The 69113-nt window shown below is 35.5% G+C and overlaps 9 protein-coding genes and 1 long non-coding RNA gene across 11 annotated transcripts in view; 4 read left to right on the plus strand and 6 right to left on the minus strand.

Moving 5' to 3' along the window:
* Nucleotides 1-2623: 2623 nt before the first annotated feature.
* LOC141824999 (phototropic-responsive NPH3 family protein NPY1-like) lies at nt 2624-5611 on the minus strand. Its single transcript, XM_074712360.1, has 4 exons — nt 5550-5611; nt 4971-5040; nt 3336-4496; nt 2624-3154 (listed from the first exon to the last, which is right to left on the minus strand). The coding sequence occupies exons 1-4, from the start codon at nt 5609-5611 to the stop codon at nt 2624-2626; spliced, it is 1824 nt and encodes a 607-aa protein (XP_074568461.1).
* A 4169-nt stretch (nt 5612-9780) lies between these two features.
* Nucleotides 9781-14678, minus strand: LOC141825294 (uncharacterized). 2 transcript variants are annotated; one of them, XR_012601499.1, is made up of 3 exons: nt 14592-14678; nt 14333-14505; nt 9781-10633 (listed from the first exon to the last, which is right to left on the minus strand). It is a non-coding gene; the product is annotated as an uncharacterized LOC141825294 (long non-coding RNA). The 2 variants fall into 2 exon arrangements; XR_012601498.1 differs by having other exon boundaries at nt 14333-14487; nt 14592-14672.
* On the plus strand, nt 10430-13795 carry LOC141825293 (uncharacterized). The gene is made up of 7 exons (XM_074712682.1): nt 10430-10600; nt 10679-10753; nt 10875-10943; nt 11592-11946; nt 12677-12832; nt 13413-13520; nt 13587-13795. Exons 1-7 carry the CDS (start codon nt 10430-10432, stop codon nt 13793-13795), a joined length of 1143 nt encoding a protein of 380 aa, XP_074568783.1.
* Nucleotides 14679-17202: 2524 nt separating the features above from the next.
* Nucleotides 17203-20820, plus strand: LOC141824342 (protein transport protein Sec61 subunit gamma). Its single transcript, XM_074711606.1, has 3 exons — nt 17203-17364; nt 17497-17612; nt 20580-20820. Exons 1-2 carry the CDS (start codon nt 17271-17273, stop codon nt 17610-17612), a joined length of 210 nt encoding a protein of 69 aa, XP_074567707.1. The 5' UTR covers nt 17203-17270; the 3' UTR covers nt 20580-20820.
* A 3719-nt stretch (nt 20821-24539) lies between these two features.
* LOC141823388 (putative xyloglucan glycosyltransferase 2) lies at nt 24540-27628 on the minus strand. The gene is made up of 5 exons (XM_074710668.1): nt 26650-27628; nt 26212-26520; nt 25803-26093; nt 25581-25694; nt 24540-25501 (listed from the first exon to the last, which is right to left on the minus strand). The coding sequence occupies exons 1-5, from the start codon at nt 27373-27375 to the stop codon at nt 24845-24847; spliced, it is 2097 nt and encodes a 698-aa protein (XP_074566769.1). The 5' UTR covers nt 27376-27628; the 3' UTR covers nt 24540-24844.
* A 4917-nt stretch (nt 27629-32545) lies between these two features.
* Nucleotides 32546-35264, minus strand: LOC141824345 (COP9 signalosome complex subunit 5-like). Its single transcript, XM_074711608.1, has 6 exons — nt 34847-35264; nt 33699-33980; nt 33468-33615; nt 33231-33313; nt 32911-32991; nt 32546-32828 (listed from the first exon to the last, which is right to left on the minus strand). The coding sequence occupies exons 1-6, from the start codon at nt 35243-35245 to the stop codon at nt 32730-32732; spliced, it is 1092 nt and encodes a 363-aa protein (XP_074567709.1). The 5' UTR covers nt 35246-35264; the 3' UTR covers nt 32546-32729.
* Nucleotides 35265-38193: 2929 nt separating this feature from the next.
* On the plus strand, nt 38194-43995 carry LOC141823598 (uncharacterized). The gene is made up of 8 exons (XM_074710888.1): nt 38194-38305; nt 39058-39198; nt 40539-40596; nt 40936-41072; nt 41155-41211; nt 41910-42007; nt 42425-42612; nt 43562-43995. Exons 1-8 carry the CDS (start codon nt 38282-38284, stop codon nt 43630-43632), a joined length of 774 nt encoding a protein of 257 aa, XP_074566989.1. The 5' UTR covers nt 38194-38281; the 3' UTR covers nt 43633-43995.
* Nucleotides 43996-46051: 2056 nt separating this feature from the next.
* Nucleotides 46052-50043, plus strand: LOC141824495 (prefoldin subunit 1). The gene is made up of 6 exons (XM_074711798.1): nt 46052-46182; nt 46325-46378; nt 47135-47240; nt 48576-48582; nt 48704-48788; nt 49814-50043. The coding sequence occupies exons 1-6, from the start codon at nt 46159-46161 to the stop codon at nt 49925-49927; spliced, it is 390 nt and encodes a 129-aa protein (XP_074567899.1). The 5' UTR covers nt 46052-46158; the 3' UTR covers nt 49928-50043.
* A 1158-nt stretch (nt 50044-51201) lies between these two features.
* Nucleotides 51202-51669, minus strand: LOC141823599 (auxin-responsive protein SAUR41-like). The gene has a single exon (XM_074710889.1). It carries the CDS (start codon nt 51667-51669, stop codon nt 51202-51204), a length of 468 nt encoding a protein of 155 aa, XP_074566990.1.
* A 2942-nt stretch (nt 51670-54611) lies between these two features.
* Nucleotides 54612-69113, minus strand: part of LOC141823601 (calcium-transporting ATPase 5, plasma membrane-type-like) — a 16624-nt gene continuing 2122 nt past the window's right edge. Inside the window, exons 7-33 of the mRNA XM_074710890.1 lie at nt 62112-62181; nt 61068-61138; nt 60862-60945; nt 60718-60795; nt 60562-60633; nt 60126-60209; nt 59947-60029; nt 59768-59876; nt 59641-59696; nt 59511-59553; nt 59355-59438; nt 59117-59254; nt 58147-58212; nt 57947-58045; nt 57398-57508; nt 57166-57333; nt 56995-57054; nt 56675-56839; nt 56462-56578; nt 56281-56379; nt 56062-56199; nt 55817-55917; nt 55635-55680; nt 55394-55528; nt 55183-55290; nt 54963-55054; nt 54612-54708 (exon numbers count right to left, since the gene is read on the minus strand). Coding sequence (XP_074566991.1) covers nt 54612-54708; nt 54963-55054; nt 55183-55290; nt 55394-55528; nt 55635-55680; nt 55817-55917; nt 56062-56199; nt 56281-56379; nt 56462-56578; nt 56675-56839; nt 56995-57054; nt 57166-57333; nt 57398-57508; nt 57947-58045; nt 58147-58212; nt 59117-59254; nt 59355-59438; nt 59511-59553; nt 59641-59696; nt 59768-59876; nt 59947-60029; nt 60126-60209; nt 60562-60633; nt 60718-60795; nt 60862-60945; nt 61068-61138; nt 62112-62181 — 2574 coding nt within the window. The remainder of the gene's footprint in view (nt 54709-54962; nt 55055-55182; nt 55291-55393; nt 55529-55634; nt 55681-55816; nt 55918-56061; nt 56200-56280; nt 56380-56461; nt 56579-56674; nt 56840-56994; nt 57055-57165; nt 57334-57397; nt 57509-57946; nt 58046-58146; nt 58213-59116; nt 59255-59354; nt 59439-59510; nt 59554-59640; nt 59697-59767; nt 59877-59946; nt 60030-60125; nt 60210-60561; nt 60634-60717; nt 60796-60861; nt 60946-61067; nt 61139-62111; nt 62182-69113) is intronic.

Consider the following 69113-nt stretch of genomic DNA (forward strand, 5'->3'; position numbering starts at 1 on the left):
ATGTATATTCCTATCGTTAATTAGTGGGGAGTTGTTTTGTTTTTATTTTAGACTAAACAGTCGGCATTGTTTAATCAATCAATCATAAGATATTACATTAAAATAATAATAATACCACATAATCTATATATACGTACATTTTATTTTATAATGTCAATGCATGTTAGGTTAGCTAGATAAAATTTAATTTCATATCAATTTAACATTCTTTTTAATTCCTTAAATGTTTATATTAATTTGAGTGAGTTTAATCGATCATGCGACGTTTCCTAAATCTCTGTCGTTAAAATAATCCTCACCCAATTGGGTACCACAATATGAATGCAATGACGCACGTCATGAAGTCACGTACGTAGCTTTAAACTTAATCCCCTCCTGTTCGTATCGTACGTGTCGACATTGTCACCTGCACGCCCACGAAGGCGACAGCCTATACTCAATTGTCGGAAATGGATCAACGTACAAGATTGACAGGTGTTCCGATTTAATATCATGGATGTTAAATTATCAATTAATGAACGGTCCAACGTATGCGACTTCTTGGACAAGCTCGCGGAGGGAGACGATGAGAACTTATAAGGCACTTAATTAGTAGAAGGTTAGACTGGTACCAAAAAGTTTCGACATACCACTCTGATCTTTAAATTAAGATTATTTCAAAAAGAAAATTTATTTTTGGAGAGAAGATGAAGAAGTTAGAGTAGAGAAACCTCTAGTAAGAATTTGTCCTCGAGTTTTTGTAGCTGTCCATCAGCATCTCCACATTGGAAGAGATGGCTATGTTATAGCAACTTATGAGAAGATCAACCGGCAATTGTTTCCTTTTGGCAGTATATGCAGGAAGGAGGATCGATATCTGAGGAGACCAGTCTAACAACCTCATAATCGACTACAGGGAAAGGGATATTTGAGGATACCAAATCTGATAACTTTGTAACCGCACTACAAAGAAAAGGGTATCAAAGAGGGTCAGGTTTGACAACATTGTAATTGCCTGCTAATTCTTATGTCGTCGTATGTCCCTATAAATATTCGCATTCTCCTATCAGTGGGCCTACAGAGGTCTGGAGTTCGTAGACAGTACAAAAGTGAAACCCCAACGGCCAAGATTGATGTGGTGCCTGAGATCGAGATGAGGACCGAAACTATATATATAATTAAGATGGGATTCGGGACTGAAATGATAGAGACTGATGGTATGATTGAGATATAATTCAGGATTGAGATGATCGAGACAATATAATCAGGATGGGATTCGAGATAAAGATGATGAGACGATGTTATTGAGATGGGATTCAGGATGAAGATGATCGAGATGACGTCTTCACTTCGGACAGAGCCATCTATCTACCCTTGAATTCTGTTGACTTTTATTGCCTCCTAAGCTTTCAACTGACTTTTAACCTTTGTCCATGAGGAAGCCAGGTCACCCATCACGCCCGCATCAACAGGTATTATCTTCTTATCTTCTTGTTACTAATTTAACACAAGTCAAAATGTGAGTATCTTCCTTCTCCTGCGCCATCACCGATTCCGTATATTTCTCCTCCGCCTTCTTCTTACGAGATCATATACTTTCATCTCTCTGTTTTTTTTTTTTTTGTGTTGTCTAATTTTATATGTTTCTTCTTGCATGCGACATTATAAATGTATTGCTTAATTTCTCTTGTTCCCATTTTCTTCTTGCTGGCTAATATTCCATTTTCTCATGCATTGGCAATACTGTGGATGCTCAGCAGACCTTGATATGATCTATCATCATCTAGGTACTGGGGTAACGAAAAGCATCTATTCTATTGTTGCAGTGATAAAACATTCAAAAACAAATTAAAAGAATTAGAGTTGGAACATTAAAAATGAATATTTTAAAGTTTGATTTTTAAATAGGTATAAATTGTATTTTAAATTTAATTGACAGATGAATTAGGAGAAATATCGACATTTTAATAAATAAAAAAAAAAACCTTTCCGTGCTTTCATGTGCTCTGATGGTTCACAATACTTAAACGGGCCCTGCTTAAAAATGCTGGCCCATGTGGCATGTCCGCGTGATCAAAGGAAGGGCTACTTCTTGGTGCGTTACGTTGATCATTTAGCAAAGTGTTATGAAATCTTGCACATCATTTAACATTCACCATCGAGAAGGCGAATGAAGAAAGAAAAAAAAAATCCTTATTGACTTATAATGCTCGACAAGAGGGAAGTCTAGCTGAAAAAGTTTCTTGAACTACTTTACGCCATTTGGGAAGGCGATCGAGCACAAAAGACCCCATATATTGAAGTAACATATATAATCTACATCATCATTTGCTCAAAGTTATGATGAAAAGCCATCCTTAGACCATTTTCTATACCATTCCGAAAAGTAAACAATGGAAGAAAAGCCAAGGTTACATAGTGAACTCAAAAATTACAACATCTTTTTAACTTGGTTGGAAGGCAGCAATGAAAGACAATGACAACAATAATACCCATGATGATTCAAAATAGAGAGCTTTTCCTCTGCTCATAAATTCCCTTCAAGGAAACAATTTTTTTATCACCCTCTTCTTAATGATCCAAAACACAAACTTATATACAATCTAACTCCAACAACATATATATTTTTTATTAATTTTTTCCCTCATGAAATAGAGTATCTGACGTGCCTTGATGAACTACAAGACTTAGCTTCTCCAGGCTTCATAGAGACGGGAGGGCTCTGTGAGCTCCCTGATGTCTCGGAGCTCTTAACTGTCTCCACCTTCACTGCCCACAACTTGTCGAACAACCTCCTCGACCTTGACGGCAACAGCAGGCTACTGCCGCCCTTCTCGCTCATGCTTTTGCTCCTTTTGTTGTCGCCACTTAGACACTCATCCACCTTATTTATCTTCAAGCTCCCTAGCTGCTGCTTCAGACTACAATGGTGGTCCGATACAAGTCGCCCGTCCCACTCTTCTTCCATGGTTGTTCGAGATGCTAAAGCGTTAACGGATGGAGCTTGGACGCTCCCGGATGCCTTGGACTGCTCGAAGAAGAGGACTTGAACGACAGTCCGAAGTGGCAGTTGCTCATTTTGCGCTGCGTGAACACAAGCTTCGGACGAAAGTTTCTTGACATCCATCAAGTTGCAAATCCTCTTTTTTTCAGCTTTCGTCAAGTTCGGATGTTCCTAAGGTATTTGAAAGAGTCGAGAATATAATGCTAAAAAGAACTAATTGCACCATATTTATGTAACTCAATCATAATACTCTATAATTAAAGATCTTTAGTGCGATTAAACAAATCACAAAATTGATATCGAAACATAAAAAACTTATACAAGAACAAGTAGAAAGTTCTCAAGCACGTACCTTCAAATAGATATCAATGGCTGTGTACAATCCATCATGAACTGATCTTGCTGAACCAGGAATCGACTGTGCAAGCTTAGTAAATCTAGAAATCGATAAATTGAGATCGTTCGCTACTTCCGAGAGATAGCAGTCAATCAATTTCCCCAAAGCAACCAAAGCTTCATTCTCTAAACTAATCTCCTTGTATCTGTTTCCATTCTCATCGACAAAGCTGCTACCAATATGCATCGTAAACTTATCCACGAGACTTTGCACCAGATCAACATCATACATTATACCACCACCTGATTTCGAAGGAATCAGCAGACTTTTAACGGAAGCTTTGTGCAACTGAATGCTGATTCGATCAATAAGTTCCTCCTTCAATGCATCTCTGTCTCCAACCAAGATCACCACTTTTAGCAATTTGAGTAGAAACCTGCATGAACACACTGAGCACTTGTCCGGAGGCAAGAGCGAGATAATAGTTTCCACTACAATCGTATTCATTTTAGTGTGCTCACTGTCATTGACCAACGCTTCATAAGAATCGGGCAACCATCGAGCCGCATATGCCTTAAGAGACTCCCCTATCATGTCTGAGGACATCCTCCCTTTTGATTTCACCGCAACCATTACTCTCTTATAAAGATCAACATCCAACTCACACAGATCCTCCACCCACCAGTCACTGGGAACTCTGTGTATCCCTTGTGGGGTCTCAAATATTTCATTAGATGCCCTCAATTTCCTGCTGTAGGTGTATGGCCAGTTGACATTCATGGAATCGACCAATGTTTTTGAAGCAATGCATTCAATGCACCTTCCTACAATCTTCAGTTCTTCGGACCACGGCAGCAATGACTTAGTCATCTGAAAAACAATGATCGAATCTTTCCAACTTTGTAACACGCTTGTGTTGAGGAAAACCTCAAGTTTGTGTATCAGATTCCCTTTCTCGACACCTTCATCCATCTCTAGGTACTCCGCTGCGCATCTTGCAGCGATAACATTGTAGGCATTCAGAGTCACAGTGATGCCATAGCAAAATTTTGCACAAATCTCAAACGCACCCGGTCCACCGGGGAAATCATGTAAGATTATAATTTCATCTGATCTATCTTCAGCAACCTCGAGTACTAACTGTTGCAACCGGTTGCTCTTTGCTAAAAGAGGAAACTGTATGGACATGAATATATGAGCATGATGATGAGCACCAAGTCAAAAATCAAATACAAATCGAAGTCATCACAAATTATTGACATGAATAGAAAACTTAGTTCATAAACAATTAAACTATGAAAATATGATTCTAAAAAGATCCAACTGCGAAAAGGTCATGTTAATATATTAAAGGATAAACCAAACTACTTTGCCATTAACTCAATAGATATAGAAACTTTGTGCTTGTTTACATGAGAAGAGGGAGAAGAAAGAAAGAAGATGCAAGAGGTGAGGGACAACGGGACAACTGGTCTAAGTCCCTATATATCGATCATGCAGTTTGCATGCCCCCCTCCCCTCCAGTTTATCCAAACGTAAAGGTGTAAGATGTAATAAATAGTCTTAATTGTAAGCTAATTTTCAATAAACTTGAACAAGGCATTATAGGTTTATAATCATTCGCTGAAGTAATTAAGCAAAGTCGCTAACCTTGTGCAAGTAAAACCTTACTTCATCAACATGCACAATAATATCAGTTGGTAGCTCAGACATCACAAACCTGCATGAGTTTGTTATCAGTAACCAAAGAGAGAAGAAAACAAAACTTTTTCAAGCGCAACATAGCGAGGATGTTTCGAAAGATTCAGACGCATGTTTTCCAATTTTTTGAGCGTTTAACAGGTATACCCTCACTTGATTTCTAATACAATTCGTAAAAAAATATTTAAAAAAAAAAGAAAGAGAGAAAAAATATATCAAAATTAGATAGGGAGCTCTATTGTTTTATGAAACCCTGATATATTTTCCATCCTATTTTCTATCGGAGTAAATGGGCAATAATCTTTTCCTTCATTAACTTAGCCAAGATGTCTGTTTCAAATCACCAAAAAACCATCAAACAAGACGAACAAGGAGAACAATTACATTAGGCTAACAATGTACTTTGTACTTTGATCTGCTGAAGCAAGAACACCAACAGAAAAAGAAAAAACGCAAAAAATCATGAAATCGACAGCAAGAAACGATTTTGATGACGAGGACGATGGCGGATGACGAAAAAGATCAAACCTGATGCGTCTACCCTCCGATCGGAACGCGTCCGGCTTCGATCCTAGCTTCATAAACTTCATCTTCTCCGCCACCACCGGAAGAACCCTCTCCTCTCTCGTTCTCAAGCCATTTACTTCCCCGACCTCAACCGCCGCCCACGCCTTAAAACACTCTCCCGCACGCCTCCTCCTCCTCCCTCCCCAGAAATCACAGCCTACTCAATTTAATCCGATTAATTCATCCTTCTCGAGATCGCTGCCCCCGCAGCGCTCTGCCAGTCTGCCTCGCCATGTTGCTTTGCTCTCGCTTCGTTCTCACATACTGCTGCTGTTAATTGCAGTCTCTGGTGCTCGGCACCATGAGAGAGAGACAATGTGTGGGGAAGAGGATAAGAATAGAGTATCGTGTAGTAGTGTGGTGATGGTGATGATTACATAGACTTACGTATCTGCGCCTTCTGCTACGTAATGCTCTGCTTTTCCTGTCTTTTTTGGCTTCCTTTTTCGTAATTAAATGCTGCATTTAGACTCCGCAACACGTCTCTGTTCCTCGCTCGCTCGCTTCCATTAATTATACTCATTCATATTACCTACAGTAGTTAAGTCTCCCTCTCTCTGCCGGGTTTTCTCTGTTCTTCTTTAATCCGTGCCGGTGTTGCTCCGAATCGATGTCAATCGGGAGGGAGAAAAAGTGAAGGGGCGGGGCAGCCTCCCTCAAGGCCAAAGCTGGCGTAGCTTTCGGTGGTGCGGTGCGGTGCGGTGCGCGGCGCGGCGCAGAACCTAAATTAACAAATCAAGGAGGAGCGGATGCTGATGCTCTGTGACCGTTCCAGTACTGTTCCTATATATTTAATTAATTTAGACAAGGAGGCTGATGAGAAGTGAGATAGCATTGCGTGGAACGTAGGTAACCAGCATGTCAGAAAACACTATATCCATTAATAGAAGACACTCTAAAAAAGTGGCGCGCTTAATTTTATTCTAACTTCTTGCTTTTCAATTTTTCTCAAGTGTATAGACAACAAATTTAATTCAATTCAAACAAAAAAAAAACACTATAGTAAGCATGCCTCTAGTTCTTAATTTGATTGAATGAACTGATCAATCTAATCCCGATCATTTAAACTCAACGACCGCTAATATCTAAATAGAGTGAGATAAGGGAGCAAATGGCTGAGTGATAGGCCTTGTGTGGTCCATGGCTCCACACTCCAAAACGTGAACAAGCTGAGGAAAGTTAGATTCTCCATTTGGTTTGGATGGAAGGAATCGAGCTCATCGAGGACATGCTAAAGCTTGTCTGTACTTGTCAAGCCAAGGTGGCTCAGAACTCAGGGGGTGGCCTTGCTCTGTTTTACTATTTTGCCAGGGCGTGCTCAATTCCCCTAACGATTGGATAATATTTTAAATATCAAGCCGATAAATGAATCGGAAAATTTTAAACCAACTTTTTTTTTTTTTTTGTTTCAGTGGTTTTATTTTTGATTTTCAGTTTAATCGATTTGGTCGACTGCTTCGTTGTGTCAACCAACGGTAGCATGTCTGTCACCTTTGGCACAAACGATAATCCGTGAGTGGCTGTGGCCTAACCCATTGAACACCACCAATAGAACAGTAAAAGTGTGCATGAAACTTTAGGACCAGTCCACCCAAAAAGAACTCAAAAGATGATGATAAAGAAGACCAAAGTGCCAGAGGACTACATCACAACCCTAAAAGTCTCTGAATCTCTCAATACAAGGATATATTCATTGAAGTATAGCATCAAACAAAGCCCCTTTGCTTTTTTCAAACCCTGATGCCAGCCATCTTTTAATTTGGACTAGTCAGTCAGTCAGTCTCCAAGCTCATCATCCTCACCCACTTCTTCCTCTGCCGTCTGAAGTCAGAAATCCTAAAAAGCTAGCACGCAGTTGAAGTCCTTTTGTGTCTAGTAAAGTTTGCAATGGGGTCAGAGTTTGGATGAGTTGTTACATCATCAAACAACTACCTTCTTGTTCTTCTGCATGCATTTTGAGCCACTATTACTATACTCAGCGAGAATTAATGAATGCTACTTACTGAAACAGGGGACAAGAAGCACTGTAGATTGGATGGGTGACCTCTTGCATCTGACGGATACGCAGGAAAGAAGAAGAGGCGTTGGCAATGGATTACGAGTAGAAATTTGAGAATACGTTTTATATTTAGATAAAACACTCTTTTTCTTCTGCAAAAAAAAAAAAAAAAAAAAAAAATCTAATAGATGGAGTGTATGGAGTGTTTGATGAGAGAGCACATGTGCAGGGTAATAAAAAAAAAAACGGTGCATATAGGAGGAATCTAATCTATTGAAGGAATCGAAAGTTTCGAGAAAGAGGGGCGACACATTTTCTAAGAGAAATATAATTGAAACGACAGACAATAACTTACTTGACTAATAGCCAAGGACCAATTGACAGTAGTATTTGTCCACCACTAGTTAGCCTAGAACCTATAATTAATTATAAAAGGATCATTTGCAGTATGTATAATTGCTCTGCATGATTAATGTAATAATTTTCCGACTTTCATTGGACGTGTTCCTTTAAGCCAACCCGATTTCAGTTCAGCGATGCCTCCATCCATCTGGTCTACCAGCACACTAAGGTTGGGCAGAAGAGAATGGCTTGATTTAACCCATTTTTATACCTTTAACATCCACTAAGGCCCATTTTAAATCTTGATCATTTTTATTTCTACTTGAACCCCACCATTAATCAAGCAATTTATTCCAACTGTCCGCCTCAACACTCATCTCATCCAACTATTTATATAATTATCTCCTCGAGACAGACGACAGCTAGATGGAATGGAACCACCAACAGTTGGACAAACTAACAAATGTTACACGCGCCTTCATCCAGTTTGCACGATGGAACCACCAACAGTTGGACAAACTAACAAATGTTACACGCGCCTTCATCCAGTTTGCACCAACTACACCAAATTCAGCCAAATAACTAAAGATGAAAAATTCCCGATCAGCATAGAGGCATTCAAAATTAAAATTATTCAATAGAAACTATTGCCTTACCCAATTCCTTTTTTTTTTTTGAAACAATTCGACCCTTTTTTTTTTTAATCAAATTTTCACTTCTAATATAAACCTTGTGAGCCTCATTTTCCCCTTCCTTTTTTATTTTGAAAGTTAACACTGTCAGGGCCATTATCATTTTATGGGTGCCTAACTATGGTTAACGCATTCCTGACTCAATCACAATCATCAAAATATGACGGCTCAACGTGAATCAATAAGATTCAAGTTTGAGTTACCAAATATTCAAAAACGTTGTGTGAAATATATATTAACATTTCTTTTGTAAAATAAGAGAATAAAGAAATTGAAAAAGTAATGGAATTATGGAGCCTCAGCCAATGGATTATACACGGGCCAGACAAGAACCACTTCTTGGGATGCCTCCCTCAGTTCAGTTTACACCGAGATTGAGCTAGCCCAAGACAAGCCGTACGTGATATGCCAAGCACAATCCAACTTGATTCTGACATTGGTCGCGTCGCTACTAGCATTGCCTAAACCAAGGTCTACAAACTAGCTAGTTGATTACACGCTATATACAAATCTACAATTTAAATACATCTACTAAAATAGTTACCTTGAAATATAGATGATCCATTAAGCTGATATAACGACAGTAATTGTATTCACCATTTTTACCAATTTTCATCTAAAAACTGAAATCACAGTGGACAATAATCACAGCCATAAATTCTCTAATGTATAGAGGAGATGTATAATGGAAACAGGAGATGGATAATTTCCATTTAACCAAACCTAATCATGTAAAAGTGTTTCCTGTATGTAAGTTTATGAATAACCAAGTCCGTCAAGGTAATACTCTTTTCTTTATCATCATCATTATTGAGCTATATTTATCCCAACAATTGAGTTCTTTCTTGCCAACTCAATGTTTCAAAATAACCAAATCCATCAAGGTTAATTGTTTCTTCATCATCATCCAAACTATACGAGGTGGCTAAGGCAATATTCATTCTTTGGCAACTCAATGTTTCAAGATGGATGATCAAAATTTACCTTTATGGGGCATCAACATTGATCAGCAACTCAACCTAGAAAATAGTTTCGAGCATCGTCTTTGCAAATAAACAAATACATTGGACGGAGTAAAGGGGAATACCCAATATATAATATACTAGCTTTATTTGGACATGGTTGGTTGTCATGCTAGAGAGCTCCACAACACCATCTGCAACCTTTCCCTTTGCTTTCCCATATTTTAAGCGCCTAAAAATATTTAAGATAGTGGCTCCCAACAAAGTCTTATTTGAAAGAAACTGGCAGCCTCATTGTCCGACAATAAAAAAACAGATAGTTTATATTCTTAAGGGGCCTTTTCATACACTCCATCGCTGATCCCACTTTGTTTATAGACCTTTTTCTCTGAGCAACCATCAACAAAGATGTTACAACTAATGGCTTTCGTAATATGCTGATCATGTGAAGAACCAAATTCTCTCAAAGATGCACGAACACCGGATTATCTATAGACGCATCAGGTTCTTGGAAGTAGTCCGTAGACCCAGTTTTATCATCAAGGGCCCCCCTTTCATTCTACTCTTCTATGAGCTACTCAAATATCTCTAATCCCAACTTGTTTATAAACCTCCTTTTCTCTGGGTAATCATTAGCAATGGTGTTTACAACTACTGACTTCTTAATTTGCTAGTCATGTGGCAAACCAAGTCCTTTCTAATGCCAATGAACACCAGATCATCTATAGGCACACAGTTTCTCGGTAGTCAATAAACCCACTTCATCTTTTGTATATGCTCTCTATTTAACTCAATGCACCCCCAATAGGTTTATTTGTCATTCCTGAATAGCATCATCCAAATTGAATGGACTTCAAGATGAATACCACAGGGCCTGATGCTTCTCTTGATATCCTCTCCGACGCCTGGTGCAACTCTGCCATCCAAGTTTTCCAACCAACAGTGGACGAGTGCTCAAATTTGTTCAAGGACAAACAGATTGTGGCATCAGAGAACCACAAGATGGCACTTACATCGGTGAGTAGATCCCTTGTTCTCATTCCTGTAATCCTGTGAAACATACAGATTAAAACTTTAAAAGATTTAATTCTGCAGTTAGGAGAAAGAAACTTGAAAGTGGATGAAGGTGAATTCAAGACAACTTCGCAGATTAAGATCGATGATTTGAAGGTGAGTTAGAAAAGACAGCAATCGATCGCAAGTAAATCTATTACATTGCTCAGATTATTTTCGATTCTGGTAGCAAATTTAATAGATGCTGCACCGATCAATTTTTCCCTTCTCCCTGTAGTCCTGGATATGGCTTCAGAAGGCAATACATCCAGAGCTGGATTATGACCTTTGCACAAGACAGAAATGGGTATGGTAGTAGTAAAAGTTCTCAAGTATTAGTGTTAACAGCTTAGTTAGTAAAATAGGATGATACCGAGTTGCATGAGATAGGGTATGCAAATTTATTTGCTCACTATATATTAACTACCCATGTCCCTAATTTTCCCACTAGGATTAGAAATCCTGTATTTTACATATTTATACAATCTGAGTTATTGTACGTATTCAAAAGGTCTGTCCTTAGGTTCCAAAAATAATGCAAGGTAAAAAAGAAGTGCTTCAAATCATTGCTATTTGACTAGGATTTGTTCTTAAAAAGCCTGTATTTCGAACTGATTGTTGGTTAAAATAGGGGGAAACCTATGAAATAATTTTAATATTGATATTGGTGACTGCAGATATATTTTTCTTCTTCTTAGTAATGAATACCTCAAAAGGAATGAGAAGTTTAGAAAATTATAAATCCAAAGAAACTAGTTAGATTACATTAGAAAATTGATTCATTTAAATTTGGTCAAATTGATGCAATTCATTTCCTTCCTCATGATTTCCTCATATGAAACATGTGATTAATCTTATCCTTAGACTCAACTTGATATTAGTACAAAAAAAAGAGAAAATAGATCTTGGTGTGCGCCACAAATTCCATACTGGCATCCCTGCATTTTCTTTACAGTTCACAAAAATTGCATCTTGGAATGGGAAGTCAATCAAGAAATGGTTGATGGAGATCAAGCAGAAGCGCAAGGACCAGAAACGTTTGCATGAAGCAGAAATTCATGCAGCCATTTCAGTCGCAGGGGTTGCAGCAGCCTTAGCAGTCATTGCAGCGGAAGAATCAGAAGCCAACAAACACAAGTCACTAAAGGAAAGTGCAGTTGCCTCAGCAGCTGCTTTAGTGGCAGCACAGTGTGCCCAAGTTGCAGAGGCTGTGGGTGCAAAGCTTGAAGAGATCTCTTCAGCCATTAACGAAGCTGTGACTGCTAGAGATGCAAGTAACATCATCACCCTAACAGCTGCTACAGCAACATGTAAACACACTATCCCTTGCAACTCCATTTACCCAATCACTGATCATATGCTCTTACCTCTTAGACAATTATCATAAGCATACTGCCTAAACAAGTCCTTGATGATCAGAAAAGATCAACTGTGCACCATATCAGCAGTTTATTTTACCAACAAACAAATTTTGTTATTTCACGGCAACAGGCTGAATTATGAAACAGCCTGCAACAAGATTTTAGGTCAAAAATATTATTTTTTGACATATGAAAGTTTGATATTTTTGACGTAGGGTGTCTCAAAGCTCAAATGGTGCAATACTATGGAAATTCTCCCATTAGCTCCTTTGCAAATTAGCTTGCTGTAGAATTTATGTTAAAAAAAAACATTTATGATAATATGGAAGGTTAAGGTGTCCAACTTGGTATGTCTCAAAGCTCAGAATAGTGTATATATGTGATTTTCATAGAGGCACAGAATAATCATATGCTGAATTTTAAGTGTTTGCAGTAGAATTTTCCTACACCTTACACTATTAGACTGACACACCCTAAGTTAAGCATGCCAGACTTCCATTTGCCCACAAAAAAAAATACAATTGGTCTCAAATCATGAAGCAAATTGATACACAATTCAGCTTTAAAAGGGGACAATTTAGTTATTTTCAATTTTTTAGGGCATGTTTTGATAAAATGCTAATTTATCATTTACGTTGCGAAAAAATATACTCAAAATACTTCTGTTTTTCTGTGACAGCTTTGAGAGGTGTGACCACACTAAGAAGAAGACAGAGCCATATAGAAAAACTAAAGGCCAGTCCACTAAAACTTCTTGACGAGTTTGACTTTGACTTTGGAAGATGCAGAGCATTGCTGGCAAAGGGTGATGAGATCCAAGTTGCAACACCTGATGGTAAGTAATATCATATACTTGTTGCATCATTTACTATCAGATGAGATCCAACAGAAGCTAAATTAATTAATAAACTAGTCTTCAGGTGATCCTAGAATTCATAATGTATTCATATCATCTATCATCATCAAAATCAGTTCTCCACTAAAGAGAGTTCAATGCATTCAAGTGGAACTTTTAAACGCTTTGTAAAAGTTTACACTCCCTTTTGATTTCTTTCCTATAACAAGGGACTAAAATATGAGAATATTCACCATCTCTCTACATTTCACATTTGATTCAGTCAATAAAGATCAATATCAACTATTATTCTTTGATAAGAGAAGTTTTACTATTATTCTCAATGGAAATCACACTTGGAAACTACTTTCTGATTTTTTTTGGTTAATATATATTTATTTTTAATTTACATTTTTAAACTGAACAAAACTAGAAATTTCAGTTTAGTTTCGTTTCAGTAAGGATTCAGTTTGGACTTTTCAAACTGAAATATTTCATCTTAATTTTGATTTTTCTCATATAACTGATAAACTATACCATACTAACCCCTACTAATATAGTATTCCCTCTTTTGAAATAGGCAAATGCAGGATAAGATCAGTCTCAATTATCTTAAACAAGGATGCTAAAGTTCTCCTCAAAATCAAAAAGATAAATATACTAATGGTCCTATCCACTGCCAAAGAATGTAAGTCGAACATTACTTCATCAAATATTCCTTCAAAAGAAAATCAATGATCTTAACCTAATGTAGGTTTCATATCTGAGTTGCACACAAACCCTCTCAGCGACCCAATACAAGATCAAGATGATTCTTATTCCATCGAGATGACAACTAGCCAAGGGAAGATTGAGCTAAAATTTGATGACTACATCCGCTTCAAGAAATGGATTACAACCATAAACCATATGTTGATGTTGTCAGTAACATTCAGCAAACAAGGAGAAGTCCCTCTTCCATAATCTCAAATTTGTGACTGCAGTTTTCTTTTCACATACATTGAGTGGCAATAATCAATATTATGTTCAAACTCATTGATACATGTTTCTTTATAATAAAGTCCAACCATACCAAGTGGTCACAAATATGTAGTAACTTCTCCTCAACTCTTCCTTGATCTTGCAATATATGTCTGTATGATTACCTTATCTCGCCTCTCAGAATGGCATTTACACTTTGTAATAGCAAAGAGTACAGGACCTTCAGCTTGAATACCTGAAGCTAAACTCTTGAACAGTGTTATCCTGTTTTCATATTTTTGTCAAGATTTGGAGTTTCTCTTCAAAATCCCAACCCAAGGTCTACAATCCAGCTCCAGATGTACCCCATATTTCAATAAAATGAAGGTTCTCATCTGACCCACTTCTATGATCAAGCAATTCGAAGTGCTTACCAAAACTCTAAACCGAATATTCAAACAAGCAGTAATGGAAGAGATCCATTCAAGAAAAAAAATAACTCAAAGACGAATTTTTTTCCCCATTGTCTTAGTAGGTTACCTCAGTGTTCTCCACTTCGCGAATCCGCCTCTTGTTTCTTGCTCACGGGAGCGAAGAAGGCAACCCAACGGAGTAGGAGAAGGAATGCAAAGACGATCTCAGAGCTGTCCTCGAGATAGATCAACTGAGATTCCAGGTGTCGTCGCGCCACCGCTCTGGCAAAGTGAGATAGACTAATACATAGATATTAACTCGAGCAACCAAGCATGTACAATCAAGTTAAAGAAGGGCTTTTTTTGCCGTCGTCTTCCTATGTTACCTCGATGTTCTCCGCTTCACGAATCTGATCCCGGTTTCTCGCTTCACGAGTCACACCATCGCCGTGGCAATTGGCAAAGAGAAATCGAGAAATCGAGAAATCGCAAGCAGGACGGCGGAGTATTCATTCACGAGCCAATTTGGTCCGTTCCAGGCCCGTTTAGAGCCCAATATATATCGTTTGATGTTTAGCCCGTATCAAGTATGTTTGCATTTGGTTAGGGATGACAATTTAATCTGTCCCATTAAAACAATTTACTCACTCTAGCTAGGTCATCCTATCTTCCTTCCTAACGTAAACATAATAGGGATGAGGCTAAAATAAATAATGCATTTATTTGTTTATAGGGTTGATTGTGTAGTGTATTGGGTAGTATTTTTTTGTCTCACTTTGCTCATCCTACGATTGTGCTCTAAATATGTAATGTATTCGATATTTGATTGTCTGAGCTTCAATTTGCATCATATGAGAAGCGGAACAAATCTAAGATAGGAAGAATCTGTCCTCTATGGATTCCTTTCTTGATCTACAGTCTCACCATTTTAAAACTCTGCCCCACTCTGCCTACTGCGCATTGTCTTCCCTAATTTGTATTGGAATGCTAATAAGTAATTAATGTTTAAGATACATTTCACTAAAAAATGAAATTCGCTACCCAATGATCTTATACGGTCGGTCCTACGACCATCTATAAGGAGGTAAATTGGAAAACTGTAGTTGGCCACGATGGAGGAGGATCTTGTCTTAGCTTCGTTGAGATTCACCCCTTACCCACTTTAATAATTTTATTTTATCGTAATCAATTCAACTATATCTCGGAGGCAATACAAAACATTACTAAGAGAATGCAATTAAGGTTTATTCGTGTTCCGCTCCCCGTGACTTTGACGTAATTGTCATGCCTTACTTTATCTATCAAGGGACATGTGGTCTGTTGGTTATACGTATACCCACAAGGAGTGGTGCATGATAATGTAATGTGCAACATGTGCGTGTGAAAGCGCATAACAAACCAGTATTGCCCTTGAGGCAAGAAGTTGGCTTTGTGTCCCATCCTAGCTAGTTAAAAAAATCCCCTCCCCTTAATTATCTGACAACAATCAAAGAGGGTAACCCTATAGTAAACAAAATAATTAATGACTACAGGCTACGTTACGTTGGATTAACAAGGGAGTGGAAGCAATAAAGAAAAGTCCTTGAAAAATGGATCGAGCAGAACTCAATTTTTCTTAAATACCTTACGAGTAAAGCTCATGCAGTTATTCTCATGAGTGATGATGGTCGTATGGTCAAAGTCGTCTCACATTCAATATCTAACCACTAGATCATGATCACACATACAATTGCAAACAGGGACCAACCGAAAGGAGATGACAACATCTGTCTTTCCTTGAGTTTTTAATAAAAAAATATAGAAATATAAAAATGAGAGACAAATAAAGAGTGATGATATTGATCTCCCCTCAACTTACATATACATGCATCTTCCGCCGCTCCGTCCATTGTAATCTAGTAGTCTGTCCACAGTCCACCCCTGATCTCAAGAAATCTTACACAACGTCACAAAAGTATACTCCGATCGTGTTCAGACCTTTTACGGAGACCTCCTTATGCACAGACAAGCATGCAGGCCGTTACGTGAGCCACCATGCTAAACGTAACCCCTAAATGACTGTTCTCGAGACAAGTCAATATTCACATTAAATTCCATGCTGATACATCTCTCGACTTAGGAGTCAAGTCGACAGACGTGATCTCTCTTCTGCAAACTTCCTTACTCCATTGATAGCATCCACACAGGTTGCTATTTCCTTGCTAGGTCTTTATTTGGCCACTTCTATCTCGTCTCATTAACTTTTTGCAGGCGGGTTTTGCTATTTATGTAGCCATTCCTTCCTCACCTTCTTCCACTGAACTTCTCCGAGAGCTTTTTAGAAGGAGATCATGTCTATGCCTCTTCTGACTTGTTCATGGAGAAGTAGAGATATTTCTTCTTCAGTCTTTGGTTTTCGAACCGGATTGACGAAGAAGCCAATTAGATTGAAGGGTGTAAGTGTAGAAGACGTAAGGAACGTACGGGTGCTATTCTTGCTACAACTACAATAATATTAAATTCTAGCAATGAAATATTCCGTTCTTAATTGATGTTATTCACATTTAACAATGGAATATTTATCTCATCTTAAAAAAAATCAATCGTTGATATCATTTAATAATGAATTTAAATTGTCATTACTAATTAATGATAAATTATTTAATTTTCGTCGTTAATTATAACGATCAACTATTTAATACTATTTAATATTCCGTTATTAATTTTTATTTTTCTTAGAGTGTTAAGCTTTATATATATATATAAACTGTTATCGCATTATATATATTAAATTTATAACTTAGTGATTTTATAACTCGCATAGATTTCTTATAAGTGGCTTGCCACTAGTCTTGATTTTCATCCAATTATATTGGTAGCTATTATATGAGTGATTTTATCTGACCGCTGATTCACTGATCCTCCGACTCACTTTGAACGGCTCCGATCGGGAGACGTGGAGCCTGTTATATAAAAGGCGTGAGACGGTGTTTTGTCCCTTTAAACTTTACACGACTCGCTGTTCGATTACTCTCCTCCACATCTCGACCTTCGAATCCGTTAGGGCTCCGCCATCGGCGATCGGAATGGACGCTTTGGACTCCGTGGTCGATCCCCTGAGAGAGTTCGCCAAGGACAGCGTCCGCCTTGTCAAGCGCTGCCACAAGCCCGACCGCAAGGGTCAGTTCGCCTATCTATTTTTCGCTCAATTTGGTTGATTCTGTGCTCGCTTCCTCGGATTCGTGTGTTGTTGTCCAAATTTTGATGTGCTTTATTTGGATTCTTATGGATCTACACGGATCGGCGTCGCAGAGTTCACCAAGGTTGCGGTCCGCACTGCGATTGGTTTCGTGGTAATGGGGTTCGTCGGGTTCTTCGTCAAGCTAATATTTATCCCGATCAACAACATCATCGTCGGTTCTGGTTAGGTAAAAGGAAAATCTGCTGCTTTTGATTTCGTAGGCTTTGAACTCAGAAAGTTTCCTTTTCCCACCAAGTTATCTTCTCTGATCGTTGTGCGTTTATGTGCTATTGTCTTTTTAGCATTGATCCATTATATCTCGATTAACAACGTCAATATTGGTTCTAGTTGGGTAATCTATAGATTAGAGGAAGTTCTGCTTCTGATGCATTTGATTTTCGAAATGATTGTTCTGATGTAGCATGCGCGATTTTGAAGGTTTGTAGTTTGTACTAGATTTTTCCCCCCTTTGCAACTCGTAGGTTTTCTTTACATATGCTGTTATTTTGTTATTATTGTTCGACTACTTGTTTCCTTGTTTCACTTGACAATCTCAGACACAATATATTTAGCTGGAAAACTTGAAAAATCTAATTAGTAATGTGTACGTTATGCTGCTAATTTGAACGTGTTATGAAACTGCTTCTTGCTATATATGTTGCATTTGTAAGAATGATTATGTTTAAAACTTGCTGACACATTAAATACACTAGAAGATGGTTTGTGATTTTTGTTCTATGCCAACTCTTATCTATTATGCTCCAGAAGGATTTATTTTTACTAAAATGTTTGATTACATAAAAGGCCTGCATGTTTACTGTCTGTTTAGTCAAAATTGGCGCATCCTTTCAAAAAAAAAAAAAAGGATGTATCTATAAGCCACTCATGTCAGTTGCTACTTCCATTGGATGACACACTTCCTTAATTCATGCTAAGATGGCATGAAATGTAATTTGTGGTATTGCGCAAGAAGTATTGGCTTGACAATATTTGTAACCAGGATAAGTCCATACATTTAAGAAGTACAAATTAATATATGTTTGAGCTGATTGGTTGCTAGAATTGAAAGTTTTTATGAGTGCACTTGTGTTCATTCAAGAACTGTATTAACATATAACATGATACCTAACAAAAACAAGAGAAAATATAAAATGGTATTATTACTAATACAGTTTTGAAACAGACAAGCATATAGACCGAAACTAAATTTCACAAGTAAAAAACATAAAATAAGACTTTGGGCACCAAAGAATACCCGATCTTCAAAGACTAGTTTGAAGATGTTCTGCACAGCCCCCAACTTTAGTTTTGCATAAATAAGATGGCATGAAACCAAACTTTATTAAACACCAAACTATTCAATGATACCACCACTTTCACCTTCTTCAGGTAGACAGCTGAGAAGGCTTCTCCTACTTGGAAAGCTAGCTACGACTAGCAGCACAATCCCAATAACCCATCCAATCTAATCACCAAGGAATGTAAACACCATCAATCCCAGTTAAATGCTCCCGTAAACATTATATCTGAGTCAAAAGACCTCCAATTCGTGTTGCTTTAATCCATCTGGTGAATTATCAGACTCCTCAAGTAGAGAGCTTGGTGATGTTTGTTCACTCAAACAGCCCATACATGAAGCAATTGAAGCCACATATGCATTAAGTATATAACTCTGTTTGTGAGGCCTTTATGAAAGATAAGTTCACATTGGTTCAATCCATATACATTTCATGCATGAAAAATTTTAGAGAATTTTGGTTATTTTCTTTCCCTATTCTCCATTTGTTATTTGTATTTGATTTTTTTCATATAAGTTGATTTTACAGCCCCCAACTTTAGCTTTGCATAAACAAGATGGCATGAAACCATACTCTTTTAACACCAAACTACTCAATGATACCACCACTTTCACCTTCTTGAGGTAGACAGCTGAGAAGGCTTCTCCTTCTTGGAAAGCTAGCTACAACTAGCAGCACAATCCCAATAACCCATCCAATCTAATCGCCAAGGAAAGTAAACACTATCAATCGCAGTAAAATGGTCCAGTAAACATTATATCTGAGTCAAAGACCTCCAATTCGTGTTGTTTTGATCCAGCTGGTGAATTATCAGACTCAACTTAGAAACACACCTCAAGTAGAGAGCTTGGTGATGTTTGTTCACCCAAACAGCCCATACATGAAGCAATTGAAGCCACTTATGCATTAAGTATATAACTCTGCTTGTGAGGCCTTTATGAAAGATAAGTTCACATTGATTCAATCCATATACATTCATGCATGAAAAGTTTTAGAGCATTTTGGTTATTTTCTTTCCCTATTCTCCATTTGTTATTTGTACTTGATTTTTTTCATATAAGTTGATTTTACACCTCATAATTCTCTCTGATGGTGTTTTGCTCTGATCTCTTCCTTTTCCCCGTTTCCCTTTTTTTGTTGATATATAGCATATATAAGTTCGCTTCTCTTACTTTTCTACATCTGCATTAGTGACTGTAAACCATCTCTTCCATTTGTTTTTTGCTTTCATCACATGGTTCGTTAACTAGTAAGCTAATAATGAGATTTTTCAATAATGGAGAAACCTTCTCCCTTCTTTATTGATATATGTATCATATCTAAGTTTGCTTCTCTTACTTTACTGCACTTGCATTAGTGAATGTTAACCTTCTCTTCCAGTTATTTTTGCTTTCTCCTGCTTTGTCTATATATCGACACATGGTTTGTCAAATAGTGAGCTAGTAATGAGATTTTTCAATAAAGAAGAAATTTAAAATTAAGATGTGTTTTTTAACTAATATATCTTCATGGGGTTTAGTTTATCTTATAAGTAAAGGATCAACATCAACAATTATAGTTTGACTAATTTTTTATGCATTATTATTGCACAACAAAATGGCAGTTCATGGAACTGCCCTGGCATTAACTTCAAATCTTTTAATTAGCTGGGTAGCATCAAATGCAAAATTATAGTAATTAAAGAGTCAATTGAATTAACAAATGACATAGAAAGAGTTGATGCTGGTTTTGCTTATCAACTTTTTTGTTAGAACTACTATTTAATTCAGATTCCCATGTTACGGGTGTCAGGTTGTCCTATGCTTCCCCAAGAAAATCACAAAACAAAGCTGATCTTCGCATCTTCCTTGTTTCAGGTCCCTATGATTTACCTAGCCTTTGAGGTAAAACCGACATGAAATGGAATTGTAAGTCCTATCTAGGCTGCTGACAATACTGTTTGCTGCTTCATTGTTAGGCCATCTCTCTCCGTTTGTTATAAAAGTTTAACATTTGTTTTGTTGCTGCTATTTAGCCATTGATTTTCTTGTTTTTTGCTGGATTAGTTTTGTTTTGATTTGTACCTTAAAATTTAAATATCTGAGATCTATAATTTGATTTTTCTGGCAACTCATTAGAGTGTGGACACTGTTTCTCTGATTGTGCTCTTCTTGATAGGGTAAATACCTGCGGTGTTTATGTGCATCTTAATAGTGCATAAGGTCTTAGATAATTCATATCAGCTCAAGCAAGTTGGTTTTAGAGGTGGATACGTTCTCCATAACCGACGACTTGATTTTGACACCAGAGAAATTAACTAATCAATTCATTTTTGCTAAGCAATTTGGTTTGAGAATTAAGTGCTAAGTTGATATTGGAATTAGTTCTTTAATAGTCGTCGGGAATTTTAAATGAAAGATACAATGATGAATAAAAGATGTCTAGGCATTTCTGTCAAAAATCAAATATAAAAAAAACATGGAATCATTTTGGTAAATCAAAAAAAAAAATTGGAGAGCAAATATCACGATTAATTAGGTTTCCATGGGTGGGCTTTCAATTATGATGTATTGCTGATTAATTTTTTTCAGTGGGAAAATAATCTTAGAACATTAGTTGTTGCTTGATTTATTATAGTGATTGATGCTAGGATTAATAGATTGGAAGAAGAGTCGGATATCTGGAAGAAGAATGGGGAAAAACATGGAACCTCCTCTATTCCTTTTTTGATCTGTGCTGTTCATGGTGAGCTCCCTCCTTTGTTCTCAGTTGTCATATTAGCCCTCCTCTTCAGAGAAGAGGTGTTTGAATAGAGGATAGGGAAGATTTTACGTGGAAGGGCTTGTGACTGTGACTAGCACAGTAGCCATCCTACTCTGGCTTTTGTTATAGGGATCCTGCATTAACCCGACACAATGTAGCTACAAATCTAGTTCTTTCAGCTTTTAGCATGACAGCTTAGCTATCTGAGCTGTTAGCACAAATAATGGATGTAAGAGATTGGGCAAAATTAATAAGGAACACAAACCTGATCTCAAAAATCCACATGCAAACGATCCTTGTCTGTTCCCAAACGTGTTGGTTAGGTTGCCCGTCCATTCCAACATTCAACACCATGCCCATTCGCTTCCATCAAGCAGTGGCGTAAGATTTGTTAATGTCGGTGATTTGAAGGGTAAGTTTGATTCGGTCGGGCTTACTGTGCCAATGATTTAGCACACCTGTCACAAGAGTTGAGCCCAAAATGGTGCAGTCTGATGGGCTATCGGACTTGCTAAACTAACAGATGTTCGGGTGGGACCAGGGCGCTAACACAATGACAGTTGATGGCCAAATCTGTTCAAGTAGGGAGCAAAGAAAGTTTGGAGCTAACGACGGCAGTTGATGGTCGAATCAAATCAAGTAGAGAGCTAAAAAAGCTTGAGCTTGGGTGTTACAGCTGCTACTTGGATTATAGAATCTGACAGTGTGACCTTGATGCTCCCCTTCATTCCCATGTCGTGGTGTACGTGGGTAAATGACATTCGACCTTACACGGGCTAGGCATTTGATGTGCTGCGACAAATCAAAATTCAATGTGAGGCAACTTAGAGCATTTAATTATGATGTGATGTATCGCTCCTTGTTTGTTCACCGCATTTTTGGAGAGTATAGTTTATCGCTGTTTTGCCAGCCACTGCATCCAAGTTTGTTGATTGCTTCGTCACCTAGAGCTGGAAGACTGAAGGAGAGTTGAAGGTGTTGTAGGTTCGATAGAGCACACACAATTAAAGATCGTAGGGACCCCCACTGGGTTCATGCTCCATTGAGAATTTTGGATCAAAATCCCTTAATTTTCAAATTGAAAATTGTAGACATTCTCAACTGTTAAACACTTGTTATGTCATTTTCCTTTGAAAACCTTTTCTTCTTTAGGTTTGACTGATGGCACACAAGTCCAATCGTAGTTTGACCCAACGGGTCCGGTTTCCATTGAGAATATCAGGACCAAACTCGTTCTCCTAATTTCCAATTAGAATAACATAGGCATACTCAACTGTCCTGGACTTACTGTGTTATTTTCCTTTGAAAATTTTATTTTATTTTATTTTTTTTGGACATAGTGGGCTTTAAACAAACACGCTAGAAGTTTTTAAAAGCATGTATCAAGATAACAAACGGCATCTTGCTTGATTCACTGTTAGCAACAAGATGGTGGACTGTCATTCTTGCTATACATGTAATGATACATGCCGAACAAGGAAGATTTGTGTTATAATTATTTGCACCCGACTTCATCGGGCTTCAATTCGAGTTAATGTCATTAGTCCAATTATGATTATCAAGTGTCATCTAGTGTGTGCGTGTGTGTGTATAATTATTTAGTAAAGACCTGTTTGATTTTTTTTTCTATTTGATGTCCATTGAATCAAATCATTCTAACTCATTATGCTTGAATGAAATTGTCGGTGACTGAGTGATGTGGGGCAGTGACAACCTCCTTCCCTCTCATGCATCCATTTGCACATGGCCATGGCCCAGTAACAGATTTGCTTGGCCTCAAGGACTCCAAAGGTTAATGGTCTATGCCTACTTGCTTTCCACTAGATCATGCAGTACTACTAGTTGCATGGATGGAGTCATAATAACAAAATTCAGATTCAATATCCAACGAGAAAAGTTCAGAGTAACTGATTCATTTATCAAACAAACAAATTTATCAATTGTAAAATTGCATATTGAATCGAGAGCATATGCTAATTAACCTGTCTAATTGTATAACTATTACAACGATCACAAATAGTAGTTATGAATATCATGATTATACATTAAAAAAATATAAATCTAGTTAGTCCATTCGAACTTAAAAATAAGTATTCAGGGCGAATAAGATCTGACCCCATATACAACAATACCAGATTGAAATCGAAATATAAGTTTTTTCCTGTCAGATCCGGCGGGTCCAATTTGATTTTAATAACCATGATTGGAATGGTCTACATGTGTGATAATATTCTCTTTTTTGTGATAGCATAGTGTGGTGGTCTTTAGATTTCGGTTTAGGACCCTTCAATCTATCATTACTAATTGTTTGATGGTGGATGAATAGAGGTCCTACATGAGTTATCATTTTGAATTGCAATGCGAATAGTTATAAAATTCGAATCGACTAGCCAATTGGACGGTAAAACTAGCTAGTCCAAAGCCCTGACATGTTCCGATTAATACATATTGAATATGCACCATTAAATTTCTTAGATTTTGTTTTTTTTCACCTTTTCTTTTCTTCAACCCTTGTTTGAAGGCATAAGCTTTTCAGATCCAAAATCTAGCAACCTTGTAAAGTAAATTTATATATAAGCTTATAGGAGGGGCTTATAATTTGAATTGTATCATGATAATATATAATAAAATAGGTCATATTATTGTTGTTAGATAAAAAAATAATAATTTTATCGAACTTATGGTCAAATAAATCTTCGAAATATTTAAACCTGTAACTATTCAAACTTAATAAACATATAAATTTACCAATTAAAATAATTTAATGCCATTCTTAAAATTTATCTCTAACTGTATTTTATACCATACATCAAACTAACTATATCGTGTTAGCGACTCATCATGAGTAATATTGGCAGTCCTCCTCGAAGGGCCCCAATGCTGGAAACAAAGTGTCTTCTTCTTCATACCTTCAATTATTCAACACAAGTCTCATCTCCAATGTTGCTCTTGAGTCCTGCCGACAGTTTATAAAAAGACCACACCGACCAAAACCCAAGTCGTCATCATAAAAAAAAGAACAAAATTAGGGCACCCAAATGATAATTAAAAGAAAGAAAGGCAGAAGTGGAGCACTCAGTGAGGCAATTAATAAAACCAATAAGCTTCTCTTTTTTTCAACTGTGTAATAATTAACTGAATCAATGCAAACTATACATACATTTTACACATGACCTTTGAAGCGATGACCTTATTGTTTGAGTAGAGATGCAATGAAGCTCTCTAGATAGTATCGATCACTTGTTTGAGTTGCAGTAGAAAAACTTGAAAAAAGAAAAGAAAAAAAAAATCCAATCTGAACATGGTCTTTTGAAACTCCGTGTTGCTCAGGTTTGTATGGCCTCACGATATCATACACTGTCCTTGCTTCAGTGAAATGTCAGCTGATCTGCTCACCGATGAGATCGAGACCCACTACGAGGAAGGACACGCCCTGGAAGAGCAAGAAGTAGAAGTGAACCCCCTGAGCCGACAGCAGACTCCGAACGGCCGCAGTGAGGAGGAGGAACGAAAGGGCCAGCTCCTTTTTGTAGATCTTGTTGGCTTTTTTCAGTGAAGTAGACGAAGCGTTTACGTGTTGTAGTTTGCTCATTTTGGTCAACTCGATCAGTTCGCTTTCTGATGATCGTCGTCTGTCGAACTGTGGAAGGCTTAATCTCTTTGAATATTCCTTGTCTGTAGTAGATGGGAGGTCGGATTCTGATGACCGGCCAACCTTTTTGGTGACGACCCATTCGTATGAACTCCCGAGTTCGAATAGTCCTGAGACCATGGCATTGAATTTGGTCACAGACATGGTGTTTTCGAAGAGAAGATAAGGCACAATGAAGGGGGACGATCGCAACGCCGGAAGAATGTTGAGGAAAGACATTACGATGGGCACGTAGCAGATGACCCAAACAGGCATTTCGGCCTCCGGGACGAACATGGACAGTGGAAGAATCACACAAAATAATGTAAATGAATAGAAAGGAAGAATTAACTTCCTTAAAAGAAAGAATAGAAGAATCAAGTTTGCCTTCTTCCATATGGAAATCTGCAATAAAGCCACAAACAAACTTGAGTTGCACATGATCAATATGTTCGCTTTCGTACGAAGAGATTGGATTACGTACCTTTGAAGCTATAACAGCCGGAAGACATATACGAAATAGATGCATCGGTCCAGAGTGCCACCGATGCTGCTGCTTCCGATACGCCTCGAAAGATTCAGGGACTTCGCATAACACCTAGCTTGTTGCATACAGATCTATGTCAGTAAAATTGTTTGTACAGGAAATTAAGGCACAGAATAGACTTGAAGCAAGACATACATGCTAGATATATCCAAAAACTACCTTTACATCATTTAAGAAGATGAACTTCCAACCATGGAGGTGAGCGCGAACAGCTATGTCCATGTCCTCGACGGTCGTTCTCTCGAGCCATCCTCCCGAATCCTCCAGCGCCTTGATTCTCCATACGCCCGCGGTCCCGTTAAATCCAAAGAAGTTCAAAAAGATGCCATTGACCTGTTGCTCCACTTCAAAGTGAAAGGCGAGATTGATATTTTGAAGGCGAGTCAATAGATTCTCGTTCGTGTTTACGAAGCTCCATCTCGCCTGGACCAGTCCGAGCTCAGGATTCCCCTGCACGCACAACAACATCAGATAGAACTCGATCGACAAATAGAATCGTCCTATATATCCTAAAAAGATCAACTTCCAAGCATATATACATTGTAGTGCCTCGATCGATCGATCATACCATGAAGTGTGGAATGGTGAGCTTGAGGAAATCAGGATTGGGCTGGAAGTCAGCATCAAATATCGCGACGAACTCATAGTCCTTAACGTATTCACAGCTCATAGCGGACTTGAGATTTCCAGCCTTGTAGCCGGTCCTCACCGACCGATGTCGGTACACTATGTTTACGCCTCTCTGACTCCATTTGGAAACTTCAGTGCTGATGAGTAGCTGGATGGTCTCATCATCTGAATCGTCGAGCACTTGAATCAGAAATCGATCTCTAGGCCAATCAATTTCGCAAACCGCAGAGATCGATTGCTCATACACCTGAAATGAATCAATCCAATCAAAGTAATTAATTACTAGTCATTCCATTGCTCTCAATCGAAGAAGCTGCATTTATTTATTTATTTATTTTCTTTATGTTTGGCAAGAAGTAGTAGAAGAGATCTTTACCTCTCTCTCATTACGCATAGGAATTTGGACAAGAACCATAGGGTACTTGTAGCCATCGCCTTCTTTGAAAGGGTCCCCTTCAACCTTTGGCTTTGGTTTGATCTTTTTCAATCTGATCCAGAAGCACCCAAAGCACAACAACAGCCTGTCCAGAGACTGTATGATGAACAAGACTATGCACATATTTGACAGCATTTGGATTGGGTAAGCAATGTAGTTAGCTCGGAAGGAAAGCCATGACAGATAGGCAGAGTGGATCCACCCCTGGATCTCGATCGCCTCCGGCAAATGCATTTCTGGTTGCCGGAAGTGCCACCGGTTCCAGTATGCAACGAGCTCGAATGCCAGTGCGACCAGGGAGAAGAACAAGAAGCCCTTGATTAGCTTCAGCAGCAAATGGGGCTTTTCAGAAGCATCAACGCGCCGATGGGAAACCAACCTTTTACCGACCACTCCCGGCAGCGCCCACAGCAACGCTGCCGCCGATGCAAGGCGGCCGGCGGCGTGGTGGGCCTTGAGGAGCAGCACCCAGGTGAACTGCTTAGCGTTCTTGCCGTGGCCCTTGTCCATGGCAGGGAACGCTTCGTCGTCGCAACCGCCGGTGGCTGCGATCTCGAGAACGGAGTAGTTAGGGTTCTCCATCGTCACCACCACCGGCGTGCCCTTCTGCTGCTGCTGCCGCTTCTCCCTCGCCCACCACCTGGAAAACCCCGACCATGAAGCCATTGCAGAAGCGAGTCAAAGCTTCCAGATCAATGATCAACTCGCCATTACTACAAAATCCGCCATCATAAGTCGACTTTTAAGCGGGAGATTCAGCAACTCAGCCCAGATTTAAGCATTTTGCAGCACATGCAGCAATTGAGACGCGAAGGAACAACAACAAAAGGGGCAGCTGGGATTAGGGTTCCTGACCTCCCTTGCTGGCTAATCTTCCATGTGGAAGGATCGAGGGGAAAGGTATCTGCAGTTGTAAAGCTTGGAAGTTGAAAGCAAGTGGAGGAAGGAATCAATCAATATTGGGTCTTAAAACGACACTAAGGTCGGCTGCTTCCACCGTTCCCAAAACTTACCATGGTTGAAATCTGAAGGAAATCTCAATTCACGTTGCAGCAAAATCTTAACTCAAGCCAACAAGAATCTGCGGAGCTCCAGGAAATGGCCAATGTTAAGATTAAACGCATGCAGTAGAAGTAAGAGGTGGCAAGTGGAGATTTACCAGGAGATGGGAGAAAAATGGTAACTTTTTGAAGAAGCAAGAACAGAACTTTTACACTGGAAGAAACAAGGTAGCGAATGCTTTTGGAAAGCAAAGGATCAGACTTGTATATTTCTATATCTTTTTGCTTTTTTATGATCTTTTCAAGAACTCTCTTTCAATAACTACTTGTGTTTTTCTTTTTCTTTTTTTTTTTTTTTAAAGATAAAAATGCAAAAGAAAACTTGTAAATCTAATAATAGTAATAATGTGGATTATGCAATTTGCCAAACTTTTTTGATCGTCAAATATTTTTGTAAATTGAACAGAAGGTCATCCATTTTGCAATACCATATTAGAGGAGCTAGTATGATTCTTTCTTTGTAGCAATAGCATGGTTGTAGTTAAGCATCGTTCTGTTATAAGTTGGAAAACATTGATATTAATTATAATTCGATAAATAAAAAATAGATTATGTTGAATGTCAATTAAGTTTCAACTGGGTTAGGTAATTATGATGGCTTCTTTTATTTCGGAAGGAGGCATGTCTTAATCATGGATATTATTTTCACTAAACTAATCATGGTTAATTGGCCTGACAAAACACAGTCCAATTCCAACATGAAAAGAACTATATAAATAGTCTTTAAAAAAGACAAAAAAAAAAGAAGTAAAATTAAATTAACAGTATGGTCTTTAGTTGATCACAAATGTTACGTTCTACTTTTAATTGGCCTGTTGAGATTAACATGGGCCATAGTTGCTATTATTAAGATAAATTATCTAATGGAAGCTTAATTATTGAGTGGGAACTTGATCAAAAAATTCTATATAAGATAATCATGTCAATTAGGAATTTTTAATTTGGATATATTAATCGTGTTCCTTGAATAAATAAAATATGATATTAAAAATATTTTTATGAAATATAAATTTATATATTTAAAAAAAGTTATGTAAAATGGCAAGTATTAATATTTTTTCTAAAAAAATATATAAAAGGATCGATTTAAATTTATTAGTCATATTTCAGATTAAATTAAATCTAATAATTAATTACTCAACACAAGATTTAATAAAATATCATTGTTTGATCAGCTAATAAAAAATCATACTTAACCTAATTAATCTAATGATTTTTTAGCTAAACCTAGTCGTTGGCTAGCTATTTATTAGTTCACTTAGTCAAATGGATTAAATAATCATTGATTAAATAGCTTCATAAAAGCAAAACTTCAACTACCTGCCGTTTAAACGTCAAAATTAATCTACCATCCTCATGCATCACGTTTAGATCGTCAAGTCCAATAAACGTAATTAAGTTATTCAAGAATGGCACTCTCGTCCGACATTATATTATATTATATTATATTATATTATATTATATATATTTTTTTTTCAAGGAGGAAAGTGATCAATATTTATGTAAGAGAAAATAAAATTGATAAAGAAAAAGACACCATTAGCATTAGTCCAGTGATTTGCACTCTTCCCGTCCCGTGAGCTTAGGGCGACCAGGAGCGATTTATAGCCACGCGTACGCTGCGATCCAGCTCACAACAACGACCAAGAGTTCACATTCGTCGAAGTTTAATATATATTATACTAAGGAATTAGGAAATTTTATTTGGTCTGATTATATTTTGGATGAATAAGAAATAGTCAACGAATTATCGGTAGACGAAAAGACTGTGTGTTTGAGGATTTTTTTTAACAATAAATAAATAACTCTCTTACAATTTATTCTTTAATTTCTAGTGCTCATGCTTACAGTCATAAGGTGTTCGACGAATAATAGCAACTAAGTTCAGTCAAATTAATCTCACTTACAACGTCGAACTCAAATCTAGTAATTCAACACCAGTTGATCAGATCCAAAACTTAGTCAACACACTCAAGTCAAGTTAGCTAATTCATAATCGAACTTGAGTCAAGTTAGCCAACTCATAGACAAGTTCAACTTAAGTCTCGTCCAAATTAAATCCAACCATCTAAGACCTAGTTCGGGCGTAGCTACTTTTACGTTTCCTATATAAAATAATAGTGACTAGCTATATTGAGAGATACATTGTGATATTAGCATCCTCCAGAATTAAACTCGATCGTCGAAATAATTTGGCTAAAGTTCTTGACCTCTCTTCTAAAGTTCAACTTGCAGGCGACCTAATGCTTATCTTTTCAAGCGAAGGCAGTCACATACATACATACAGTGGCTGGCAATAATAAAAGCAACAAGATTATTTTAGACGAAGTTGTTACAACAAGATATATCATCATAATAGAAGAAGAAGACACTTGTGCATGCGTGCAAGCGACATCATAACTAGAACGGAGCATGAGAAATTTGAGGCATCCAGCACACTGTGCTGACTGAAATATTGCCACAAAGCTGTTGGGGATGTGCCACTGAAAGAAAATTGTTTTCCATGACAACGTTACGTTACCCACTTTAAACTAATTAAGAACACAATAATTTAACAAACCCAATCAATCATTTAATTAATTAGTATAATATATAGTAGCTGAAATCAGATTTGAACTTTTAAAAGTTTATTGTACTTTTCTCCTCATGCCTTCATACTATCAAAATCAAAAAGGGAATATATATATATATATATATATATATATATATATATATGCAAATTGTAAATATTAATCGTAAACAATAGGTAGGTGCATATATCATATCATTTATGTCCTACGCAAGTACACAACTGAGGTATATATTTTTCAGTTTATTTATTTATTATTGTTATTTTGATTACTGAAAATTGACTAAAAAATAATTGATATTTTTCTAGCATAATCAAAATTAAATTTGGACTAGGAAGAATATTAGATTCTTAGCTATATGCTGACAGGACACCTATACCTTTCACTCGACGATATATAAAATAAAAGTCTTGGAAACAAACATTCTATTCTAAATTCTCTTTGTTATAGTAGATATATAATATTTTTTTGCTACAGATATAAAATCTATTTGTATTTTTTTTCAATGTTTGCTATCCTCAAAAGTTTACTATTAATTTATGCTCTCAAAATTTATAATCATTAAAAAAAGAATAAACTTTATACTGAGGGGGTGTTTACTTTGGGAAAATTTTGGCTTGGAAAACACCTATTGTTTCTAATGTTTAGCTTTGCACAAAGAAATCATAATTAATGAACTCTTTTTATCAATGAACAACGTGAGCATTTTGAAAAATGATTTTCATTTAGTAAAAATATATGTTATCAACTTTTAGCCCAAATTTAAACTTATAAAATTATTATAAAAAAGATTGTCATGTATAAATAGATCATACATGCTATCTTTATTTACTCGTGATAATTTTTTTCACCCTAAAACCATCATGTATGACAGCCCAATAAGTTTGAAAACAAAGGCCCAGCCCAATAAGAAGTTTATCTAATGATGGAGAGGTATTTGATTTTATTCTTTTTTTTTCAAAAAAAAAAGGATATCGCCCTTAAAAATTTATCTTTTTATCCTTAAAACAATTGCTTCTAAATTTCAATCTCTTCATTTTATTAATTTATTTAACAAATAATAAATTTCAAGAATATGTCATAATTCACTACTTGTTTCATCAAATAAAATAAAATTCCGGTGTTAGTTGTTAAAGGTAAAAATGTAGAAATAAACTTTTAAAAGGTATTTTCAACAATTCTAAACTCTAAAAAGCATTTTGAATGAAAGAAGTTCAAATAGCGAGATGTTTCTTTTAAATGAGTAAATATATATGTAAATACAGTGTAATCTTTGATAAACCAGCTTTCCTCGAACTTATGATCATAAGTTTCTCTCTAGAATACTCCGATTCGATAAAGTTTCAAAAACAAACTTTCTGACGAGTGAATTTACAATAAGGCTCAACTTATCCTTTTCAATGGATAACTTTGTTAACTACTATTCGCAACAATTAAATATTTTCATGCACGATTTTTTTAAGCAAAGAAACTAAATAATAGAAAATAAAAGGATTTTATTAAACATTACTTTTTCCTTATAATGAATTATGATGAAATCATTAAAAAATTGTGAAAGACGACCATCGTAATGAGTAACAAAGATTTTTTTTTCTCTTTTCCTCCAGAAAAATATGTACGCGAAAAATCCCTTAATCGTTCATTCATTGCTTTCCATCCTTCTATTTTATAAAACTATTAATAAAACGAAATAAAAAGTCTAGGCATGGGAACTTTCAATACGCCGAATTTATTTTATTTTTCAAATGCCTTTTTTCAGAACTCAAAATCGTCATAATCTCTAATTGTAAGAAATAAAAATATAATAAACCAGGAATACGCAGGAATCTTTTAAACAAAGTTACCTATATATTTTGTAAGCTTTTTGTTAAAAAAAATCAAGAATACAGAATTATAAAAATATTAATTATAAATTAAGAAAGAAATAAAATTAGACCATAACTAGAATCATGCTATTGCTGACCCCGTCATGCAACCTATGATCTGCTCCATCCCAACAAAGTCAGTTCGTGCCAAGCCACGCACGATCCACGCGCTGAAAACTCAGCACCATACACAGGCTTGCAGACACGGTCATATCAGGCCAACCTAGACGATTAGCTTGCCATCTCTACTAGACCTCATCTGTACTTCAACTATATCCACGTATTACTTACTTTTAGGCTATAAAACTTTCAAATTAATTAGCCAAAAAAAAAAAAAACAAAACAACTTGTAAAGCATCAGGCATTAAGTAGCTGACATAACCTCCTGCTGATACTTTAGTGTTCTCAATTGTTGCAAACGCCAAGACATCCTACGCATAAGAGGACGACAAAAAGCCATACAAATCTTTCAACATGTATGTTGTATGGCAATAAGAACGAAGGGTGCATTGGTTTCACGTCTTTCAAGATTCGACCATGGGTTCCGGATCAGTCGAATCAGGAAGGTTAGAGCGCGATCGGCTTGAATGGCGAACAGAGTTGAAGAGAATGTCCTTGATAACCTAAATGGAAGGATGAGCAAAACAGTTACAATAAGCAGTTCAATGCCAGCCAAAGTACTGGAACCTTGGTTTAGATTGTTACCTGAGACATGAGACCGTGCACCTGTTCCACGGTAATTTTGGAGCTGTCGCGTGTTATCTTGGTCAGTTGAGATTCCTCAGGCTGCAATTGCAAAAATTTGTAAAAGTCACATTCAAGTTACTATACAGAGAGTTCTAGTAGCAAATTGTGCATAAATTTGTGACACATCCAAGTTACAATACTATGTAAGGGTACTTTTAAGTTCTAGTAGGAAATTGTGCATGAATTCATAAAAGTCAGAATCAAGTTATGATATCCCATGAACGTATTTAAAAGGTACATAGAGGATGTGCCTAGCAAATAAAAAATTAACAAGAAACCTCTTTCTTTCGTTGTGAAGGCAAAAGAAAGGATCCAAATCGTGTATGAGCCAGTTGATTTTCAGCTTGCTCCAGCTTTTCCACTGCAATTACGATCTAGATCAGCTCTCTGTAAGAGTATACTAAACAGAGAATATGAACTGCAATATTATAGAAGAAAATGACACAGGAGATCAACACACAAATAGGAGAATTTATGTAGTTGTTAAAATACACAAATCATAGAGTAAAATTTACCCAAATCTGAAATTTGCCCGGCAACATAATCTCGATTTCCAAGTAGAGGAGAAGACGACAGTGTGTTGACCCAATACTTGTTCCAGAGTAGATCCAGGAGGTGTGAATCCAAGGAAGACTTGAAATAAGTAATGTCTAATGCATAATACTGCACCAAAGTGGAGGATACATATAAGTACATAAGCATGTAGGTGCCCAAGACAAAGGAAAGTGTGCTTCAAAACTCTGTACCTGTTTACAGTGAACCCCAAAATCCTCAATCTTGTTAAGTGGGATGGTTTGGTATTCAGACACAGGTTCATCGGGTGGTTTGTATCCTCGAGGATATGTCCTAAATGCACCAATCTCCACTTTTCCAGCTGAGACAGTCCTTGTAGGATCAACTACAACAGCTAAGAAAGGCTCTTGAAATTGCTGATTATCCATCTGTGTCGACACATCAATGCCTGATAACCAGCAACCATAGCCAGGGTGGGAGTGATACCAGCCCACTACATTCTCCAACCGTCCAGCCTATTTATTTTCCATACAAGTGAACTTAAACTAATATGAATGATAAACATTACTAAAAACATGGCATTGTGCATAGTGTGACATGCAAAGTTACTGTGACACAAGAAAAAGTGAGCATACACCTCAAGACCATCTGCATCATAAAGAACTTATAGATTCATTAAATGGAAAGTTTAATTAGATGCTATGCAGTTACTAAGAGCATATTTGTGTAACATAAGTTATCACTTAAGAACTAACATGTTTAGATTGACTACATAAGGAGAGAGCTTGAAGTTTATTTCTTCTGTTAGTAACAAGGAAGATCTCTAAGTGTTTTGTGAAAGGAGCTACACAGTATGAATATGCAGTATGGTACCAAATAAAGCCATCTCAATAATTATGGATTTTAAATAACCCTCGCTTGGTTTTAGTAAGAACTATAGTAACCTTATAAAAGGCAGGATTTGAAGCTGATCGCATAGGGACTGCATATGACAATGTGTAATTAAAATATCTTATTTGGTTAATTTAAACAGAACACAAAAAACACTCCCATAAAATCAAGGGAACATGAAAATTTAAAGACGTAAGTCGTTCGCCAACATCCTAAATTCATTGACCTTCTAAAATACAAGTTATCCACATAAAACATGCCATATACTTGAACACACCAAGGAATTAACTGTCATTTAACAGATAACAGAGAACAAATAACAAGAAGAATAAAGAAGAAACTTGAGATGCACTTTGCAAGTACCTATGTCTTTAATTTTAATCAATTAAGAACAATGTCTAAGAAATTTCATTCTACATTCATATGAAAAATAAAGAAAATGCTCGGTAGGAATGAATGTTATCGGGGGACGGACAAGGGGACACCTCACCTGCTTGTTGGTCTGCGAGTACTCCACCATGTACTCGTTTGCGTCAGCCTGGGCATTGACGCGGGTCTCCGTGCCCTCCACTGGAAGCGCAAAGGCATCCATGACTACGAAAGTATCGCCTTCAGTCTTCCCCTGCATCAAGCCCATGACCTCGATGGTTCCGCCGGAGCGGGCGTGCACTACCATCTTCAGCAGTGCAAGTGCGGAGATCTTCACGCGACGGAAGTAGTTGGGATCCTGCGCCCAGGGTTTCTCCTGCTGGAACTTGGCCTGCGCCGCCTCGTCGTAGAAGTAGATCGCGTCCGCATCAGCACCGGCTGCTCCGGAACTGCCATCCACCGCCACAATGTTGTTCTCCAGCTCCCATGTCTGCCTCGCCAACGACGACGACGAGTCCATGGCTTCTAGGGTTCGTCAATCTGGGATCGACCGAAGCTGCGATGAATGAAGCAGCCTTATTTAACTGGTAGAGTAGCCATAGTTTCGGCCCGGTTCTTTAAACGGTCCACTTAACGGCTCTGTTTCATTTTTAGAAGGCCCATTTAATTGGGCCCATCAAATACGCATGATTCTTCGCTTCTTCTTCTTTATTTAGTAGTAGTTTGAATTTATTCTCTCATTTTAAATCATTGTTTTACTTGTACCAAACTAACCACATAATCAAGACAACAATCAACATGTCGAATAGTACTAAATAAAAGATATCACTAAAAGAAAACATTAGGCACCTAACATTTAATGCCAATCAAATTAATAAACAAAAATAAATAAAACAGTTCATTAATTCACAAGTATAACCATTTGAATTCGGATCATTCACGAGTGACAAGAGCTACCTCTCAACTAAGAGTAGCCTCGTACCCTAATTAGTATCCAGAAGAAGATGATGATGAAGAAGAAGAAGAAGAAACCCATTTAGAGGTAGATATCTCGAAAGAACCATTATAGGTGAGCTCCTTGATCATCTCCTCAATGTACTGATCATCCAATATTATTTGCTTGTGCTTGTCCTCTTTCCCTGATCTATAGCTGTCACCTTGCGATGACGATGCCAAGCAACACTTGTCCAACTTCGCCATGAGCTCTGGTGAAAGTGTGGAGGTTGAGGTCCATGAGTTTGGATCAAGGGGGAAGTTGGTTCGTGCTCTTGGTCCACACATGAGCCTAGCCGCCTCATCATAAGCTCGCGCCGCATCCTCCGCTGTCTCATACGTGCCCAACCATATCCTTGTCTTTCTAACAATTCAAAGTAGGATAACTTGTTATGATTGTATATAATCTAAGAACTGACTTAATCATGCATTTTGTCGATCGCGCAACATCGATCAATCTTGGAACGAAATTAAAATAGCTCATATTGTTTTAAAAAATTAAGTGAGAAAAATTACAGAGTGGGGTGCCTTATCTCAGAGACCCATGAGCCCCAATGCCTTTGCCTCACTCCTCTAAATCTTTGAAACTCTGGCATCTTCAAAATCAACTAAGGAATTAAATGAAGAAAGGATCGATATGCAAGAACAAGTCGTCAAGGTATGCAAATTAACACTTTTGCTAGCTATAGTTTGTACAAGTCCTTGTTATCTATATTTATAATGCCAACCAAGGGACATCTTTGTTCCTTTGTTTCTAATTGTGCCCACTAAGTTCCAGATCTAACATCACATTGCTCTCTTAAGATATATCGAGTTTTGATGTTGCTTCTTCCATGGTCTAGATGTGGCCAACAACTACATCAATAACTTTTGCCCTCCAATCCATTTATTGGTCGGCGATCCCCAATGATAATTAGAAACATAAAGTTTCAGCTCCCGTTAGACATTATTACAGCTTTCCACAAAAATATATATATAAGGAGTTGATCATCTTCCTATACCTCGAAGATACCAAGAAATGTATAAAACAGAGTGTGTGTGTGTGTATTTATATATATATGGTTTGATAAAGGTATTCTTCTTGTTAGAGTTATTGATAAACCAACTTTATTCATAAAATTAGGCCGATTTATAATGTTATATGGCGATATAATCCACCTTTCATGACAACAAATTAGGACCCATGTGTTGGGTTCCTCCTCTCATGTCTTTATGCTTGTTTCAAAGAATTCAATAATGGTTATGTAGATATATATGACAACACATATAAAAGGACATCACAAATGTTTGTATTGGAGGAAGGGAAACATGAGAAGATGAGGCGCTTAACGTTATCATATGAGGTGTTGTAGGGTTGTCTGGGTTCTTGTGAAGGACTACCACAGATGGAATGCCCTACAATTCAAGGTATTTTAACACAACCTTTAATTTTGTTGGTTAGTTGGCTAAATTGGAAGGAGACTTCTTCTTGTGTCTCTTTGGTTTTTTTTTTTTTTTAATTTAGGTTCGAGTGTTTGAGGAAGAAGCAAGTGAGCATGGCACATGCATGGAAGCATAATTAGGAGAGCACATGAAAGGATTGGCTGTTCCAAGGGATTGGATGAGAGGGTTGGGACCCAAGGGATGTGGCATCTAGTGAGTGAGTTAGGGCGTTACATGTGATGAGTTAGGGCATTACATCTGGACTAAAATTAAAATAGTATGATAAACTTAGCTAGAGAAGCTTACCAATTCTCTAGCTTCATCTAATTTGGTTTTCATTATAAAATTAAAATCCTACTTGAACCTCCAAATTTTCTCTCTCATATCATATTGAATTCGAGACTATTTCATATTCCCAATCTAATAATAAAGTTAAATCCTTTCCGCGCGATAGTGTAATTATTAACTTGAGAATCTCTGAATCACTCACTTATTACTAGACCTTGATTGAGACGCTTGAAAATGATAGTACAATTAACAATAATGAATAAACAATGAGAAATCAATCAATGTCCATGGGTTGAAATATAATATCTTGAGTTTAATTCTTATTGAAAACTGAACGAGTCAAATAATTTACAAGTCTCGAAATCTTTAATTTTTATCATGAAGAAAGAACAGAAGCCAATAAAAACAAGTACCATTGGCCTCTGAGTATTCAGTTCTATACTTCCCTTCAAATAGGTTATTGACAGTGTACATGGCAAGTTGGCAACGACAGAATACACAAAGAAAATAGAGGAACAAAGCTCAGCCTAGAAAGGGAATAAAGATCCTGCAAATCCGCAAAGAAAATTTGTGCAAGAAAAAAAACTATTATCGAGAAAAAAAGTTAATTATTTAATAATGCCTAGATTGTGCTTGACCGAACCAATTTTTTTTGGTCGGAATCAAATCGAACATAATCCGAATCATAAAACATTAAAACCCACATTCCTCCACAGGAACTGGCCCATTTAAACGGCCCATTTAAACCACTCTTTACCATTTTCCTTCCGTGCTTCGCTTCCGTGGTGGCGGATCGCGTGCTCCCTCGTATTAGGTTTCTTCCATCGGACGAGCTCGAAGCAGATCTCTTGAAATGGCGGATGAAGCGAACCGGATGGTAAGCTGTATGCTTTCAGCTCCTTCTCAAGTGATTGTTGTTTATTTTTTCTTCTCGAGGGTGTTACTCCGTCGACCTTGAATTTTGAATTCCAAGTGATGATATAAATTGCAAGGACTTAGCTAGAGTGTATTTGGCCTGGGATTTAGAGAGTCAAGGAGACTTGGGTCTTTTTATTGTGTCCTTAAACTGCTATATGGAATTCGACCAGTTTTTTTTTGTCTTTTAGAATATTGTGAGTGATTATCTCATGTGAAGATAATGATAATAGAAAAGCAATAAATCAGGAGCCTCTAAGTGTCTAAACCCTTTTTGGGATGTGTAGTACGCCATTTGGTGATGGGTGACTGATAATTTGGGAGCTGATAATTTAGGTGTTTTTTTTTTCATCTCGTTATTGGAAGAGTTCAAAGTACATACAGCTCTGTAAAGTATACATTATGTCGATGACTTGGAGCTGCATTCTTTGTGAAAACTATGGCATGGAGAACTGCAGAACTTAGAACTAATTGAAAATGATTTGGTCAGAGAAGTGAGATAAATTGGTGATTTTCTGCAAATGCTCATAGATGAACTGGTCTTCACTTTTCTCTCCTAAAATTAAAATGTTACCTCAATCTTTTTGCTATTACAATAAATTAAAACAGTAGATAATTGGTTGTTGTTGTTTCTATTGTACACAAAAATAGATTGTGAAACTTGTGATACGCAAAAAAACACTAGACTGTATGTTTGCCTATCTCGTCGTTCAGGTGCAAAATCAGATGCAAACTAAAGAAGGTGAAAAGAAGCGAGCTTACCTAACAAGGGAAGAACTCAGTCAGTTACCAGATGATACAAATACCTACAAATCCATTGGTAGGAAAAAAGTTTCCATTTTGAGTAAATATTTTGTCGATTATTCTATTGTTCCTTTTCTGTTCCTGCCATAGATTTGATGGTGCTGGTAGTTTCCAATATCTACCAGTTAAAGTATCGGGCAACAACTTATATTTGAATTGTTATTTTGCATCTAAATTCTTGTAATTAAAAAAAAGGGAATGAAAGCAATACCTGATATTGAAAGAGAACTGTTTGTGTAGCCTTGACTGCTAATGGCCATCATCCTAACTGATTTTTTCACTGAGAAATAGTCATTGTTTGCACTTGCTGAATATAGTCTCTTTGTTTCTTTGCCCCCTTTAGCTCATCGAATATTCTTCTTAAAACATCATATGTTAGCTAGAATATTTAGTTAAGACCTGAGTGAGGTTGACATCTACTCGGGTAGTTAAGGAAGATATAAGAGATGAATACTTTTCAGTGAAGAAATCAATTACAATGGTATTCAAAGAATCAAAAGCAACACTGTGGTATTGAAAGAATTGTTCATGTAGTTTGACTGCCAGTAGCCATTGTAATTGATTTCTTCACTGAAAGGTATTCATCTCTTTTCTCTTTCTCTTCTTTAACTCTTCTGATATTATTCTTGAAACAACGTAGGTAAGATAGAATATTAGCAGACGTCTAACTGCTGTAATGGGAATCCTAATCATTCAATGAAGGAATTCAAGGCCATGAACTGGCAAGTATTGCAATTTTAGTTGTTCATCATTTCTTGATACCCTTGTTTACGTAACAATCACATTCATTACAAGGTTAAATCTCAATGCTCAGATCTTTTGTGAACTCTTTGCTGTACATTTATGGATTAAGCTAAACACAAGCCTATGTGATGTCTCTTATATCTTCCCAAGTAGATGTCAACCAAAGCATATGTTGCAGTGCAGATATTCAAATGTTCTGTCCTACAACATAAGCAGTTTTTTTTTTTTTTTTTGCTTTGTTATTATCTCTGCACTATAGTGTTGACGATTAAAGACAGATTCATGCACATACTGTTTTTAACAACAGAAAAAGGTGAAAATAGGAAATTTAACCAGTGAGTGTTCTTCTGAAGTCGCAAGCTTAGTGTTATGGTGCTGAGAACTTTCTTAATCAGATGTACATTATGGCAGTTCTATAAATACTGAAATCATTGAATTGGAGCACAGTGTCTTGTTTGTAGCAGCTATACAATTACTTGTCTGGTTTACTTGGGTCAGTTATCAGTACTGAAGTTTCCAATGAAAATTATTCAATAAAATCAATGATAGCTGCAGTTATTCTATTTCTTACAATTGCATGCTTGGAGTGATTTTTTATGGCTTTGGAGTTGCTAACTGAATTAGCATCCTTTTGTCCTTGTTAGTAGGTAATCTGTTGTCTAGAAGGTGCAAGAATTGGAATACAATTTGAGACTTATTTTGCAGGTAAAGTAGGCTAATACTGTTGCTGGCATTTATGTTACTTCTCATCTGAAGGCAAATGCATCCCTTTGTATATAATTCTTTAAAAAACCTTGGATTTCCATATTTCAGCATTCTTTATAACTTGGGAAAATTGGCATACATTAATGAACATGAATAAAGCCAAGTTATACATTTCTAGAGGATAAAGATTAGACCAGCTTCTAAAGTATTTGTTAAGGACTGTCGACTCTATGCATTTAACCTAATCATAACCTAATGAAATGGTCATAAGCGAAAAAGAGTGATTGCTTAGGATCCTTTTGAAAATTATGAATTTTAATCTTCGTTAATCCTTTGTAGGAGAACCCTGTGAAACTTACCATTGTGTGCTTGAAAGCAAATCATTTCTTGAAAAGATGTCTGTAATCGAGCACACAGTCCCTTTCTTCCTCCCAATACGTGAAGCAGAAAATGACCTTCTCTCTTCTAATGCCATTGTATGTTTATGATTTATTTCTGATATTCTTTCTTTATTTTTTAAAGTAAAAAATCGGCTGATATTGGTCATACATGTTATAGAAATTTGTAGATTATGTTGGAGAAATTTTGCAATCATACGTGGACAGGAGAGAACAGGTATGATTATGTTGAGTTTTACCTTCAAATGTTATTACAAAATATTCAACTTCTTAGATGTTCAGATTGATTAATTTTTTAACATTTCTTGCTTAATAAGTTATTCCTGATCCCGCAAGATTCTGTGTTATTTTATATCTATTTTAAAACTATAGATGACAGGCTAAATATTTTTCACAAGATTGTTTTTTTCCCTCTCATATTATTTGTACTTAATAGCAATTTCAGAGTCCTCTTGTCAAAGAGAAAAATATAGAAGCTAAGTTTTGACTCATCCTTTATTGTATTTCGAAGCTTTCATGAATATGGATAGTAGTGGAAGTCACCAAACATGTTCTATGGATCATATGTTGAGTGGTAAAGAAACAACAGGCTCAAAATGTTAAAGCATTTAATAGGAGGATCTTGAGATAGATGTGAGTAGATAAGGAGAGAGATAATATATGATTATTTATTATTAATTAGGTAAAATAAGAGAATGTCTTAAGGTGGTATGGACATGCCCAACAACAATGTATAGATTTCATCGTTAACCAAGAAGTCTCTACTGCATTTAATTAAAAGATATCTAGATGGTTGATGAAATACCCAAATTGTCGGGATAAAACTTGTTGACTGTTTTTATCTGTTGAACATGCTATGAACATTTTACAATTCACAAAATTTCCTCAGTGTTCATTAACATTTGGATTTACTAGGTTCGTCTTGTCAAGGAGCTTTATGGGAATCAGATAGGGGAACTATTTCATAGCCTTTCCTACAACTTGATTGAATTTGTGTTGGAGGACTTTGATTGGTGAGTACCAAAGTACAAGTTCAAATCAGTTATCCAATTGGCACATTTTATAATTTGCTTGTTTGTAGTGTCTGCGCCAGTACCTATAAATGAATGGGCACTTGCTACATCATAGCTTATAATTTCATCATAAGGTGGTGGAATTTATCAATGTTTTCATAATTTTGTTCCTCACAAAAATATTTGGGATCATAACAAAAACCTTCTTTGATAATATCAAAAACACTCCTATATCAATATAATTCTATTTTCCCCCTTATAATACCCTTGGTTTTTATGTTGTCCTTGAGAAGATGTTGTACATATCAACTATGAAGAGGGCCTGTTGGCAAAATGATTCTAACTCTCTTTTGTCATACTTACTTGATGCTAAGCAAATCGTTGGCTTCTTATTTCAGTGTTTTTTTCCTTGTGCAGTAAGGTGACTGTCAGTCTTAGGTATGCAGATCTTGTTTCTATACTACCAAGTCGGATACGGGTTTTGGCATGGCCTGTACACCCTTCGAAGAAGACCTTAGCAGCAGAGAAAAAAGGAGGCGCACAATCTATTCCATCTCGTCTTCCTTACGCCGAAGATGCTCTCAGAACCATGAGCTTGCCTGAAGGTAATTACAATCAGATACTCTGTTTTGCACAATTTATTTAGAGTTTCTACATATTCTAAAATTTATCAGGAGTATGTTGATTTTGAAAATTACTCAGAAGTGCCTAGATGACAACATTGTAGGAATGCTTGAATTCTGACAACAGTGGTCGTTGTAGTTGATAAACTTTGAAATCTTGGAAGTCTTACTCAGAAGAGCCTAGATGACAACATTGTAGGAATGCTTGAATTTTGACAACAATGGTCGTTGTAGTTGATAAACTTTTGAAAGCTTGGAAGTTGTATAGGTAGGCTGCCTTTAGTTTCTTGAGAATGGTATTGCCACGCTTGGTTTATAGAAATAGATATTGTATTCTCTTTGAGTTCTTGTCTCTTCATAAGAAATAACTATTCCTTATCTATTTCATTCTTTAAACAATTCATATTTTTTACTCTTTGCAAAAAATATATAAATAAATATATATTATGATGGTGAGCTTCATAGACTGGGTGGGCCAGGCAAGCAAGCACTCAATTTGAGTGTGTGGCAGCATGCTGGGTGAACTGGGTCAAAATGGTCTGAGCAGACAGACTGGTAAAGCCAGCTGGACGAGGCAGGCTGACGAGTCGAGTGGGTCAGTCATGCCTGCCTCATCAGACTGGCTTCACCAAGATTGACCAGTCAAACTTGAAGACTAGACTAACAGACCAGCTGTCTCACCCAAGATTGAGCAGATTGTGTTGGCTAGATTAATATTTATCATTATGAAAACTATTCATTATAAGATTTTCGTAGGTCAACTATACAAATTTCCATATTTATTCCATTCCACTAACGAAATCAAACAATTCTTATTCTAGTCTTTGCCTATTCCAGCATTCAAAATAGCTATCCATTTTATTCAAATGCATTATGAGGTATTTCTGCTCATGTCTCCCTGATTCTTTCGTGCCTTTGTTTGCTTCTTTAGCTTACGCAGAGATCGTGCTGAACCTTCCCCACGTGCTGCAACAAACATTCCCTCACCTTGCTAGTTCTTAATTTTCTGCAATAACTTCCATCTGTAACAATGTCGAAGCTTCACAGTTCTCTCTATCATGACCAAGTACAAGCAACTCTCAAAAACGCTACTGGCGCAACAGAGGAATATGCAACTCTTTTGCTTCATCTCACAAGTTTACACATGGTTCCCTGAAATGTTCAACTCAAGAATCTATAAGGCCTGTTTCATCTCATCTCCTGTCCTGTATAAATATCTTCATATTATATATTTTTGATATTCTTTAGTCGTAGTTAGATTATGTATTTGCTAGACTTCTCTCCCTGCTACTACAAAAGGTATGTTACTGACTTCAGATAACTTTCTGACTGCTAGATGTTAATTGAAGGAATGTTTTTCACTCATTCGGTAAGCACTGTTCCTATCTCATCTTCTATTTATGTAAATATTGTTGTATTGCATATTTTTGGACATTCTATCAAAGCTATATCACTCACCTTAATACTGCTATTGTGTGATGTCAGTCTTATGTTTACACAGCCAGAAAGAAACTGCGTTGTTTACAATTTTTGAAATATTGTGTGCATGGATTAGCACAGGTCCCATGCATAGTCAATACTCCTTCCCTTGCCTACGTTGAGTTGAAGGTAAGATCATACTAGCGGAAATTGAAACCGCGGGTTCGATTTATGAGGAATGTTATTTGGGAAGTAGGGACTGCTTAGAGAACTGTGTCGATTCATGGAATTAGTTTTCTTAATGTCTGTACACACATTAAAGTTATGTTCGAGTAACCTACAGACTGCTAGATGTTAATTGAAGGATTTGTTATGCTCATTGAACACACTGCACATCCCATTATCACCACGAGTGGACACTGGCATGGTCCTGGAGTTGAAGGTTCTTCTATTTTAGAATTAGATTTATGAAATTGCGTTTGCAATTGTTATGGCTGGTTCCCAAGTTTAAAAGTTGTGTGCTAATCTGTTAATCAGGCTTGGATCATTATTTTGGGCATGTAGCTAAATGAGTATGTGTTAAACTTTGGTTCAAGCCGATGAGGTTAGGCTTAGTTTGGACTGTTTTTGGTTAGCCTGGAACTGTTTCGGCTTAGATGAGGTGGTGATGTGGTTGGGCTCAAGTGTGTTGGGCCTAAACTGGGCCTTTTCTAATTGGGAAGCAACTTAGTTTCAAAGTTGTTTCTTGTTTGAATTTGTATGAGAAGCAACTTTGTCGGAATGGAGTTGAGTTTAGGTGAACTCTTGTGGATTAAGTGGAGCTATTGGTTTAGTTGAGGATCGACGATGGTCGATGCCTTTATGCTCTTGATTTTACCGGGTGGTTTCAGTTCATAGCTCATACTGCATTTATCATCGGTAATACATGGTTCTGTTTAGCCGCTCTAGAAGCTTCTAGAAGGTTATCCTGCAATTCCACGACACTTGTTCCATTCCGAACATATCATGTTGTTTCTTTGTAAATCTAATTTGCTTTGAGATGTCTACTGATTGCTGTTATTGACTTGAGTTTGACACTTGGAGACGTGAATGCACGCACAAAAGTCAAATGAAGGAAATTTAATTTCCCATCTGGATTTTTATAAATTAGGAATTTTAAATCTATTAAATATCCCTTTATTTATATGTTCTATGATATTATTTTATTTGATAAAAAAATGATATGGCACATAAGTTAGCATATTTATCGGATCAATGTACTTTTAATAGTCACGTGTGAAATGAGAATAGGGAATATTGTCGTATTTGATGATCACAAAATTTTAGATGATGCTAAAAAAGAAAAGAAAGTAAATTTTTAAGGGGGGAAAAAATATTTCAATGGAAAAGTGAGTTGTTTTCATTGAAATATAGATTGAAAGCATAATATTTCACCTACAATCTTAACCGTTGGTCCGCTTTTGAAGAACTGTGGAGTTAACTTTCAAATACTCGTTTGACTTTATCAATTTGCTCCTTAGATTTCTCAAAAATCGCAATTTACCGTTGACAATTAGTTGTTTGTGGGAAAAAATACTAACCCCCGTATGATAAGAGTTGAGATAAACTTTTTAAACAATTAGGATTCAAATCTCATTTAGGACCCGTTACATTTGAAATTTAAAAAACTTATGATGTTAGATTGTTGTTAGAATTTATACTTTTTGATTTATTATGGTGGCTATTAAATTTTTTTTATAGAACTGAATTGATGACTTCCAGAATTAATTGGATCATACAAATTAAATATCTAAATGATCAATCTAAGAAATTAAAAATTATTATTATTATTGAGAAAATATTAATTATTTAATAATTTCTAACTGTGCTTGATCAAATTAAATTTTTTGCAACTGAACCAACCTTTTGGTCGGAATCAAACCAACCTATTCCAATCGTAAAACATTAAAACCACCCACTTCCACGTAGATGCTCCTTGGCCTGGCCCATTTAAACCGTATGGCCCATTTAAACCGTATTCCTTCCGCGCTTGGCTTTCGTGGTAGCGGATCGCGTGCTCCCTCGGATTAGGGTTCTTCCGTCGGACGAGCTCGAAGCAGATCTCTTGAAATGGCGGATGAAGCGAACCGGATGGTAAGGTGTATGCTTTCATCTCCTTCTATAGTGGTTGTTTTTTTCTTCTCGAGGATCGTGTTATTCTGTCGACCTTGATCTCGATCGGTTCTCGAAGTTTGATTCATGCTGTTAATGAGTGATTTTGGATTTGTGTTCCCAGGCTTTTATGGAGATACAGAGCCGTATGATCGAGACAACCGGGAAGCTAAAGCAGGTAATCGTGCATTCTTTTCTTGCACACACTTGAATCTGGTTTGGTAGAAAATTTGCTACTTTTGTCTTCTCTCTGTAGTTTAACTTGATATATTTACTCTCAAATCTTGGATACCAAGTTATGATATAAATTTCGAGGACTTAACTAGATTGTATTTGGCCTGGGATTTAGAGGGTGAAGAAGACTTGGGTTTTATATTGTGTCCTTAAATTTCTGTATGGAATTCGACCAGTTTTTTTGGCTTTTAGATCGTTGTGAGTGATTATCTCATGTGAAAGATAATGATAATAGAAAAGAAATAAATAAGAAGTGTCTAAACATTTTTTGGGATCTGTATTATGTCATTTGGTGATGGGTGACTGATCATTTGGGAGCTGATAATTTAGGTGTTTTTTTTCATCTTGTTATCGGAAGAGATCAAAGTACATACAGCTCTGTAAAGTATACTGTCATCGTGTCAATGACTTGGAGTTGCATTCTTGGCGAAAAGTATGGCATGGAGGACTGCAGAACCAATTGAAAATGATTTGATTGGAGAAGTGAGATAAACTTGTGATTTTCTGCAAATGCTCATCGATGAATTGGTTTTCACTTCTCTCATAAAATTAAAATGTCACCTCAATCTTTTTGCTATTACAATAAATTAAAAAAGTAGACAATCAGTTATTGTCGCTTCTATTGTACACAAAAATAGATTGTGAAATTTGTGATACACAAAAAACACTATACAGTATGTTTGCCTATCTCTTCTTTCAGATGCAAAATCAGATGCGAACTAAAGAAGGTGAAAGGAAACGAGCTTACCTAACCAGGGAAGAACTTTGTCAATTACCAGATGATACAAATACCTTCAAATCGATTGGTAGGGAAAAAGTTTCTGTTTTGAGTAAATATTTTGTTGGTTATTCTATTGTTCCTTTTCTGTTTCTGCCATAGATTTGATGGTGCAGGTAGTTTCCAATATCTACCAGTTCAAGTATTGGGCAACAACATACATTTGAATTGTTATTTTGCATATAAATTTTTGTAATTTTAAAAAAAATGAAATGAAAGCAAATACCATGGTATTGAAAGAGAATTGGGTGTGTTGCTTGAGTGTTAAAGGCCATCGTCCTAACTGATTTCTTCACTGAGAAATATTCATTGCTCGCACTTGCTGAATATACTCTTTTTGTTTCTTTGCCCTCTTTAGCTCATCAAATATTCTTCTTAAAACTTCATATATTACCTAGAATATTTAGTTAAGACCTGAGTGAGGTGATGGGAATACTAATCATTAAATTGAGGAACTCAAAAGATCGAACTGGTGAGTATTACAATTTTAGTTTGTCATATACATTATGAGGTCAATTCTTGGCGTTATAGATTTGTGAACGCATATTTCCATCTTGCAAAATGTTGTATTCTACATATCTTTCTTAAATGCTTAAATAGATGTCAATGAAAACATCTTTTGGAGTGTTAACATTCAAGTGATCTTTTCTACAATTTTAGCAGCTCTTGTCATTGTGCCTGCACCGTACTAGTTCTTAAAGACATGTTCATGCACACGTGCTAATTGTGCAAGGAAAAAATAGGTGAAAAGGCACATCACTTGTTTGTATTGAACGATCGTGATCCGTGTGCTCTTGTTCTAGACACTGCCTCCCATCTACCAATGTGATGACCCATCTCCTTCATCTGTCATTGTCCGCAACCTCCCTCCAACTTGCCAACATCCAGATCGGTGACCTGCTCCATATCAGCCAGCTTCCTTAGACCCCTCCCTCTAGTCTGCTAGCATTCTGAATCCCTTCTTTCATCTGCTGACATTCATGATCTCACATTTGCTAGCTTGCTCCCCTCCTATGGGCCACCTTCCCAAAACTGCTACCATCCATGAACTTGTGCGTCTGTCAGCATCAAGTTGTATTTACCCATGTACCGCTACATAGTGGAAAGTAGGTTTCCTATAAAAAAAAATGCTTCCTGGAAAATATTTTACCTTTGTAAGTTGTTTTTCACAAAACAAATGGATCCTCATGTATTTTTTTCTCATTTAAATTGTTTCAAAGAAGACACCTATTTCTTTCAAAGAAGCCGCATATTTCTTTGATTGCCAAGTCTTGTTAGAATTGCCTGCTGATAGCTTGATTTTTCTTTATAGAAAGAGAACCATGACTATCTGCTGACAATTTTTTTAAAATACAAATTGCAGGAAAAGCGTGAGTTCTCCATAATCCCAACACTTTTATCAAGGAAGTAATTTCCTATTTATTATTGTTCAAGAGACCAAATTTTCTCTTGATCTACCTAATAATTGTGATATTTTATCTTGATATTTAGGTTTATTTTGGAACCAAAATCAGTTCTCTTGAATGAGCAAGAACAGAAATATAAAGACAGTGAGACTGCCATAAATTCTTTGCAGGTTTGTCATCCATTCTTGCTTATAAAAAATTTCGAGTTTGACCCTCTTTGTGTATCATTTAGGTAAATAAAAAATTATAAGAGATAATATCAAAATAATTATGTATTTTTAAAATGATTTTATAAGGTAAAAAACTATTAAAGATAATGTAAAAGTAATTATATATATATATATATATATTAAAGTATTTTTTAGGTGCAAACTTTAAAGAATTATGTTATATAACATAAAAAATGAATTGTCTATATAAATGTCTATTTGTGTCTACGTATTTATTTATTCTAGTATTATTGTGTCACTTTTAAGTTTTGTATTTTTTTTAATCATATTTTGAGGTTGAGGTTATGAGGTTGAGGTTATTAGGTTGTATTTAATATTGTCAGCTCTAATCCATATTCCGAGATTATCTTTTTCCTGTCCTCAAATTATTTTTCTAAACTGCATGATAAATGATATTTAGTGTCAAAATTATGCTAAAATCTACCTACATAATAATAGCATTTTCAATCCATCAAGTTGTTTGACTCTACAATTTTATAAACAATATTTTGTATTAAAATTCTACCAGAAAAGGGTATTTTACAAGTTTTCATTTCTTATAGCAAGTTGTTTCACCCTATTACTTAATAAAAGATCATTTATATTAAAATTGTACCGAAATTGACCTAGATAATGCAAATTGTTTCAAACACGATGACATACTATAAATTTGAAATTGACAAATTTTCAGTCCTTATGTTGATTGATTGCACCACTTTGGAAACCATAATTTGTATCAAACTTGTATAAAAAAATTGTCTTAGATGATCCTATTGGTGAATTATATGTCAATTCGATTCTGATGTTTATCAATGTATGGTTTATCAAGGATACTTTGGTACAATAGGTAGGAGTGGGCGTGAGCTTGTTATATTTTCGAATAGGGGAGCCGAATCTAGTGTTTTTTACTAGCTGGTCTGGCGCTCAATTTGGGTATTTTTCCAAATGTAAACTTACATAACAATCTTTTTTGTTAATTTGAGCAGGCCTCCAAAGAGTACCTAGAGAAGCAAATGGCCGAGATCGAGAACAATCTGCGAGAGTTACTGCAGCAGGATCCAGGCCTTGCGCACCAGATCATGTCCATGTCTGTGATGTAAAGCGTTTCCAACATCTCTCCCATCAAGTGATCGCTTAAATTTTCAAAAATTATTTATCGACCTGCAGAATTATTGGCTTGCTCGTGTTGTCGTAACAAGTTGGTTGTTCTCTTTTAGATGTTGTTGCTTCAACTTTTGGGAGTTTTTTTTTTTTTTTTTTTGGTCAAAGGTAAAAATCTGGTGATGCTAGAGTTATAATTATGCGTGGATGAAATTTCATTTCATCCCATAAAATGCCTCATCTTGAATTTTAAAGTTGTTTCCTAGAATTTGAATCACTTGTTATTTCATCTTCGAATTAATAACATTGGTAATCTAACAACAAAATATTAGGTGTCAATTTCAGGTCTTTATTAATAATATTAATTCAAGGTCTAATGATCGTTTTGTAAAATTGTGTTACTGGTGGAGTAAAATAATAAGGCTCTGTTTTGTGATATATATATATATATATATATATATATAATAGAAATAATATCTAGAAAATAATGAATAGAATTAATTTTTTTATTCATTTGATTTCTTTAAAATCTTTTTGTGCCCTAATTATTAGAATGGGCTGACGAAATATGAACGCCGCAGGCCCGCAGTGAGGATCACCAAACTTAATATGGAATAATAGTCACAAAAGACATTATTTGGGCCTCATCTCGATATAACTTTTTTTAATTTTATAAAATAAATAAATGATTTATCAGGTTTGCCTTATTATGGCCTCTTCTACTTGTAGGATTGACTCTGATCGGAAGCCCGATTAAGGTCGTATTGGAAGAGGCCTTATCCCAATTGTTAATTTCAATGGATTAGTGCTTGGAAGGGTACGGTCACCGTCTTAGTAACCTTACCGTGTTGATTCTTATTGCAAAAACTGTCTAAAAAATATATTTTGTAATTTGGGCCTCTTTACCGGTGTGAAAATGTATTATTCATTTGCATGTGATAAATTTGATAAGATTGAAAATGTTTAATTTTTTTAAAAAAAATTATTAAGTAACGTTAAAATAATGAAAAATAATATTACTTCTTCAATCTTATTATAGTGTAAATGTCCATCGAAGTTACCCAACGATAAAGCAATAACTCTTACGCACAGAATTTTAACTGAAAAGTAAAACAAATTAAATTCGAACAAGAAATATTTACAGTTGCAATAACCTGTTATTGCAAATTAATCAATGATCTAAAAAAATCCTAAAAGAAACACATTGAGTAAAGCTAAATTTAATTACATAGGCAAATTAAACGATGCCTAAAATTAATTACTGCATTAACCATCAATTCCTAGTCTTTGGGATCAGCGGAGAGAAACCGTCGGAGGAGGCGGAATCCCGGCAGGAGCCGCCAACGCCGCCGCCGAGGTCGTCGAAGATAGCGAGGAGGGAGTCGAGCTCGAGAGTGCCGAGCCGTTTCTCGTCTCGTCGAAGCGCGGAGACAGCCCACGCGAAGAACTCCGGGTCGCAGGGGATCGCGATGTCGCCGGCGCGGGGGGAGAAGCAGTACTCCTCCTCCCTCCGGCGCAGCAGCTCCGCGAAGGCCGGCAGTTTGAGAAACCGCATAGGGATGTCGAACCTCTCCCGGTAAGGGCCGACGTAGACGGGCACGGCTCCGGCGCGGGCAGGCCTCGGGTGCTCATCCGACGCCAGAGGCGACTGTCGGCAGTGGAAACCGAACCATCGCCACGGCCGCATCATCTGCTTCTTCAGATCGGAGAGCCGCCGGTGCTTCGTCTCCGCCGTGTGCATCGTGGCGATCAGAATCGAATTGGCGATCGGATTCGTGGAAGCAAAAAGTAATCGAAAAGGAAAAGGAAATCGAAGGGTTTCGTTATCTTATGGTCGAGTGTTTTATATAGATACATAGGAGCAAGAAATAGGAGAACAAATCGGGAGGCCTGTTTAAACGAAAGGCCAAAAAAAAAACTCTACCGCCTAAAGCAAAATTATCAACTTGTTTCAATTTAGAATTGATAATTCAAAAAATATATATATCCAAAAACTAATACTAAAAAGTAGGTAAAAACATATTAAAAATTATTAGCTATAGAGATGAACTGTAAGCTTGATAACTTTAGGGACTAAAGCAATTTTTTCTTCAAAATTAAAGGGGAAAAAATGGTATTTAACACTAAACAGAACTAATATAAAAAATTTAAATACTAATGAACTTGACCATTATATAAATATCGTTTAACAATTGATAAAATAAATAAATAAATAACTGGACACATGCCAAATTTGAAATAGCCAAATTATTTACAACAATGGTGCAAAGTTCAAGATTCACTAGTAGTTTGACAATTTACAAGGACACTCTTCGTGTTTAGGTCATTAAAGAAGAACAAGACTGAAAATATGGTAATCTTGTGAATAACGGTCAGCATGCTTGGTTAAAGGTGAGCAAAAATTCGATTAAACTGAATAAACTGAATAAATTGATCAAATTGAACCGAATTTTTTAATTCAATTTGGTTATTTCAAAAATTCAGTTTTTATTTTAAAAAATCGATTAATTCGGTTCAGTTTTAATTTTAAAATTTCTTATTCGATTAAACTGAATAAACCGAATTAATTAAAATAGAAAAATAATTTATAAAATTTAAATAAATAAATTTATAAATTTCTAATTAATTAATAAAATTTTTATAATATTTAAAAAAATCAGTTAATTCAGTTGAACTGAATTAACCGATAAAATATCGGTTCGGTTTGTTCAATTTTTATTGAAAAATTTGGTTAGTTAGTTTGAAAAAAAATTAATTTATTCAATTTCTGATTTATTCGATTTGATTCAATTCGATTTTAACCAAATACTCACCCTTACTCAGATCTAACAAAGAAATTGAAAGAAATCCAATTTCTAAAGTGTTGCCATAAAAAAATAAAATAAAATTGTATAAGAGTTCAGAAGAAAAAGGAAAAGAAATTGAAATTAGGCTTCAAAATTCGCCGATCGGCCGGAATCAATCTTTGTCTTGGTAAATGAAGTAAGGATGGGCTCTCCGGAGAGCCACGGGTGGTGATGTGCCTTCATATGCCGCTGAAGCCGCCAATATAGCGTGAACAACGGCGGCGCCGACCCGAGCACGATCGATGCATCACTCGCTGGTGCACCGTCCGACGCTAGATTCCGATCGGATAGTGGTCAGAATCCGATGAATTCGGCTGGAATCCGGTGCGGGCATTGCCCGCCGTGATTTCGATCGAATCGCGCCGGATTCCGACCAAATTGCAGTCGGAGATCGATCGAGGAAGGACCGTCATGACGAGTTCCGACCATAATCCAACCAGAATCCGATGTCGGCCGACGCGCCGACGAGCAGCACGTCGATCGCGCCCGGGCCGACGGTCGGCGGTGGTCGGACAACGCGACGAGGGCAGCGATAGTGGCAGGGGGTCGGGAGCGGAGCACTGTGCATTTCCAGATTTGGACGGTCAGATGGACTCGCGATCGTATGATAGATGATGATCCCACTATTGCACATGAGCGCGTAGGAAACGGGCGCACAACCTAGCAAAAACCTTAAAAAATAAACGGTTATTTTATATGTATATTTTTATTGATCACGTGATTAAGGCAACATGAATTAAATAAATATTTTTTCCTCTCAACTTTATAACGGTAACCTATAGTTACATGTATTTTCCGTATGGGACATTCAATCCAATTCGAATCCTCTATATCAGTTAGATACATATATGTAACACCTTTCAAAGAGACTGTATATTATTTTAGGATTTAGGATTTAATTGGATTTTTTTTATGGAGCAACGTTATTAAAAATTTAAATTTCAATCATAGATTTATTAACATAAAGTTTTCAAATTTTAAGTTATTCGAAATCTCAATGAATATTTTTTTATCTATTATATAGAATAAAATTAATTTCTTAATTTAAACTAATTTACATTCAAAGAAATTAGAAGTGAATTGAATTTGAAAAAATATTTTGGTTCTGAAAAATGATAAATTAGATTGTTTTTTATTTCTCTAATAATTGACGTACAAAAGATGCTACAATCTTTAATTACAAATTTTGATATTTATATTAAACGTGTTTCATTTAAAATGATCTCAGTCAGTCCATGGGTGACCAAACATGTTTCATCCAACAACAATATAAACAAGTCTTATGAATGCCAAATTAATCAGTTACTATAGAAATATTCAATAATTAAATTAAAAAAATTCATTTAACCCCCTATTATTATTTTAATAATAGCCTCCAGAAAAAATCAATTAATTTTTAAACTCTTATCATTAGATATTCACTTAATTTTGAGAATGACAATTTATAGTGTATCTCTAGATCTTAATGGCACATTAATTCCACAATTTAGAAAATTAAAATATATAAGCATTTTAACAATAAACAAAAATATTTTAAAAGACATTTATATTCAAAAGTTACTTAAATATTGAAGCATTTCCAAATTCCAAGATGTAGAGCTTATTGCAAGACAAATAGCTAGATCGATTGCACCACAAACCAAAAACATGAAGAAGAAGAAGAAGCCATTGTGTAATATTTATATTCTGGGAAGTGTAAAGTAACAATGAGACATGAAATTGATAGAATCAATATGCAAGGAATTTGAGCTTATTTCCAAGAATATCAACGAATATGATAAAGGTTAAATCACCATATTAAAGGAAGCTGCTATTTCGAAGGAATCTACGAGATATCTCACTGCGATCTTCTTGAGGAAAAGACGTTAGCAAAATATACCGCAAAAGGAATCTCAGGAACCGGAATCAGCTTCCCGATCACCGCAAGAGGCCAGCTGAAAGAAGCATCATTGAAACCAAAGTATAGAGTTTAATGTTTGTGATCAATGAGACAAAATTTGCCATAAGTAGTAATTAACTCTAGAGAGTTGAATTGTTAAAGCCAACATTAACCAAACATCTCGAATAAATTAGGTGATATATGCTTTTTGACCTAATTAAAGCAGTGATGCCTCGGAAGGCGAACTTAAGAAAAAAAACAGCACTCATGCAATGCGAAGTCGAAAGGGTTAAACGAGACACACTATACCTTACAAGAGCAATCACAATAGACACCAGCCACAACTTCCAATTAAGTCTCGTAGTCGATGTAAATTTCCCAAGGAATTCAATAATCAAAACCTGCATAAAAAAGAAGCGATGTGTTCAAAATTCTGCTTTTCATAAGAAAAAATTAAACAAAGTTCTGGAACCATAAAAATTGACTCGAGTTTCATCATCGAAATTTCATCAAAGGTAGGTTTCCTTGCCTGCAATATTAAAGTAATTCCTACGATCCCCATGAAAAGGTAGTTCTTTGTCACACCGCTAAAGATATTCATCTCATTTGGTTTACGAGCATTGAATTCATTGAATATCTGAAATTACAAATTATAGAAATAGTTTTCATGATTACAAGAAAAGAGAATACCTTTCAAAGAATGATAAAAGTCACCAAGTAGTCGTGTTTTTTCAGCTTACTTGGCAAAATACGAAGGTATTGAACACGAAGGTATTCTTGACTTTCTCTGCATGTTCCTGATCGTCCTTCGGCAAATGCAGTATGTTCTTACCAGCGAAGTTGAAAATTAGTAGGATTCCCACTTGATATAAAGCCTGAAGGTTAAAGCGTTGTAAATAATAGAGAACGAACCACATTATATATGAAGAAGAAAGAAAAGGAAAGGAAGGCTTGAGTGTGCTAAAGGTGAAGAAGACATACTTGTACAATTACATTTCTCCACATGATATTAGTAACTAGAGGTTCTCTGCAAACAATAAAACCAAAGAAAAATACAAATTAGGAAAGATTGAACTCCGAAACAAAAAAAAAAAGGATACCGGTAAATTACAAAAATTGTTTGACTTGGAGTTTAAATCATTGGAAAAAAGGAAGAATCTGACCTTCGACCAACAGGAGATCTCTTCATTAGTTCATTGGTAGGTGGTTCTGTTGCCAGTGCAAGTGCACCAAGAGTGTCCATGATTAGGTTGACCCAGAGAAGCTAATACATTTACCACAAGCGATTAAAGTTTAAGATATTCACAATACATTCTGTCAAAATATTCTTTTTATGAGTTGGACGCGATCAAGAAAAAATAGCGAAAATCTGGTTTTGCAAAGAAAATATAATGAAATTTTGCTGAACCTGAACAGCGTTGAGCGGTACATCTCCGGATGAAACAGCAGCGACCACATTTATTATGAGTGCTGCGACGTTGACTGTAAGTTGAAATTGAATGAATTTTTGAATGTTGGCATACACAGAACGGCCCCATCGGACAACCTGAAAGGGACGCATTCATATGAACTTTGATATAGTGAAAAGTGAGCGAGAATTTTGAAGTTGCAAAAACTTCAAGCGAACCTTTACAACGGATGCAAAATTGTCGTCCAATATAATGATATCTGAGCTTTCTTTTGCAACTTCTGTCCCCTGAATTCCCATTGATAGACCTATATCTGCCTAAGAAATGAAATGGAGAACATGATATAATCAGTGACTACTATTATAATCAACGCATGAGATTCTTGAATGAATATCATACCTCATGTAATGCTGGAGCATCATTAGTTCCGTCTCCAGTAACGGCGACGACATGCCCCTTTTTCCGCAAGGCTTGGACAAGCAGGAGTTTGTCATTTGGCGAGGACCGACCCATTACCTGAACAAAGAAATATACACTTCAAAACTAGAGAGAAGGGTTGAATATAACATTTGAAACTTATTAGTAACTTCAAATAAATCATGTTAGACATACACATATTTTGTCAGCAATAGCTTGTCTTGCAGATTCGGACAGGACCCGAAATTCTCTGCCCTCAATGATGGTTGACTCAGAAAGAGCTGAAGTGGGGTCAAGTATTCCACACTCCATAGCTATAGCCTTGGCTGTTTGTATATTGTCGCCCGTAACCATGCGAACCTATCAACCAAGAGATAATTTGTTTAGGATCAAAAGTAAACATTTATACTCGAAAAGTGTATATAACTTGTTACAAAATGCCAACAATGTTGGCCAACAACAATTAAAGAACATGCGGTAAATGCTATTATTGCATTATTGCTCTTAAAGACTACCTTGACACCAGCAGAAGTGCACAATGCAACAGCCTCTCTAACGCCTGGACGGCAAGGATCCTACATGTAATCACATTGTGTCACAAATCAAGAGAGAAAAGAACATATAAGTTGGAAACCCAAACTACAAAAATCAGTAAGAAATATCGGATTCATTTCTCATCGACAGACCTTTATTCCAACTATAGCAAGCAGAACAAGTTCATCCTCAGGTAACTTCCAGTCACCCCTCTTATCTTCTTCTGGAACTCTATCGCGATCACACATTTTATATGCAAACGCAACACAACGTAGGCTCTTCGCTGCCATGGTTTCAATAGATTTTTTAAATTCATCCACCTGTATAATTAAAGATGTTAGCCATATATTAGTTGGTGAAGGTATTAAAAGAATAAGAACATGCCTTCTCTGGATTCAACAATTGCACAGAACCATCAATGTCAATCCATCTTGTACAAGCGGCTAAGATCAATTCAGCAGCTCCTTTCCAGTGCACATGAACTGTTGAGTCTGCCTGCAAACATGAGGGGGGAAAAGACAATCATATCTCATATGCATCTGAAATTGAAAGAAGATCAGAAAATACAGAAATTCCCTTGTAAGTATATCCCGAGAGGGATAAAAAGATTGTTTATTGCAATCAGAAAATGCACTGAAAAGATGTGAGAAAGACAATAACTGCAACTTTTAGCAAAGAGAAAAAAAAAGAGAAATAACTTCTATGCAGTTGAGCATGTCTAGTTAAGTGGCAAAAATTTTTACAGGAAACAAAAAATAGTTAACGAAATCAAGCTTCTGAAATGGAAGCTGGAAAAGTTATTCAGGAATAACTGTATAAATTAGTAGCTTTTAACCTTTATAAAACACAAATTCCAATAACAGGCAGGAAAAAGCTTCCTTAAAATGCTAAAGAAATATCGCAGTTTCAAGATATGCTATGAAATCTTATTACCAGATTTATAGCAACGCCACCACGCTTTTTCTCTGAGTTGAAAGGAACTGCATGAAGAATTGATGAACTTGTTCTCACAAGATCGAACTTCATTCCCAGCTATAAAGAAGAAGGTCCATGTATGATTATCATATAAAATTTAATTAAAGAACGATTAAACGATGCATACCATTAAAGAACTTGTCCTCTAAATTTTTTACCTTGATTCCCCAGGAAAGGATGGCCTTTTCTGTAGGTGAGCCAGTCACCTCTACAGTTGCTCCATCCTATTAACACAAACTATTATAATTACCTTGACACGCCAAAAAAATTAAAAGGCAGTGGACGAACAGAAATTATAAGCTTAGACAACCAGATTTTTAGAAATTATAAATTGCAAAGTGGATAGAAGATGCAATAGGATATAAAATTAAATCTCTTAGTCCCTTTTTTCACAAATAGAATTGTTTGACTTTTTGACATTTCTTAAGAAATTCAATTAATACATATACTTTTGGTGGAAATTTTTTTGAGAACTATATCCCTATTGGAAATGACAAGCCACTATAGTGAAACAGAGAGACGTGTTGGGAACATGAGATGTTATCCTTATTTAATTGATGGTAGAATTGGAAGATAAGAGTTAATTACCTTAGTATTTGAGAACGAGATTATAAGGGGGCCTACAATGTCCAAAAGGCTAGAAGAAAAACTGAATTGTCTAAGTGACTACACTCAACATCTCATTTAAATTAGTGTGAGTAGTAATTAATTTCTAGAAAATCCATGTTATGCCTATTGAGTATCAATTATGAGGATTCTATGTAACCTAAAAAAGTAGCCAGAAAAAGGTATCAAGGTCATCTTTATATTGTGGGTTACTCTAAAGTAGATTAAGTAGTTTTCTAATAAAAAAGTTCTACATTTATTGTGTCCTCTTATGAGGTAACCTAATGTCCTTGAAGAGCAAGAAGCTAGCACTGGTGAGAATGTCAAGTGCGGCCTTTGTGATATACAAACTCATTTGGGTGAAGCATTTGATGATAAAGATTAGATATGCTCCTGAAAATTAATGAAGCTTTATTGTGATAATTGAGTTGCGATGCATATATGATAAAAATTCTTCCAACAGATATAACAATTGTCTAACAGTAAGAATGTGAATTTCAATCGGACAAGAGGTCAACTTACTTCAGGCTCAAACACATTTCCAGTAGTATTCTGAGCAATGCCTTCGATCAGTAAAGAAACTAGCGATTCGGACAATGTATCACAATCGTCAGGAGACTGGGGATTCATCCCTCCAACCAAAGCCTCTACAACAGTCATCTGAAGAAGAACAAAAGACAAAAAGAGCTTTGTAAATCTAGAAAAACAAATCGCTAAAGCCAAAGAAGGAAATTTGATGATTGAGGACGAGTTTGCAAACCTGATTGAGTGTCAAAGTACCAGTTTTATCACTGCATATTGTTGTTGCTGATCCCATGGTTTCACAAGCTGAAAGTCTTCTAACCTGCGATAAAAAAGATCATAAAAGTTAGTCTCTGCTATTGCAACATGGATATGATTTAAGGAAGATACATACCAAAGCCTTGTCCGCCATCATCTTTCGCATTGAGTATGCAAGACTGATAGATTCACAAACATGACTATGTCGCAGAAAAGATAGAACGAGCAACTTAAACCTTATATGGAAATGCAAAAGAAATTCTTACGTCAATGTGACAGCTAACGGTAGTCCTTCTGGAACTGCAACGACAACTATGGTTACCTAGCCAAAGACCCACGCAAAGTAAGATAGCAACCAATGATTTACAGATCCAGAAAAGTATTGCTACACACCGCAATAGTCAGGATTTTAACGGCTCCATCGAAGGCAGCACTTGCACTAGTCTGACCCTTCACAAACTGAATAGTTCCATCAGGATTTTTGGTGTGGCCAGTAAAGTATCTGAAAGTTTTATAATAATTTTAAATTTTGCGGCATACAAATCCTCAATTGGAAAACTGTGTGTCATTACCTAGACATAAGGACAACAAGAACTGCAACAGCAACAGACAACCCCACAGTACCAATCAGTGTGGCAAGACCATTCAATCGCACCTAATGAGAAAACAAAAATATACACCAAATCATCACCAAAAAAACATGTTTCTTATGTATCATGTCAAACAAAATCCCATAAGTAAGATGAAATACCTGCAGAGGTGTTTCTTCCCCATTGTCCTCGGAAATGTTAGCCATTAACAGACCCCATTCGGTATTAATTCCGACAGCAGTTACCTAAGATTTATGAATAAGACATAATAATGTGGTGCAAAAGAATGCAAAGTGAAGAAGTTATATAGATATAGTTATTGTCCAAGTTCCCCAAAGGATTAGATACCTATTTCATTCTTGTTCCTAAGAATCATGGAATATAGTAATCAAAGACATGTATAATCAGGATACTCTAAAATGCAGATATGTTTTTGTCTCCTTTCAACCCAATAATTATTAACCTGTGTCTATTCAATCAAATAATATATACAGCAATAACAACAAAGAATTGAAAACACAGAGTAAGGAAATAAAATTTCTACAATAAGAGGGAAAAGAATAGTATTGAAACTATTGGCTTACACAAAATGCTTACCAACATGGTGCCATAACCATCAGAAACCTTGCAACCAGACATCAAAAATGGTGCCTTTTGGTCCTTATGAACCTGGAAATTAAAATCATATCAAATACTCTGATCGAGCCCACGTAAGTCTCAGGATTATGTAACTAAGTTAAAGAAATAACTCACGATTTTGGCTTCTCCAGTCATACTAGATTCATCAATGGCAAGAGAAAGGCCAGAGACTAATATCCCATCAGCTGGAACCTAAAAGGCAATACCAAGTGTAAGGCCAATGCATAATAAAAGATAAGTAGCATCTTGATTGTGTACCTGATCTCCTATCTTAAGTGGGACAACGTCACCAACCACTATGTCATATATGGAAACTTCCATCCTTCTACCACCTCTAATTACCTGGAACGTAGATAACTTGAATCAGTAGGCAATTTGAAAACTAAAAGAACTTGACATTCTGCAAACATCTTGGGTGACATTCTGATAAAAAAGAACAAATAGTGTCATCAGCTCATACGTACCTCCAAGTGAATGTTTCTCTTTTCTTCATTCAGATGTTGAAATTGGAGGGATTGCTTATGATCACTGATGGCTGCAAACAAAATAAAACCAAGTGAATTGAAGAACAATACTACCTCTTTGAGAGAAAATTCATTAACAGAGTAACTCACATATATAGGTATAAAACCCTAGTGTGTAAGTGCAGAAAGAATTTAATAGATTAGTCATTGATGTTCCAGAGCAAAACTATGCAATTAATTGTCCATAATATTAACCATGGTATTTTAAAAATAGCTAAAAAATGACTGTACCATCTAAGTAGTACGAATTCAATGTGTGTATATCAACAATATATTAGAACTGGGAGGCTATTGGCCTTCCATTCCATAGCAAAAATACCCTTTATTTTACAAGAGAAGTATTTTCAAATCAGCAAAACTAGGCAAGCCATTGACTCAAATTCAGGGAGATTATGATTTTATTTAGTTTGTAAAAAATTTACCAGTTTTTCTTTTACTCAAGAAGCAAAAATTTGCAAAATGTGAAAAAGGGGAAAAGGGAAAAAGAATAAGATTAACGTCGCATTTTCAACTTCTTTAAGAAATGGAAATTAGTGATGAACCTCCAATGCAATTTTTACTACATGTATAAACTTTATATGTTCAATTTTTTATGGGTTGGATCAAATTTAGCATACTTGAATTTGAATATGATTTTGGATGAATTTTCCTTGAGCCAATAAATTTAGGCTGGGTCAAATTTTGGTAGAGAACCAGATCAGGCTAATCCATGTTTACTCCTACAAACAGATTTGCTTGTCTTTAAGTAGAAAACTAACAAAAATTTAGCTAAACAAATGCTTCCTAAGGTATTTTGTTTTCCTTTTCTTTTGTTCACTCTTGACGTAATCATTTTGTCTCTGTTGAAATGATTTTTGCTCTCATCCATGTTTCTTATGAAATACTTTAAATGTGCAAATTCTTAAGGCAAAATCATTGATTCAAAGGTCAAAGTACTATATCAAAAAATGCAACAAATTAAATAATCTCTTATGGATATCATACCTGTAACAAGTATAACCAGAATAACAGCAAAGGCGATGCTTCCCCCATCATACCATCCTTCACTTAAGCCCTTAAATAGTATATTATAGCACATTAAATAAAGAGTACAAATACTTTGGAGTTATGAAACACAAGAATGTTATTGCAATCAACATTTATAATAACATTTAGTCAGCACATTGATGTCCATAAAAAAATCCAAAAACTTGGACTGGCATACAAACAAGAAGAACAACATAAAGCACTAACAGGTTAGGAGGGTTACTCAAATAGATGGATAAACTACAAAGACAAGTTTAGTCTTTACTCTTTTGCTTATGATTTAAAATAAATTCAGTAATATGAAGAACCACACAACTATTTGCATGTATAAAATAAAATCATAACATCAAGGAAATATATATATATATATTTTTAGAAACAACTAAAGGAGTGGTTGTTGCAGCAAAAAATAATATAAAATTGATTAACATGAGGGGTTGATGACAACGATGCTATATTCAAGAGTAGATACGAGGGTGCTAGTGGTGGCTCTCACCCTCCTAAATTTTTTATTGGCTTTGCACTCACAAAATTTTTATTCCCTTAAGACCATTATAAAGGATGGTAATTTCTTTTTTAAAATTATTAATCATTTATAGTATTTTAACCCCTTAAAAAATAATAAATGTAATTTGCCTTACTCTACTCCCTCGACTCATAATCATGAGTTCACCACTAGCTGTCCTCGGGGCAATGGTTAGGACAATTTTGACCCAGGGACCCGCGGTTCGATCCCCAGCTAAGGCGTATTTGCAAGAATTTTCTTCCAAATGGGGAACGCAATCAAAGGATGCTGGGCATCTGGATTGGCCGCCGTATGCGCTCCGATTTACCCTGGTGGTCGGTGGGAAACTTCCGTGGGACGGGGCCGACCACCCCCAGGGATTGAGTCCATGAGACTGACTGGGATTTATCATGAGTTCACCACTAGCTATATCTATATATTGTAACAAGGAGTGCTAAAAAATCACCTCAAGTATCCAATTTGTTTATTTTTTACAAAAATCAACATAAAGATGGGTCCCATCTTCAGCAATATAGAAAAGAAATATAAATTAATTGTAATGTCAAATACTATAATGTATTGATATAATTCACATTTAACTAACAAAATATATTTATATGGTTCAAATAAGTATATTATAAACAATATAATTTAACCATCTATTTTTTTATATTACAATTTTACCATATAAATTTAAGCCTTGCATTAAATTCAAATTTAATTTTTCATATTGAAGATTTTATTAATTAATATTTTTTCTTATTTGCATTAATATCTTATTGTTTAATTTTGTAACTAAAATTTAGATTCTATTTGTAGAAGACATTTATAAAGTTTTATAAACAAACTTGTTGAAATATCATTAATATAAGGAACTATATAGTTAGAAAGTAGAAGATATTTAAATTTAATATTACATTTTTAAAAACATTATTGACAATTTGTAAAACAATTTTTTTAAAGAAAATGGCTATTTTCATAAAATATTAATATATTAAAAACTAGAAAATTATAATTTGAAACATTGTAAAGAAAATAAATTAAATTTTCATGTGTTAATTATTTTATATAACTATAAAATGTAGGTATAGTAAATCAATTGTGACAAACTTAAAATTAATATATTATTATACTTGAATTTTTGCAAAAAAATTAGTCGTGCAAAAAAAATAAATTTTTAATATGAATTAATAGTAAAACCTATGGCCAAAAAAGAAAAATCATGTTTAATCAAAAATATCCTTTGCATATTGAGAATGAAAAAAATCTAATCAATGAAGAGTAAATACTCTAATTCCCATATATAAGAACAAAGAAGACGTACAAAATTATGCAAACTATGAGGGTATTAAACTAATGAGTCATACTATCAAACTTTAATAAAGCGTAATAAAAAAAGACTAAGATAGGATACCACAGTGACTGAAAATCAATTTGATTTCATGCCTAAAAGGTTCGCATTAAAAGTTATACATCTTCTTAAGCAACTAATTGAACAGTATTTGAAACAAAAGCAAGATTTACATATCATATCCGTTAACCTAGAAAAAATTTATGATAGAGTCCCAAGAAAAATTATATGAAAAATTTTAGAAAAGATAGGTATTAACGTAGTGTATATTGAACTAATTAAAGATACATATGAGGATGTAATGATAAGAGAAAAGACTTCAGGTGGATTAACCAAAACGTTTCCCATATAGATAGGGTTATATCAAATAGTAGCTCTAAGTCTCTATTTTTTTACACTGATCATGGACGAACACACTAGATATATCCAAGATATGGTACCGTGGTACATGTTGTTTGTAGATGATATTATTTTGGTAGATGAGACATGTGAAGTAGTAAATGTTAAACTTGAATCTTCTCGAGAAACATTGGATGTGAAGGCTTTAGGCTTAATAGAGTAAAGACAAATTAAATATATGAAATTTAAGTTTAGTAATATTAGACGTAATAAGACAATTGTTAAAATAGGAGATAACGAGTTGTTTGTAATTGAGAGCTTTAATTATTTAGGATTATTTTTACAAAAAATGTAAGGATTGAGAGAGATGTGGATTGAGAGAGATGTCTTATATAAAATACAAACAAAATGGTTGAATGGATGAGAGCATCAAATGTTCTTTATAATCATAAAATACCTTTAAAACTTGCAAGAAATTTCTATAAAATGACGATTAGACTTGCTATGTTATATGAAGTTGAATATTATGCTATGACTCGAGTACATGAGCAAAAGATAAAATTTATATAGAGATAAGGATGTTAAAGTGGATGTGCATACATATAAAGATGGATAGGATAAGAAATGAGAACATTAGAGAGAAAGTCGATGTTGCACCTATTGAAAAAAATTAAAAAAATACATTTAAGGTGGTATAAACATGTACTTAGACAATCAATAAATACTTCAATTAAGTGATATGAAATTATTATAAATATACACATCAAATGAGGAAGACTAAAAATGACTTGATTAGCAACAATAAAATAAGATAAAATTTATTTAAATATAAATGATAACATAATAAGAGATAGAGCTCAATGGCGTAGAAAGATTCATATAAGTGACGAAAATAAAAATATAATAATTAAAAAACTGATCTAATCATCGAGAGGACTCAAACTCGAGTCGTGTATAAAAAAATGAATCTTACCATTACACCAACTATACATGTTTATCTTGGAAGGAGTCAAACAATATATACACTAAGAAAATAAAAAATTTCTATATAATAATAATGTATTAATGTTATTAAGGGGGGTTGTGAGTCCCTCCGATTCCTATATAGATCTGCCCTTGTCTATAAGATTCTTAAGATCCGAGATTTGAAAAAAAAAAAGAAAATTATGCTACTAAGATTTACTTAAGTAGATAGCGGATATCACTATAAAATTAATCTCAAATAGTGACTGAATTAATAATCAAATTTAATACAATCGCTAATTTAGCTACTGATATAATATTTTAATCGCTAAATAGTGACAATAATAAAATTGATCGCTATTTAGCCATGGAATTATGGTTCGGTCACTATTTACCGTAATTCCACCTGCATCCAAAATTAGCGATCGAACTAGTGTTCTGTCATTAAAATTAGTGTCCGAACAAGTGTTCGTGTGGGGATGATTGCGGGGCCAATCGCAGGGTTGCCTAGGGGCTTGGCCTCGACATCAATTGGGTCACGGTGGGTTTGTCCGCAGGGCTGGTCGCACGACTATCGACGAGGTCAGTCACGGGGCTAATTTAAAATATTTATCGAGTTATTCCTTCTGGTCATAGGATATATTTTTAATTTACTTTTATTGACAGCTTATACGAACAATAATTACACATCCAAAATCCATCAATAGGTGCAAGTTAGATAAACAAAAAGATAGAGACAAAATTCGTATTTTGGTTTGAAATCTATGTAAGTTAGAGATATATATCTTTTTTTCGATGTATGTTATAATAAATTTATATCATAAATATTTATTTTAGGTGAAGGACAGTAGAATTTCAAACGTACAAGATGAAAAGATAAAGAATATTACATCATGACCTCTCCATAATATAAGAATTTTTTCTTGTTAGTATTGAATGGCTTGAAATTTCACGTGGCACAACGCGATACACATACAATAACCTCTGATTCAAGTATTTGCTTAAAAAGATCTACCACCAACACTAATACTGAATATGATTACTATAACACACTTGATGAAATCATTGAGGTTAAATATCCTACCTTACCCATAAAAAAGTGTGTTATTCAAATGTTCATAGTATGATCCGACTATAAGAACAGGTACTAAAATACATGAAAACTATAATTTAGTTGAGGTTCATGCAAATAAAAGATTCACCAAGTCTGAACCATTCATTTTGATGGTACAGCTGAGCAAGTTTCTATCTTGAATACCCAACAAAGAGAAGGTGATCTAGTGAATGGTTATCAATTTGTCAAATTAAGCATCGCTCAAATTTAGAAATATCGAACTCCATTATGGTCCAAAACTATGATGCATTTCAGAATGAGAAAGTGAAGAGTCATTTAGTTGATTAAGATATCCAATCTACATCTCAATTATTGATAGATGTAAATTTCACTTACGAGAAAATAGATGATGGAGAGATGTCCAACAGCGAAGAGCTAATAGAGTCTTACAATGAAGAATTATAAACTGTTAATGTTAATGATTCGGATTATAATGATGATTAAACCTTAGAGTTCAAAACTATTATTGTTATGTATATGCTTGCTTTTTACATGTTGGATTGTGTGTGTATTGAAATATTATTTTGCATATATAATCATGTTAGCTAATCCACCAGTACACAGTGGTCAGATTGTGTTGAATATTAGTATGTATTGATGTTATTAGTAATTCAAATTCATTTCTTCTTTAATAATGAAAAATGACAGATTTTTTCATGCAATTTTATTCTTAATGGTCATAGTGTCGCTGCGTACTTCTCAAAAAAACTTAAAGAATGACAATGCACTTCTGGTTCTACATGGAGGCATGTAGATCAAGGTATGACAGATTTTTATTATCATGAATTTTTCATAAGTAATTTGAATATTATTGATACTGTTCATTATTCTCTGATACTAATATTTTTGTAAAAAAAAATACATGAGAACTAGGCCACGAACAAGAATTTAAAATAATATAGAATAATTATTGTCAACAATTGTACAGAGACTTGATGGACAAGCGGAAAAAAATGAAAAAAAAACCATCATATATGCCTGATGAGATTTGGTATTAATGACAAAACATTTAGGTTGCAAAAAAATGATAATGAAATTCAACGACTGTTCAAAATAATAGAAATGCTGAGGTCGATGGCATAAACACAAGATCATCAAAGCATACAGCTAGATCACGATCTATTATAGAGCATGCAATAGGCTTGGTGAGTTTACAATAACATTATTTAAAAATTTTATAATTGATAATAATTTATAATTTTTAAATATTTTGTCTTTATAGACAAACACTTTACATAGACCAAGTACTTGTCGGGAGAAATTTCGCAATACCCACAAGAAAAAGAATAACACATTTGTGGATACGAGATCAAAGGTCATAGACGTAAGAATATAAACTTTACTACTACTCACATTTAAAAATTACTAGCTTTATTAATTATTTATTATCTAATACTAATAATTGTTTAACAGGACGATATGACTGATTGAGTTGCACAGACTTTTAAGCCTGATATAGAGGGAGATGACTTAGTGAGGTTATCGGATGAAGCTATAAATAAGATATATTATGATGTTGTTGGTAAAAGTAAAAAGAGTGCCCTCTACGACCATGGCTCCCATGCACGGGGTGCATATGATAGTGTAATAGCTCCTAGGGCTAAGGTCGATCTAGTTCTTAATCCAATGAAGTGCGAGAGTTACGACTAGGAAATCAAACACAGAGAGATCATGTCACGACATTAGAGCAATCGATAGATGATTAGGTCAGGATAGCAGTAGAGCAGTCAGAGCAATCAATGGATAATCGGGTCAGGACGACAGTCAATCAATAAATGCAAGAATTCTTTAATCGCTATTCATTAATAAGTCCTGCTTTTCCCACACTACATGGTTTCGATTTATAAGAGACTAAGACTCAAACGCTCTTGATAAGTAAAAATTTTAAGATGTGTTACCCTTCAACTTTATTTTTATATTTATTGTTCATTAAACATTAAAATTAGTTCCGTTAAATTTGTACTATATACAAAGTTAATTATATTATATTTTTCCAAAAACATATTGATAGAACTTTAACATTTGAATCACCGATGATTTGATATTACATTCTGGAATTAAGGTATATTTTTTTTTAAAGTATGTTAAACTTATGTTAGTGATTCAGTTTGTATATTTTTCTAATAAATTATCTTAACTTTATGTATATCTGTTTTAATATTAGCTTCATTATTTTTTCATTATTCTGATTACTATATTTTATGTTTATTTTATTTAATAACTCGTCGTGTTTTACTTATGTAGGATTAAATGATGGAGTTATTTTTTTAGGATGATGACATGTTTGTCTTTATCATTTTGATATGATTTGTATCGTAGACCTAATTTATATCAAACTTTAGATATGATTTGTATCAAGGATAGGGTTTGTATCGTTTGGATATTTATTGTATCGTTTGAATATAGATTGTATCATTTGGATATTTTTGTACTGTTTGGATATTGTTTTATGACATGTTTTGATATGGATTGTGATTGTTGATTGTGTATATGATAGGTTTGTGATCTGGATTGTATATGATAGTTTTGTGGTATAGTTTTGATATATTTTGATGTAAATAGGGTATAAATAAGAAAAATGAGAATATGCTATTGAAATTTTTGAAAAATTAGAACTAGCGACCAAACTCACATGCAACCGCTAAAATTAGTGAATGAATCCATATTCGGTCACTAAATCAAATTACG

This window comes from Curcuma longa, chromosome 3, assembly GCF_044706935.1.
Source record: "Curcuma longa cultivar G26 ecotype Majalengka, Jawa Barat chromosome 3, ITB_CL_G26_1.1, whole genome shotgun sequence".
Lineage (NCBI taxonomy): Eukaryota > Viridiplantae > Streptophyta > Magnoliopsida > Zingiberales > Zingiberaceae > Curcuma > Curcuma longa.

Excerpts from the sequence above, each read along its gene's own strand:
- LOC141823599 (XM_074710889.1), bottom strand. The coding sequence starts at position 51,669 with ATGCACACGGCGGAGACGAAGCACCGGCGGCTCTCCGATCTGAAGAAG.
- LOC141823598 (XM_074710888.1), top strand. The coding sequence starts at position 38,282 with ATGGCGGATGAAGCGAACCGGATG. Across the intron at positions 38,306-39,057 it reads CGGATGAAGCGAACCGGATG|GTGCAAAATCAGATGCAAAC; the intron begins GTAAGCTGTATG and ends CTCGTCGTTCAG. Across the intron at positions 41,073-41,154 it reads TTCTCTCTTCTAATGCCATT|AAATTTGTAGATTATGTTGG; the intron begins GTATGTTTATGA and ends TACATGTTATAG.
- LOC141824345 (XM_074711608.1), bottom strand. The coding sequence starts at position 35,245 with ATGGACTCGTCGTCGTCGTTGGCGAGGCAGACATGGGAGCTGGAGAAC. Across the intron at positions 33,314-33,467 it reads CGGGCAAATTTCAGATTTGG|TGGAAAAGCTGGAGCAAGCT; the intron begins GTAAATTTTACT and ends TCGTAATTGCAG. Across the intron at positions 32,829-32,910 it reads TGCACGGTCTCATGTCTCAG|GTTATCAAGGACATTCTCTT; the intron begins GTAACAATCTAA and ends CCTTCCATTTAG.
- LOC141823388 (XM_074710668.1), bottom strand. The coding sequence starts at position 27,375 with ATGGCTTCATGGTCGGGGTTTTCCAGGTGGTGGGCGAGGGAGAAGCGG. Across the intron at positions 26,521-26,649 it reads CTATGCGTAATGAGAGAGAG|GTGTATGAGCAATCGATCTC; the intron begins GTAAAGATCTCT and ends GATTCATTTCAG. Across the intron at positions 25,502-25,580 it reads CGGCTGTTATAGCTTCAAAG|ATTTCCATATGGAAGAAGGC; the intron begins GTACGTAATCCA and ends GCTTTATTGCAG.
- LOC141824495 (XM_074711798.1), top strand. The coding sequence starts at position 46,159 with ATGGCGGATGAAGCGAACCGGATG. Across the intron at positions 46,183-46,324 it reads CGGATGAAGCGAACCGGATG|GCTTTTATGGAGATACAGAG; the intron begins GTAAGGTGTATG and ends TTGTGTTCCCAG. Across the intron at positions 48,789-49,813 it reads CTGCCATAAATTCTTTGCAG|GCCTCCAAAGAGTACCTAGA; the intron begins GTTTGTCATCCA and ends TAATTTGAGCAG.
- LOC141824342 (XM_074711606.1), top strand. The coding sequence starts at position 17,271 with ATGGACGCTTTGGACTCCGTGGTCGATCCCCTGAGAGAGTTCGCCAAG. Across the intron at positions 17,365-17,496 it reads CCACAAGCCCGACCGCAAGG|AGTTCACCAAGGTTGCGGTC; the intron begins GTCAGTTCGCCT and ends TCGGCGTCGCAG.
- LOC141824999 (XM_074712360.1), bottom strand. The coding sequence starts at position 5,611 with ATGAAGTTTATGAAGCTAGGATCGAAGCCGGACGCGTTCCGATCGGAG. Across the intron at positions 5,041-5,549 it reads TCGGAGGGTAGACGCATCAG|GTTTGTGATGTCTGAGCTAC; the intron begins GTTTGATCTTTT and ends AAACTCATGCAG. Across the intron at positions 3,155-3,335 it reads CCATTGATATCTATTTGAAG|GAACATCCGAACTTGACGAA; the intron begins GTACGTGCTTGA and ends CAAATACCTTAG.
- LOC141825293 (XM_074712682.1), top strand. The coding sequence starts at position 10,430 with ATGGACTTCAAGATGAATACCACAGGGCCTGATGCTTCTCTTGATATC. Across the intron at positions 10,944-11,591 it reads TTTGCACAAGACAGAAATGG|TTCACAAAAATTGCATCTTG; the intron begins GTATGGTAGTAG and ends TTTTCTTTACAG. Across the intron at positions 13,521-13,586 it reads CCTATCCACTGCCAAAGAAT|GTTTCATATCTGAGTTGCAC; the intron begins GTAAGTCGAACA and ends AACCTAATGTAG.